Here is a 54,702-nt window from a genome sequence, read left to right on the forward strand (position 1 = left end):
ACGACTCTAAAAATGGACCACTTTAGATACACAATCTATGATATATCTTCTTTATCTTAAAACAAAAGCTAATAACAAAGATTCAGTGAATATTAAAAGAAAAACTCTTTTAAGATAGTGTAAAGGTCCCATGTAGATGGAAAGCGGAGATTCAGGTGTTAACCTTGAGCACATGATGATCCATTTTCATTAGTTTAGAGCTAATTAATTAAAATTTAACTTGTTAATGGTGAGGTTTGGTATATAGCAATAATGCAGGACCACCCATTATCTGATGCACAGCCCAGGCAATCTCCACTAGAGCTTGTTCCCTGTCAAACTCTTGGCTGGGGTCTGAGCTGAATTTAAATACATATATATAAGAATTAAGAAAAGGGGCAGTCATAGTCATACCTGAAATTTGGAGAAGATGTAAGACAAAGAGTTATGTTTGATTTGTTAGTCTTTTCAGCTAATGAGAGAGATGGATGTAACATTTGTACTGCACTATTAAGAGTGGGGAAGGAAGGAAAAGGTTGCTCTGGCTGTTCCCTTCAGCCCTATCTTGATGATTGCTTTACTTAATATTGACTAGAATCATAGACGGTATAATTTCGTGGATTTCATATCGTATTCGTTTTAATCGAGATGAGAATGGATATAAGTTTAGTGGATAGTGGGCGGGTGTAAATGTAAAAAGGCATACCCATCGTAGATAGTTGGTAGGTGATAGATTTGAGACATTACCGCATGTCCTGCATCTGTTTGCCTCGTATCTGCCCATCCACTAATTATCCAACATATAAATTTTGGACCATAATGATTTAGGTATAATTTCAAAGATTATTTTGTAAATCTTAAGATTTATAAGACATGACTAGTAATTTAATCAAATGTTACAGTATATATATATTTTTTTAGAATTGAAGATCGCCGTTTCTCCTATCTCAAATTGGTAGATATGGATGAGCATAGACGTGTACAAGATGAGTCGTGGGGTATCTAGTTAGATAGTGGTTATTGGGATGAATTTAAAAATGTACCTTGTAGACGAGTATGATTTAAAATTTTTACCCAATGTGGATAATGGATAGGAGATGAATATAAAAATATTAGGTGAGTATGAGGATGAGAAAAGGAGTATTCGCACCTGCCCCGTTTACCATCCATTATTGACTATAAGTAACGTTTAATTTTATTGTTGATTACAGGATGAAATATATTTCAGGTAATCTTTTATTAGTTAGATTATAAACGAGTTATTATTTTTGTAAAAGTTATAATTTAATTATTTAATTAAAATATTATATTAAAAATATTATTATATCGTGGAAATTGAAATAAGTGTCTAATATAGTATGACTTAATAATAATAATTTCAGTACCTAAAACGTGTACATTTTATAAAATTAGTCTTTGACTAAAAATAATTCAATAAGTTTAACATTTTATATTTAAAAATTTCATCAATTTAATCCTTTTGACAATACTTTTAACGTTACGTAACGTTAATAAATATTTTAATCATGAATGTTTAATCTACTAAAATTTTTAAATTAAGACCAATTTGATATAATATATAAATTTTTGGATTAAAATTATTATTATGATCATGTCACTATTTCGTCTAGTGTAACGACTAGCGATTTGTTTATGACAATATTTTATTTAAATGGTTAAATTATAATTTAAAGATAAGAAATAATATGTTTGTAACCGAACTAAAAACTTTGTGATATTTGATGTATTTTAGTCTAGATTATATTAAAAGAAACAAATATGGATGACAAAATTATTATTTTACAAGGGAGTATGAAATGCTTTGTTCGTTAGGGTTCAAATAGTAAATAGAATGAGATAACATCATCATCAGGGAATGGAATTTAGCTGTTGGGGTACTGCTATAGTGTTGGCAGATATTCGGCTCTCTGTGTCGAGTTGTGGGCTCTTTTACTTGGTTTGACCGTCACTTGAGACCATGATTTCAGACACATTGAAGTTGAGATGGATTGTCATTGTAGTGAAGCCATTAGGATGCTCACCTCCTCTTTTACTACATCCGGACCGTACCTTATCCGTAAACTTTGCGCTATCCTCCTCCGTCAGTGGAGGGTCAGCCTCAGTCATGTTCCCAGGGAAGCTAATAGTGTGGCCGACGCCCTGGCCCATCTCCGGAGTGTGACTTCGTCCGGTATCACCGTTCTCACTCACCCGCCTGTTGAGATCCAAAGACTCCTCCAGTCTGACCTAAATAATTGGAGCAGAAGCTTTAATCGCTGTTAATTTAGTCTCTCTTCTTTGTTACCAAAAAAAAAAAAACTCGAAAGTTATTGCCTCCCAAATTATTTTATTACTAAAAATAATATATGAAAAATATTAAATTAAATTTTTTAATTTTAATTTATTTTAGTTTTACTGATTAATTATATTTTCCTTCTCTTGAATTGATATTAAAACTCGGTCCTGATCATCATCAAGTATCAACATCAATACTTGTAAAATCCAGCTTAGGACCATCTGAATTGTCCTACTAATTATTGCCTGGCCCATGCAAATTTAAATCCTCCTCCCCATTAATTGCATCTTAACCCCATTCTCTCTGCCGACTCTTGTGTTTTTTCCCTTTTGTTTTTATTAAATACACCATCCAAACTCAAAGTTGCGTTTTCAAATGAAAAGCATTATCTTTTTCTTCCCTTTTGCTTTATCCATTGCCAATTGCCCTACTCTCCCACTAATATATTGCACTACATTGGTGAAGGATTGAGAAGGTATTTGAAGCTGGGTAGGTAGACAAGGATGGACTGAGGGGCGGTGGGGACAGTGTCTCTCTAAAAATTTAAAATTATCATATACTTTAGTTCGCTGCTAACATAAAATCTTGCGTCCGCCCCTGTATGTAGGCAGCCAGGCGTTTGGAGATGGAAGATGATGGACAGTGACATGGTAGAGATGGTCCAGAGGGCATGTGATGTCCGCAGGGACAAACAAGTAGAAGCCGGCCGGGTACGGCTCTCCCCGGCCTAAGTTACACATGGAGCACATGCACACCCCTGGATTTGGACCATCCTTAACTAATTACTACAATGATGGATTTACTGCCTTTATTGCTCCTGGTCCTTTCAATTTATTCGCATTCCATCTCTCTTGTTTCTGTTTTTTCAACCCTTTGGACCATTTCCCATTATTATGATTCAAAAAAGCATTCCTCAAGCTTACGCGTAACATATTAATACTTTTTCTTTCAATAAACTCTCATTTATTATATAAAATTATTTTACGACAACTAACTAATAAACTTGGTTTTGATATATACAAAATGATTATATGTACATTGTATAAGTAGCGCATGAGTGTAGGAATCTTGTGATGGACATATCTTTGGCGATTCTTTTGATGTGTGATTCTAAGGGACCACCATCGATCAATCTCTCTCACTCCACATGTTATGGGGTTCTCAAAAGTGATAGGCTGCACTTTCCTCTCTTCAATTTTTGTTTTTCATGCTATCGTCTACGAATATAAATGAGATGAGATAAATTACGAGCAATTCGAGATTGATTCGGTCAAAGTTTTAAAAATACTCGACTCGAATGGATTCGAGTTCGATTTGAGTTATTAACGAGTCGAGATGAGCTATTTGATATTCGACTCGAAAAGGTCGTGAACAGCTAGAAAACTAGTGCAGAATATTGTCAACTAGCTATTCTCTCTGCTTAAGTTGACATCAAGTTTCGAACAACTCCATCAAGCTATCCTTGATTATGGAGTATTCCAATTTCGATGACTCCAGAGACGGGCAAGAAAGGTAGGATGGGCTTAGCTAAGGTTAAAGGGCTAACACAAATTTATCCATGGTCTCAAGCATCATCTAAAAAGACTTGACTAAAGGATAATTTTGGCCCAATACCATAGGTGGATTAATTATTTAGCCCAATACAAAATCAAACATTTTATTTTAGAAACTACGACACTTGCTACAATGACTCATGGATATAACGAGTTTCAATAAAATATTTTTTATTAAAAATTGTCACCCTATTAAATTACGTCACTTCGACGTGACGAATTTGAATCAAAAAATTATTATTTAGGCAAATTCGTCATGTGGACGTGACGAGTTTATCATGCACTATAACATTTACTGTAGATCTCAAATTAATATTTTTAGATAAATGTTTTATTTATCCGAACAGTAGCAAAGGTACCAAACCAATTACACAATCCCACTGCATAAGAAACAAACTGCCCTCCTATAAAACAAAGACTCTATCACCCCAAGCTGCACACAAATTAATATTAACCAAACAATCCCTATTCACAATTTTCCCCCACAACCTACTCTTCACAGCATCCCTAATACAAAGTACCAATTCCTGCTCAGAAGCATGCCTGTTCCGAAAGATCCTCAAGTTTCTGTCTCTCCAAACAACATAGATATAAGAATCTAAGTTAGCTTTAAGATTGTAGTAACTAGGGACTTACCCTTCAGCATCCTGCTGGCCCAAAAGAACTCAACATGTCATCCGCGCACTTACCTACTCATCCCACACTTACCAACACAGCACCCCAAACCTCCATAGAAAAGCTACAACCGAAAAAAATATGATCGCCCCCACACATAACACACCTATCATCCTCCACCTGCAAACTAAACCAGACTAACATATCCCTAGTAGAGAATCGATTTAAAATTGTCATCCAGGCAACTATCGAATGCCTAGGAATATTAAAAGGTGTCAGACCAACCTTTGTCATTGAACCTTCTCTCCCCTTGACCTAACAACGTCCCAAACATCCCTCAAGGTCACTCTAGGCCCCATGGCATCAACCTCCATTCTTTCAGAAAAACCTAAAGCACAACTGCTCAATGCAAAGGAAAACCACCTTGAGAATGATCAATTGTCTGCACCAGTAGTTCTGAATATTGAAAATCACCGTTTGAATAAGCTGAACCTTCTCAGCATAGGACACCTAGCATAAAGCTAGTTTTTTTATGCTAATGGGTTATTTTTTTCTCGCATAGTCTATTGGATCAATTTTACTTAGCCTAAAGCTTTTAAAGCTCTTAGCTTCAACATTGATTGTAAGCCCATATTATCAAAATTCTATTCAAACGTTCCAAAAAAAAAAAAAAAACAGCCTTAGGCCATCTATAGCCCTCATCTCTACTCTAAAGATGAAACAGTAATTCATCTCCAGCGTTATCTCTATATTACCACAAACTCTATTTTATTCACAATATTTAACTATTATAATATTGATTTTACAAATATAAAATAAAACATATACATTTCTAAAAAATATCAAGATAAAAAGTATTAATAAAACATTTATAAATAACATTGCGAAAATATAAATAATAAAATTACAATTAATAATAATAATGCGAAAAACATAAGTTGCATAATTATTTATTTTAATTCTCCGAATTAGAATATTCATACCACAAATGCTCAATTAGTGTATTTCGTAGAACAAAATTAGAATGTTTATTCATCTAATTTTAATGTATTTTTATCTATCTTGCAATTTAATCTATTTGAAAATATTATATTATGTTTATTATAACAAAATAAAATAAAAAACTAAAAATCATAAAAAAAATTGTAGCATTGCTACAGTAACAAGCTACATGTAGCGTAATATTGTAGCGATCTTCAAAGTAGAGTAGGAAAGTGGCACAGCGCTAGAGTAATAAAAGTAGAGATTAACTCCACTCCAGCGCAGCGCTGGAGTTGCTCTTAGGGCACTCTGTCTCCGATATTATATAAGGTAAATTATGTATTTAATATTTAAACTATCAGTTTTGATTTTTTTAGTATTTAATTTTTAATTTTTTTCAAAATAGTATTTAGTGTTTAGTTTTCGTTTTATTTTAGTATCTTACCATTAAAAACTTAACGTGTTTAGTACCTAAACTATCAGTTTTAATCCGTTTTAATACCTAAACTTTCAATTTATTTCAAAACTTTAACATTAGATTTTTAACATGGTATTAAAATGAAATAACAACTAAACATTAGTATGATTTTGAATAAATTAAAAGTTTAAATACTAAAACGAACAAAATCTAATAGTTTAAGTACTAAATAAATACTAAATAAGTAAATAAGTACTAAAACTTTAACATTCTAGTTTCTACCGAAAAGGAAAATTTCATGTTCTTGTTATTATCGGCCTAAAACATTCTACCATGATAACGTATGGTTACATCAAGACAAAGTTAGGCCTTTAAGTTTGATAAAATCCTCTTCCACGTGCAGAACTAGGCTTTTGCTTCTTCTTCTTCTTTCCCCTTTGAGCTTGAGAATTCGGTATTTGATTATTCCTTAGGGATAAAGTTGACAGTCACCGTTATCACATGTAAAAATCAATGGCTAACGGATAGAGAAACTTGGTTGCTTTGGTCCATCGTGTTAATTTTCGTAGTTATCCCACCGATAAAACCAAGAGTAATCCCAGTTCCAGTTGATTGGTTACTATTTGGAGTACGTAATACGTAATATTCAACGTGCTGAGTTAAGTGCCCAAAACCAAAAGCCTAAGACACAAGGCGTAGAAGCGTCACCTTCCTCTTTCCATGGCTACCTAACATATTTGGAGAACGACAGGCAAACACCGCCCCACAACGCCACGTTTCGTCCAAAAGTGCAGCAGATTAACGTGTGGTCATCACATTCCTCCACGTTAGACGATTCGCTTCAACTCTCTCCCCGATGTTTATTTGTTTATTACATAAAGTAAAAGGATTTGATGTATTAATAATGAGAAAAGAAAATATCTTTTCTATCCTCGTGTTCCAGTAAAGTTGGAATCGAGACATTCAATTTCTTTTAGTTCGAATCTCTTGCAGAAATGGCGCCTGTGACAAAGCTTCAGTTGTTCTCTTTCCAGAAATACCAACAGTTCTGTTTCAAGGAACAACAACGGAACAGCTGGCTTAAAGTTAAACGTGGTTGTTTTGTAAGGTTGCCCAGTCCAACTAGAAGCCGTCATGGAGGCGCGTACGCACAAAAGTGTCGGTAGTTTAGGGGAGAAGATGGCGGGGGAGTGGAAGAGAAAGAGATGGAAAGTGAGAGGAAGCTTGGGATTTTTATGGAAAATGAAGTGAAGCTGCAAAAGGGAGATTGGTTTTGGAAATCTTTGAAATCTGCTGTTTCGGGGTTAGTAAATTTGGCTCTCAATCGCAAGATGAATATGAAAATGCCGTGGCTAAAGTTGATGAAGTTTTCTCCTCGGTGAGCTTTATGTAATTATAAACCGTATTTTATTAAATGAATTTCTCTTCTTTTTTTATTATTCATGTTCAATTATTTTTAATTATGTTCTATAATTATCTTCATAATTGAGTTCATGCATGCATGTTTGCTGAGTGTCTGTCTACCATTGATTGATATGAGTTACCCAGTCAGTCAAAAGTGGATATAACCGTTGAGCTTTTCTCCCTCATAAACCAGATTGCTATGCAACTAGGAAGATATATTGTGACCATGATGAGCACCGGAGTGATTCTCTTTACTGGTTTTCAGTTGTCAGGTTAGAGCCACTGTACTTTTAGATTTTTGAATTGATTTTCTCTGCCTTTCTTCAAGGAATGACCTGTCTCTGAAAGTTCATTTTTTTTCCACAGGTGGAGACAATAAGATGAATGCATTGATTTGGTACAGCTGGGTGGGAGGGATTATCATTGGAACCATGATTGGAGCTGATATGGTTCTAGATGAACACTGTCGAGCTGGTCCGAGAAATGTTGTTATAACTGGAAGGTATGATATACAATTTCCTCATCATATTTGAATTTAGTATCTTTACTGGCTATGCCAAATCATAATTAGTTACTTAGAAACGAACTTTTAGGAGATATGTTGCTAATGGATCGATGATGCAGAGAACTTATCCATTTTGTCGGGTTTTGGTTGTGTTTTTGGCTGACCTGATTTAGCACAAGGGGATTGGGAAAAGCTCTTGCTCGAGAATTTCTTCTTTCAGGAGATCGTGTTGTTGCTGCTTCTCGCAGGTCGAGTTCAAAGTCATAATTAAGCTAGTTTATGACATTTTTATGTCGAGTTATTTTTATTTTTATCGGTATAGTTCTCGCACCAACTTTTCCTTCTTGGATCTTGTCAAGACAGTCCTGAATCTGTTGATACAACTGTCAAAGAACTCGAGGAGAACCTGAAGGAAGGTATGGTCGCTGGTGGCTCATCTAGCAAGAATCTGGTACAAGAAAAAGTGGTTGGCATAGCATGTGATGTTTGTGAAGCCGCTGATGTCGAAAAATTGGCCAACTTTGCCATCACCGAACTTGGTTCTGTTGACATTTGGGTGAGCATATTTTATTAATGTTGTGCTTATGATAATTTTGCATGACATGAGACGATTTGATGATGTCTAATGCAATTGTTGTGTGTCTGAGTAGCTGCCATGTAGTTCCTATTTGTTGGGGTTGGACAAAGAGCATTTACTTGTGTGCTAAATGTGTGATTCTGATTTCTTGTTTCATCTACAGATAAATAACGCTGGCACTAACAAAGGTTTTAGACCATTACTACAGTTCAGTGATGAAGATATTAAACATGTATCTTTGTTTGTTAAATGTGTTATTTGAGCAATTCCACCTTTTAGCATTTCAATGACACATAATCTTATTACAAACTTGTAAGCTTCATACTATATAGGAATTAGGATATTGAATTATCAGTTCCTTACATTTATCATTGCCTTATAGCTTCTGCATGTAACTAGTTGATGTAACACAGACATTTAATTCATATGCATAAACTCAGATATATAGTGGCTGAAATGGCTTTTAGTTTATGGTTAACAAGATGACAGTGTGTTGTCTCTGACTAGCTGATTTATGTGGATAGATTGTTTCAACGAATCTTGTCGGTTCTATTCTCTGCACTCGGGAAGCCATGCGTATCATGGAAAACCAGCCCAAGGGGCGACACATATTTAACATGGATGGTGCAGATTCTGGTGGATCTAGCACTCCTTTGACCGCTGTGTAGGTTCTCATCATTTGTCACTACACTTGGTTCTTTTTCTCAAGGCGGCTACTTATCGACATATCTCAAATTTCTGTAATGTTTTGAAGTTTTCAATGGTTAATGCTGATGTCTGCTCTCTTTTCTAGATATGGGTCAACCAAGTGTGGTCTTAGACAGCTTAATGCATCACTTTTGAAGGATTGCAAACGTTTTAAAGTAGGAATCCATACGGCATCTCCGGGCATGGTCCTTACAGATCTACTCTTAAGGTATGTTGGCTACGTCTCAACTTTGGTGAGGCAGCCTCTTTTATGCACGTTAATCGGCTTTCTCAGCCCATAATCTTGAGAGGTTGCAACATGGAGGATCCAATTCGTAATTTGGGACTAGTATTTGATAAATGTGTTTGTCAAATATTTGTTTTGCTTCTTTGCAATGGCTCAACCTTAAAGAACAAACAAATGTTTAACATCATTTGTGAGCTTCCCGAGACCGTTGCTAGACGTCTAGTTCCACGAATGCGGGTTGTGAAGGGAACAGGAAAGGCCATCAACTACTTGACCCCACCTCGGATACTATTGGCTTTAATAACTGCCTGGCTTCGACAAGGTCGCTGGTTCGATGAAGAGGTAATCTTCATTATCTGAGGAAAACATTTGTAGAAGCTACATTCCAGCGTTATGACAAAATAGTCTACTGCAGCTAATTTTGATTCTAATGCAAGAATGTATGTTCAGGGTAGGGCACTATATGCGGCAGAGGCAGACCGAATCAGGAACTGGGCTGAAGACCGTACTCGGTTCCCATTTACAGATGCAATGGAAATATACACACAAAACACTTGGCTGTCAGTGTTCTCACTTTCAGTTGTTTGTGCTTTCATCATCCTTTCTAGCAGCAGCAGCACATTACCCGGCACCTGAGACTTTACCATCAGAGACTACATTCATATACGAGTCAAGTTTGATGCCTGTGATTATGCAACTCACATATCATACCATTCTAAACTCTAAACCACCCATTCCGTGGTTGCTTTGCTCCTCTCACAATTTGCTCCTAGTGGGTGTAAAATCCATGATTTAAGAGAAAATAAAAGAAAAAAGATAAACAACTCGACTAACCGTTTACATATACTTGCTTATGTTTAATATAATGTTTAAGTTTTAAGCTTCCGTTATTGTATATACCGATCAACACCAAACCACGGTCATATCGGTACCGTTATCATTCATAGCAGCCCTGTTGCTTAAACTTTTAACTTGCTGTTATATAGACAATGGTTCCCATATGCCTGTCTAAATTTATTACATTGGTTTTGTAGGTATGTAAATTTCTATATGAATTTTGACAAAGTTTGTACATGCATATAATTGTATTGTTTTTACGTTTTGATTGAATGTAGAAAGCTTTAACAAAGATGAATCCCTCCCAAAATCCCAACATCTAAAACCCTAGTTGGCATTTTAGGGGTTGTTTCGTTTAATTCTTTCTAGCAGCACAAGGCTATGGGGAAGAACACTTAAGAACATGAGTAGTAGAAGAGAAATCCATGGAAACACAAAAAATGAGGCAGAAAGATCACCATCTGCCTTGGCTTCCCCCGAACCGACTTTTCCATGGAGCATTATTCTGGTGTTCGATCCATGACAAAAAGGCACAGTCTAACAAGCAGAAGATGTTAACACAAAGGAGCTGATATTTCACGGGAATGTATCGGAAATTCACAATCTGAACAATCGGCCATATACCGCCCTCCAATATCAAGGCCGGAAGAAAGTCTCTCTTCACCTCTTCCTTCACTTGAGGAACGCTTTTACCGGTGGAAAGCCCCATGTAGGAGAAAAATAAGAACAAGTCAAAGGGGCTAAAGAGAATTCTATCCATGGCTACTTTGGCAGCAACAAACTTAGCCGTCTTTGGTCGTAATTGAAACTTCAACTTTATAAATCTGTCCAACCCTTAATACCTGAACGTACAAAAGGAAACAGAGGTTGTAAGCACCAAGGAGCATACTTTTCTTGTTCCTAAGTAGCAATGTAATAATAGTTCAAACCATAATAACCCTCGCATGATTTTGATTCATTATTACATATCTCAAGAAAAACAAAAACAAAACACGAACCAGTAGTGTCCAACTGGTAAAGCCAAATCCAAATAAACTTGTGGCAGCTGCCCTTTTCCAATCAATTTTACATTCTTGCTCTGCGTCCTACCAAACGAAAACATAAAAAAATTGTGCGTTGAACAACATGAAAGAATGAAAAAGGAGGGGGGTTGCAGGGAATCGGGTGCTTACTCGACATCGGAGACGTTTCTTTGCGGTGGAATAGGTGATGTATTGAGCCCCAACATCACCAATTTCCCATAGGACACCTGAGCTGACAACTTGTGTTTTCACAGGATGAATAGACAAGCATCTCTCGTACCATTTCCATATCCTCGACATTTTTTGACGACAATAACAAGAAAGACAAAAAGAGGAAAGATAAAACAATGCAAGAAGGAAAGTTTTCTGGTTTTATTCATCATTTTTTGACGATGACATTATTAGTTAGCGAGAATGTCTCGATAAAGGAAGTATTGTCCAAAGGCTTTTTCTATATTATTAGATAATTGAAACATAGATCATGCATTTGGGCTTTTCAATACATAATAAAATCTCTGGTCTACCTTCTACCTTTCAATTCTATGCCATTTCTACTTGAAATGAATGATATTCGATTATCAAAGTATTCAGTGGTTTTTAAATTTGTTTTTATAATATATTAAAGATACATTTAAAAAGAAAATTTATATACAAATTATATATATACAGCAAAAAACAGCTAAAAACTCAAAAGGAGCAAAAGAAAAACAACCAACTATACTAACTGCCAGGCTATATAAACCTCACGTTTCACATTAATCTGTTTACCCCATAATTTCGGCTTAACCATTTCTTTTCGACCAAAAATTTCAGGGACAGTACTTACTTTCCCAGCAAAGAGCTTCTGGTTTCTCACCTTCCAAATCTCTGCAACATGGCAGTTCCATGCCAGCTTCATCACCCAGGTGCAAAGAGACTTACCCTTTAGCCTACTATACGCCCATCGAAGTTCACTCGTCCAGTCCATAATCGGCCTATCAACTTGACAAAGGATAAGAAAATCCTGTCAAACCAAGCGAGAAACCTCGCATTCAAAGAATAAATAGCCCCTAGTCTTCTCTACTATCGAACATAAGCTGCAACCACCCTCAATGGCAAGGCCAAACGAAATGAGTCTGTTCGCAACCTAATCCAACACAGACATCCAAGCAATAAGAGAATTTTTTGGGATGTATCCCGAATGCTAAACAAGACGCTCCCAAGGAACTTTTTCCTTCTTACTCCGAATCTCCTTCCAACTCATGGAAATCGAAAACAGAGTTAATAAACCCTACACAGAAGTTGCCTTGCCCCTAAGGTGCAACAATATCCTCCAAGTCTAACTGTACTGTTGAGGACAAAAGAGTGCTGGTTTTTGGCAAAAGTCCAACATTGGTTGTGTATAAGGAGGAGGGGAAATTCTTTTGTTATAAATAAAGCCCTCCTCCTCCTTAGTTAATCATCCCACAAATATAAGCCTTCTTCTATTTTAAAGGTTATTTGTATTCTTTCTCTCTTTGTAATATTTCCTCTATTAGTGAAATATTTTGGTGTTCTCTTTTATGTCTATTTAATAGCTATTGTCGGGTATAGTTGTTAATTATTGTCCTATTAAAATTACTTGTTTTGGTAGTTCTGTCTAAGAAAAGTGGGTTTTAAGAGGGACCATTGTGACCCCTCCTCTTTCCTGGGAATCTACCTTAGGGTGATTTTTAGTACAATCGTTTTCACACTAGTCACCTAGATAATAGTTTTCAAGGTGAATCTGTTATTGGTGGAAATTAACCCGAATTACACAACAATTGGTATCAGAGCTCTTGGTTTATTTTAGTATGCTCTGTGGTTGCGGCTTAGGCTGATCTTTCACATCAGAAAAATTTCCTTGGGATAATTGACATTCCGCATTGGCAGCTATTAAATAGAATTTGTAGCAAAAATGGCAGACACTTCTTCATCTTCAATTTTGGCAAGAAATGCTATGACAAATGTTAGATTTGCAGTGGAGATTTTTTATGGCACCGGTCATTTCGGCATGTGGTAAAGCGAGGTTCTAGATGTCTTATTTCAGCAGGGTCTAGACATTGCTATTGAAGGAGAGAAACCAGATGATGTTGAGGAGAAATAATGGAAGAGGATCAATAGAATGACATGTGGTACTATTCGATCGTGTCTTTCTAGAAAGCAGAAGTATGCATTTTCTAAGAAAACTTCTGCAAGTAAATTGTGGAAGGCACTGGAGGAGAAATTTTTGAAGAAAAGCGGTCAGAACAAACTCTACATGAAAAAGAGATTGTTCCGCTTCAACTATGTACCAGGTACCACTATGAATGATCACATTACTAGCTTTAATCAGCTGATGACTGATCTGATGAATATGGATGTGACTTTTGAAGACGAAGATCTGGCTCTGATGTTGATGGGATCACTTCCTGGTGAGTTTGAGTATCTTGAAACTACTATACTTCATGGGAAGGTTGATGTGTCTCTCAGTGAAGTAACTGCTGCCTTGTATAGTTATGAATTGAGAAAGAAAGACAAACAAGAAAACACAAGTGTCGAAGCAGAAACTCTTGTTGTTAGAGGTCGTTCCAAGAGTCAGAATAAAGGAAGCAGAGGGAGATCGAAGTCAAAGTCCAGATTGAGCAAAGATGAATGTGCCTTTTGTCGAGAAAAAGGGCACTGGAAGAAAGAATGTCCCAGGCTAAAGAATAAAGGCAAACCTGAAAGGGGGAAGGCTGTCTCAGAATCAAATGTGGTCGAGTATGATGATGGAGATTCAGATTTTGCATTCGCTGCTACGCCATCAACCAGCTGTTCCAGTTCATGGCTGTTAGATTCAGCTTGTAGCCACCATATGACCCCCAATAGAGAATGGTTCTTTGATTTTAAAAAACTAAAAAGTGGAATTGTCTACACAGTAAATAATTCCCCTCTTGACACACTTGGGATTGGTTCAATTCGCTTGAGGAATCAGGATGGATCAATCAAAACCTTAACAGGTATCCATTATGTACCAGATTTAATGAGAAATCTCATCTCTGTGGGAACCTTAGAGTCAAAAGGTTTAGAAGTGAGGGCAAAAGATGGGATTATGAGGATTATCTCTGGTGCACTGGTGATAATGAAGGGAATCCGAAAAAGAAACAATGTGTATTACTTTCTGGGTAGTACAATTGTTGGGACAGCAGCAGTGGCAGCTTCTACTGATGAACAGGAGTCAGAAGCAACCAGGTTATGGCATATGCGCTTGGGGCATGTTGGTGAAAAATCCTTGAAATTACTGATAGATCAAGAATTATTGAAGGGTGCTCGGGCTTGCAAATTAGCTTTTTGTGAGCATTGCATCAAAGGGAAGAAGACGAGGGTGAAATTTGGAACAACAATCCATGATACTAAAGGTATTTTGGATTATGTTCATTTAGATGTATGGGGGCCTTCCAAGACAACTTCATTGGGAGGAACACACTATTATGTCACCTTTGTTGATGATTTTTCCCGGAGAGTTTGGGTGTATCCAATGAAGACAAAGGATGAGGTGCTAGGATTTTTCCTTAAATGGAAAAAGATGATGGAGACTCAAACAGGCAAAAAAATCAAACGTCTCCGTACAGACAATGGTGGAGAGTACAAAAATGATCCATTTCTGAAAGTCTGTGAAGAGGAAGGTATTGTTAGGCACTTCACTGTCAGAGGTACACCACAACAGAATGGGGTGGCAGAGCGTATGAACCGGACATTAGTGGAGAAGGTTCGGTGTATGTTGTCTATTGCTGGGTTAGGCAAAGAATTTTGGGCTGAGGCTTTGGTCTATGCTTGTCACCTTGTCAACCGCTTACCATCGACTGCTATTGGTGGTAAAACACCATTAGAGAAATGGTTTGGAGTACCTGCTACAGATTATGATTCCTTACATGTGTTTGGTTCCACTGCATACTACCATGTTAAGGAGTCAAAGCTGGATCCAAGAGCAAAGAAGGCGATCTTTATGGGGATCACCTCTGGTGTGAAAGGCTATCGTCTTTGGTGTCCAGAAACAAAGAAAATAATCTTCAGCAGGGATGTTACCTTTGATGAATCTACCATGTTGAGAAAGGTGACTTCAGAAAAATTAGAGCAGACAGATGGAACTCCCAAACAGGTGGAGTTTGAAGGAAGCAAATTTGTCCCAACCAGTAAAGAAACTGATGTTGACTCTCCTATGGTAGAAGAAGAGTCATATGAAGAAGAGGTTCAGACCCAAGAACCTCCACAATAACATGAATCAATTGCACTCAGAAAAGGAAATAGAACCATTAGACAACCTGCTCGTTATGCTGATATGGTCTCTTTTGCATCACCAATTGCAATTGATGACGTTCCTTCCACTTTTAATGAAGCAATTCAAAGTTCAGAACATAAAAAGTGGAGGATCGCCATGAATGAAGAAATGCAATCCCTTCAAAAGAATCAGACGTGGAAACTAGCTAGTCTTCCGAAGGGAAAGAAGGCAATTGGGTGCAAGTGGGTATATGCAAAGAAATATGGATTTCCTGACAAGAATAACATCCGCTACAAAGCAAGATTGGTGGCTAAAGGCTACACTCAAACGGAGGGAGTTGATTATAATGAAGTATTTTCTCCAGTTGTAAAACATTCCTCCGTCAGAATTTTGTTGGCTTTGGTAGCGCAGTTGGATTTGGAACTAGTTCAGATGGATGTAAAAACTGCATTTTTACATGGAGACTTGGATGAGGAAATCTACATGACTCAGCCAGATGGATTCAAAGTTGCTGAAAAAGAAGAGATGGTGTGCAAATTAGAAAAATCGTTGTACGGATTGAAGCAATCTCCAAGGCAGTGGTACAAGCGATTTGACAAGTTTATGATAGGGCAGAAGTACACAAGAAGCAAATATGATCATTGTGTGTATTTACGCGAGCTAGAAGACGGATCCTATATATATCTTCTTCTTTATGTTGATGATATGCTGATAGCTTCCAGGAGTCAGACAGAAATTGCGAAACTAAAGACTCAATTGAACAGGGAGTTTGAGATGAAGGATCTTGGTGAAGCGAAGAAGATTCTAGGCATGGAGATATCAAGAGATAAAAAATTGGGGAGGCTTTATTTGTCTCAGAAAGAATATCTGAGGAAGGTACTAAAACGTTTTGGCATAAATGAGATGTCAAAACCAGTTAGTACACCTCTTGCTCCTCATTTCAAGCTCGGTGTATCCATGTCACCTAAGGATGATGCAGAACGAGAATACATGTCAAAGGTTCCGTATGCAAGTGCTGTTGGTAGCTTGATGTATGCAATGGTGTGTACGAGACCCGATATTTCACAGGCAATTGAGGTTGTGAGCATGTATATGCATGATCCTGGAAAGGAGCATTGGCAAGTTGTGAAATGGATTCTGCGGTATATTCTGAACACCGTAGATGTTGGTTTGGTCTTTCAGCAGGACAAACAAGATGGTCAGTGTGTAGTTGGGTATTGTGATTCAGACTATGCAGGTGATTTGGACAAGCGTCGATCAACTACTGGTTATGTGTTTACATTTGCAAAGGCACCAGTCAGTTGGAAGTCCACTTTACAGTCAACAGTGGCTTTGTCTACTACAGAGGCAGAGTATATGGCAGTTACAGAGGCTGTGAATGAGGCAATTTGGCTTCAAGGGTTGTTTGGTGAATTGGGAATGGAACAAAAGCACATCAAAGTGCACTGTGACAGTCAGAGTGCTATTCATTTAGCAAAGAACTAGGTTTACCATGCAAGGACAAAGTGATATCGAACAAGGACGAAGCACATCGATGTTCGATATCACTTTGTACGAGAGATTCTAGAAGAAAGTGGAGTCATAATCCAGAAGATTCGGACCACTGAGAATCCTGCTGATATGTTGACAAAAGTGGTAACTACAGTCAAGTTTAAACATTGTTTAGACTTGGTCAATATTGTTACAAATTAAAAGATTGTTTTTTTTAGAGATGTGTGTGGAATTTGCCAAGGTGGAGATTTGTTGGTTTTTGGCAAAAGTCCCATATTGGTTGTGTATAAGGAGGAGGGGAAATTCTTTTGTTATAAATAAAGTCCTCCTCCTTCTTAGTTAATCATCCCACAAATATAAACATTCTTCTATTTTAAAGGCTATTTGTATTATTTCTCTCTTTGTAATATTTCCTTTATTAGTGAAATATTTTGGTGTTCTCTTTTATGTCTATTTAATAGCTATTGTCGGGTATAGTTGTTAATTATTGTCCTATTAAAATTATTTGTCTTGGTAGTTCTGTCTAAGGAAAGTGGGTTTTAAGAGGGACCATTGTGACCCCTCCTCTTTCTTGGGAATCTACCTTGGAGTGATTTTTAGTACACTCGTTTTCACACTAGTCACCTAGATAATAGTTTTCAAGGTGAATCTGTTATTGGTGGAAATTAACCCGAATTACACAACAGAGAGGTCCCCGAAAAGAATTGTCCTTAATGATATAAGAATGAATCCAATTATATATATATATATATAGTCATCAATATCTAATTCACTAATTAATTAATTTAGAAGTGATATTAGATTAATTCTTTTCTTGTTCTCAGTGAACAAGATTGGTATATAATCAAAAGTCGAGATTTCTCACTCTCAGTATATTTCAATCAATCCCCAACAAAGCTATTCCCTTACCTTCTTTGAGTAGAGATAGTGATGTCTCTACACTCTTTGCCTTCATCGCTTTCCTTTCAAAACCCTAATCCCAATTCAATCCAACTTTCCAAACCCATCAGAAACTATAATTACACCCCGAGTCCCTACCTAAAATCCCTCAATCTCCGCCAAACTTCAAAACCCCGCCTTTTAATCCATGCCCATTCTTCATTTCCCTCTAAAAGTTTAAACTTTTTGGGGTTCAAGATAGAAACCGCGAAAACTTCAGGTCCAAGGAACCAATTTCAAAGACTCCAGCGTTATGGGGTTAAAGAATCTGAGGATACCGAAAAAGTGGTCGACTCTGGTGGCGATGGAGGTGGCGGCGGTGATGGAGACGATGGAGAGGTAGAGAAGAAAAGTGGGTCATTACCTGAATGGTTGAATGTTACTCCTGATGATGCAAAAACGGTTCTTGCTGCTGTCGTGATATCGCTTGCTTTCCGGTCATTCGTGGCTGAGCCGAGGTACATTCCTTCGTTGTCGATGTATCCTACGTTTGATGTTGGGGATCGAATTGTTGCCGAGAAGGTAGTTATTATTTGTTTGATAGTTGGTACAAAGTTTCTAGTGGAAAGACTGATTACATGCTATTGATTGTTTGATGTTTGTGTTTATCTTTATGTTTTTTTTAGGAATGGCGTTTTAATGTTTAAAGTTTCATGGTAAAAGCTTCATCTTAGTTGAATAGTTTGAAACATTAGTGTTAAGATTTACATGCATTTTTAACTTTCAGTGAAGGTTAAGAAATGACAGGTTCTAACTAAACATTCTTGATGCCTGGTATTGCTTAGGAAGAAGAATTTTTGCTTTGTGAGCTTCAGTGATTTATGAAACAGATTTTCTTGTAGTATTTGTTTTTAGATTGTCGTTACTGGAACATTCCCTTAAGCTTTTCCTTTAATGGTTTTTCCTGGTAATGCTGATATTTGAAAATGAAAACTGAAATGATCTCTTGAGCCTAAAGAACTAAATAGAAAAACTATGATATCTTAGTCACTTAGTCGTCGCTAGCCTTATAAACTATGGCCGGAAGGATATGCTTGCAATCTTGCATAGGATTTACCTAGAACCATAAAGAAGGGGGATCAAATCTTATTTTGTTTTAGAAATGCATCAATAAGTGAACAAGTTGTTTAATTCTTACATATATCTTGACAGTTTTAAAAATTTGAAATTTTCAGGTTTCGTACTACTTTAGGAAGCCTTGTGCTAATGACATTGTCATCTTCAAAAGCCCGCCAGTTCTTCAGGAAGTAGGATACACCGATGACGATGTCTTCATTAAACGAATAGTAGCTAAGGAAGGTGATACTGTGGAGGTGAGGTTACCCTGACAATTTCTAAGCATTTGTATTTCCCCTTCTGATAAGCTGGCTGTTTCTGTTTCTCATCATATTGAGAAAATTATTACTGCATATTAATGTTGCATGCTGTGATGTTGAATCAGTAGAACCCAGGAAAATGTTAGAATAAATAGATATTTTTGCAAAATACCTGTCATTTCTGTTGGCCTCCTACATACTATGCACAGGGATATCTTTTTTTTTTCTTAGTTACAAGTAAGGTGCCACACTTCCTTTGTTTCTCTAACACTTCATTTTTATTGAAGTACCTGTGTCTGATGCATATTCGGACCTAGGTATGGAAATTTGATCCTTGAAGAACCCTCTGGAAAACTTGAATATACTTGTGTTTGACACACACACCCCCGTGTCCAAGTAAAGTAGGCCATTGTTTTTACAATTACCTAGATGTTATTATTCTTTCTTTTGTTTTGATGTATTATCATTTATACTTTGGGGTTTCATTAGAATGAATTCTTAAAATTTGTTCCGATGCAGGTTCATAATGGAAAGCTTATTGTTAATGGGGTTGTACGAAATGAAGAGTTCATCGACGAAGCACCTTCCTATGAAATGACACCAATTGTACGTGTCCATATCTAAAATTTAAAATCTTTTAATTTCTATTTTTAATTCCATTGGCCAAAGCCTAGATGAGTAGGGTAGCCTACTAGCCTTTGAGCAGAAAATGAATCTCAAGTTATGTACTACAATAATTTGTCCCTCATTTAAGATAAGATTTGCTTGCATGAGACAATTGTGCTTTACATAAACTTTTCCAGTGAAGTAGAGGTTAAACCAAGGTCTTGAGTTAAAGCCAAAATAATTCACAAGGTGTGCAAACTTGTAGTTTCCTTCATCATAAAGCTGTGCCAATCTGTTTCTGATTGTATACTTGCTATTCATGTTGCAGCAAGTACCCGAAAATTCCGTCTTTGTGATGGGTGACAATCGTAATAATAGCTATGATTCCCACGTTTGGTAAGATATGATGCTCAACCAGGTTGATCCTTCAAATCAGCAGGTTTCCCTCCTATTCCTTTTTGTTGATTCCTCGTATTTTGTTTCGTTCAGGGGTCCCCTCCCAGCCAAGAATATCATAGGAAGATCAGTATTTCGTTATTGGCCCCCAAAAAGGATAGGTGGCACCGTACTTGAGCGTGGCTGTGCCATTGACAAGCAGGAGGAGAGTGTCAAAGCACCTGAATAGATGTATTCAGCCTTACTGATCTTATAATTTTTACGTTATTTGACTCATTTCCTTTGATTGCTCATTATGAGTTCTTAAAATTTCAACATTGCTATCATTTTTCAGTAGAAAAGCTATTCTTGTAAGATAGGTCGTTTTCCCCCGTCATGTATGTAGATTGACCCTATTAATGATTACTGCAACTAATGTTCTATGGTTCCATTTCAAGTTGAATTACATTCAAAATACTTGAAATAATTGACTGATCATCTGTCAGTTCTCCTTGTTTCTCGTTTTGTTTAGAAATTTTGAATTTGTACGGAGAACTACTCTTGTAGTGCAGAACAACAACAGATACATGAACCAAAAACTTGTCTTATTAATGATCGCAAGATATAATCTACATCAAGATGATAGACCACTTCCTATTTCTCCAAACTGATTATACTGTTTTCTAAACGATTATTACTTCCACACTTTCTGATCGATCGAAAGTTTGAAAATAACTTAAAAAACACCCGAACCCCACCATTTTCATCTCAGTCGTATTGGCATGAACTGCTTTTCATCTTGAGAGGCTTGCTACTGTGAGAGTCGATAACCAAAGAACAAGAGATATGTTTCCGATGCCTCGACTTCACCAACTTCCCCACCACATTCCCTCTGGCCCGAACTTCAAAAACCAACTTCATTGGAACTCCACTTGCATCATTTGAGACTGCTAAGCTTGCCCCTGCCCCATACAAAGGAACCTTGTCCCCATGGAGAGTCAGGGCCACAGTTCGATGACTCTTTCTTGGCTGATAGTACTTCTTCATCTGCAAATACAAATATAAGATCATAATGCCAAAACGTTTTTGTTATTGTCGAGAAAAACGTCTAAGAAAATGTTACCTGACCAGTGGCAACCGTGATTTCTGAGTACATTAGGTTGACAAGATTGGAACTAACATGAATACCAAAGAAAGTTGCAGGATTGTATAGTGTCATCCTTACTGAACAGTTGATTGAAAGCATCTTGCTTGGAACTCCTGTCATGTCGGCTCCCTCTCCAAAATAGAAATTATGGACTGTCAAGCTCTGCAAAACAAGACACTCTCTCATAAGACAAATCTATGTGTGTTGCAGAAATTAAGAAATAACACAACCATCCCAAACCCCTATTTTTTTAATATTACTTCTTTCGAGTTATCTTATGTCTAAAGGAATCAAAGGGTAATTAAATAATACTCTCACCTATATAACGACAAGAACGTTGTATCATATTTTAATAAAGCTAAAAAGCAAACCTTAACAACAATTTGAGGTTTGTAAGGGCGGCTGGCACCCCAGATGATCAAACAAAACAAACTGAAAACCGCGATGAACCCAGACACGGCCATCAAAATCTGGCACCTCCTCGTGAACCCTTTATCTTTCCCATAAAAGTAGTCCCCCTCCTCTTCTTCAATGACGTTACACTCAGTCCAGCCCTTTTCGTTTCTCTTCCTTCCTTTCTTGAGGGTCCCCGAGAAACGACTGGCAGACGAGTCCCTGGAGTGACGGCTGTAAGAAGGGTGAGAAGGAGACTCCATGGGGCTGCTGTAAGCGGGCGTTGCCTGCATGGACGATGACTTTTCGCCATCGTGGGAGTCCCTCGAAGGGCTTTGGACGTAATAAAGTTGGCGTTTGGGGTATCTCGGAGACGACGGATCAACTGAGCTTGTTAAGTCGGAATCGGATTTAGTGTGCATCCTGATCTTTTCAATTGAGAGACGCTGAGCTTGTGGAGGACCCAGGCAGGCAAGAGAGTGAAGAAATGTACCAACTATTACCAAGGTTAGGTTCGGAGCTGAGGTTTGGGACCCTTTAAGCTAAGAGGTTCGGGGACGAGTGTCGGCAGTGATTCCGTTAATCTGGTTGTTGGGTTGGACTAAGTTAGCGTCATGTTTGACGGAGCAGGCATCTGGATTCAGCTGTCACGACATTATTTTTGCCTTGACGTCTTATGTATTTCATAAATGAGAGCTTCATATTATGTTCAAAAACTTAGATTTTTGTTTTAAAATGTAATATAAATGTTTATGTAAACTACCTATTTCATCATTCATTTGTTGTTGTTCTTTAATTTTTGTTACCCAATTATTTTTAATATATATATATACATCTGACGTTGTATTTTTTATATTTTGGTCATCCTTAACAAAATGATGATTTGACATGGTATAATATCAATTTTAATCACCAAAACTTGCTATACCAAATTGATCCTAATTCAAAATAATTTAATAAACTTTTAATGTTTAAAAATTATATCAATTTGATCCAACCTAAAACTCTAAAAATGCTCTCCTAAATCCTATTCCCCAACGTCATCATCCAGAATGTTATATTATATTAAATTATAAACTTAAAAGATAAAAAAGAAATTAAACCAAACCAAATTTAAGTCTAGAATAAATTCAAACTCAATTTCCATTTTAAACATGTTTAAGTTTTATTCTCTAAACTCATTTTTCAAACCTAATAGTTTTATGGATAAAATATACAAACGGTCCCCCGATTATAGGGTCTTATTTTATTGATCTCCAATTATTAAAATTTATAAAATAGTCACTTGACTATTCATATGCTTCAAACTCATATATATATACAACTCAAACTATTTTGGAATCAGATTTAATCATATCCTTTTTAATAGGTTAACGTACAACTTAGACGACTACCAATTTTTTTAATAGAAAATGAAAAGTTTGGTAGATGTGAATAGTCAAGTGACCATTTTATAATTTTTAATAGTCGAGAAATTCAACAAAACAACATCCTATAATCAAAACATCATTTTGTAACTTTTAATAATCAATGGACTTAACAAAACAATATCTTATAATCAATGGACTTAACAAAACAATATCTTATAATCAATAGGCCATTTGCGTACTTTATCCTACCTTTATCTAAAACCTCTCAAATTTTTAATAAAAAAAATCAAACATGAATGAATAACCCAATCCTTAATATATCTAACTATAACTAATATTTAGATAAAATATCTTCCACGTTTAAAATACCTATAATTCCTAGATAATTTGTAAACTTTATACCGAGACTTCAAGATAAAAAAAATTAAAATATAAAATTCTTTAATAAATCAAAACAAAATTTGTCATTTCAAAAGTAAGAAAAAAATACGAATATGGGTTGGTTTAAGTGGTAAGACACTTAATATCGCTCAAGTGAGGTTTCGAACTCAAGTCATTGTGTATGCAGAAAATCCTTGTTAGAAGATTCACCCACCAAATTCAGGTGTGCAACGCATGTCGGTCCGGATTAATCAAGATGAAGCCTTAAAATCGGAATGGCAACAACCAAGAAAAAAAACACACACAAAATTTAAAGACCAAGATAAAGTACCTACTCCGGAGGCACCTTCGCCGTAATTTTAACCCAACAATATTTGAAAGCAAACGGGTGACATTTACTTTTGTAAACCAGCAACCATATATAACATAAGCCACAAGTATCAAACACAAACCAAAGGAATTTATAATTTTTTTAACCACAGAGCTCGAATGAGAATCAATTGAGTTAGGCATTAAGTTTATAAAAAATTTGCAATCTCATTCTGAATCCCGCATTACTGAGACATGGATTGCGTGGGGCACTCTGATGATTTCAATCTCAAACCCATAAATAAAAACTCTACAACTGCCACATGAAACCTCAGCTTATGTCAGACCTACTTCTCTCCAGCGGCAATCGCGAATCTAACGTTGATAGGGTCTGAGGCATTGACATTCCCCCGGACACAACGATTTCTGCAATAGAAGGAGTGAGGTATTTATAGCTTAATTTGGAGAAGGGAAAAGTTCGTCCCTTTTTCATACTACTACTCCAATATCAAAACCATTGCTTTAGAAATCAATAACGCAGCCTCACACTAAGTGGCAATTTCAAACCAATTCCACCAAACAATGGGAGGCCTATAACACAACAGACTACTCGGTAATAGCAAGGGAAACGTCCGTAAAATAATAGACGAACAAAAGAAGAGAAACCCTCACCGATTCCTACACGAACTGATAGATTCGGTCTGATAATATGCTTCGTATTGATGAGGAATATATCACCATTGTAAAGATGATTCGTGGGGACATAGAAGCAGCATAGCTCTTCCTCACCAGAGAAGTTCTGCAGGCAGCATGCCAATCAATCCATGTGAAGCATGATGAATATGAAACAGGAAAATAAGTAAAAAGAGGAAAGTAGTGACAAAATAATAGCTTCGGAGCAAAAAACTTCATTTGCTCACCTGCAGAATAACAGATGAAGTGATGAACCCAAATGCATATTCACCAAGACGTGGATGCCTTATGATGGCTACTTCCTTGAAGGCCTGTGTATTCTGATCTGAATTGCAATAAAGATGTAAAACATAAAAGTGATGTAGCATATAGATCGTCTCTACCTAAACCAACTTTAATAATATGACTAACTAAACTATTTTATTTCATGAGGAAGAAAACCAGCAGAACACACAACTGGTGAAATAGCAGAACTAATCTGCTTGGAGGCATTGTAGATATGGCGAACAAATGGCATCTGCTTGATAAACCACTCACCAAGGCCCAGGACAGATGCTCCCAACCATGAGGACATGAATATTCCAATCAAGAAGATGAATGTGATAGAAGTTACAAATCCGAGACCTATCCAGAAGTAAAAGGAGGAGAAAACATGAGACCTTAAAAAAATGACTACCAATATTTAGATATAGAACACAAAGGTAGATCATTTGCAAAGGCCACCTTGTGAAAAGACAATTCAGCTTTCTTCCAGTAAATACCATATTTGGTAAGATCTCACATTTAAAATCGTAAATCAACAATCTAATAAGCATTTCTCCTATGCTAAAATGTCCTGCATATATATTTATTTCCAATTCAGCCTGATTTACATAAATTTATATGAAACATGCTAATAAGTATTATGCAGGCAGTAGCCGTATGGAAAACTTCTAAAAAGAATGATAGATGTCAAAAAAAAGGGATTCCTCCAGTCTTTTAAAATACCATCCAAGCTCTTACAGTTGTCACTCTTATCACAGTTATTTCCACAATCTCTCAGAATAATAATAATAATAATTTGTAGGGCACAGTTGTCCTCATTATTCAGAAGCCTTAAGAAAGGGGAAAAGAGAGAATTAACAAATCATGAATCAAGTTCATAGGTCTAGATGGGAAAGGCAAAAGAAACATTTTTAGCTGCTAAGTGAAATGCTCACCAAATACATCAATGCCAAGTTGATCATAAACTGGAGAGAAAAAACCATCAACAAAGTGAACAAACCACCATGTTATGTAGAAAGTGATTGCAATAGGAAACAGAATAGCACTGCAAAACATCTATGAATTAGCTGCTGCTATAACAGAATCATGAATGACAATATAGATTTGATAAGACGATGCCACAAGAATATATTCGGTATTAGAAACAAATCTTTGAAGTTTCTGAGTTCATCAAATAGTTGATTAGCACCAATCCACGATGGCAAGAAGCCAATAACTATTTTTTTTTTGTAAGATGAAAGATAAGTAGCAGAGAATTTCAAGACAACCAACCAAATTTACGAGAAAAAGAAGAAACAAAGAAAAATTAAATGGTATTGGGCTGGATACAAAATTAAATCTGCCACACCAATTTCACTTCTCAAATGAAGATTCCAACATAACTCTTCCAAGGGGGCATTGTGAACAAAGAAACTTATTATATTAAATAATGGCAAGGAAAGACTATCAATTTGCATCCCAATCGTTCCAGTGAAACGCTTGTTTTTCACCAAACACTTTGTGTATAAAATAAACCGACAATTTGGAAACTATTTCAAGGCATTTAGTCATTTACATTTATCTCTTATTCCAAGATTTAGGCTCACTGCATTAGTGAAAGCATTTTCACTCAAGATCAAGGACATAAGAGAAGTTAAATAGAAGAATAGAATATGCAAATCATTAAATATCATACAAATGATAATTGCACAAATATCTCATGAGTAAATAAACCTTAAGAAACAAGAAAAAGACTGTTGCTTACCATCCGCTCATGAACTTCTTTGAAGCCCAGCTCTGGAAAACTTTGTAAAAGGTCTGGATAAAACAAAGCTTGTCAGGCACATTTAGAAAATAACACCCGTGCATCACTACAAGAGTACATGGACAAGAATAAGCACACAATTCCTATACATTCCAGCATGCTGAAAACATCTGTTTTTGAAATATCTCATTAAGAACTATAATAATTTTCTTAGTCATCTAAAATAGCGGTAACAAGTCTATAAAGAGTGGAAGGCTGACATCAAATTCAATTTTACAATTCAATACCCTAAAATTTATCCAAGGGAATTTCTAGCAGAGATTGAATACGAATATATAAATAATCATAGAGTCTCTACTATAAGACAGAACCCAATCAACAATCAATCTTTAAATATATCTTCCAAACGGTCTTATCTTCTGGTACCAAATTTTTAAAAGAAAGAGAAATTTAAAATGAAAAACAGTTTCCTCATTCTCAACAGCTACTGTAAATTATTCTGCAATCTCCTTTCACACAACAACAACAACAAAATCAATGTGCTACCTGTTCCGAAGTAAATCATTTCTCAATTAAATATCAATTTGAAACATCCAATTTCTCTCATTAACGACCAATTTATTTAAACAAAAACAGCCATAGACCAAGTCAGATCGAATTCCATCGCAAATGTAACGCTATTTAACAACCAAAAAGATATTTTTCAAAAATATGGGATGAGAGAGACCTCGCGGCCGGTGTGATGCGTTGGAACGGAAGGAGAAGGTTTGGGGGGAATCGTCGTCGAGGGACCGGGATCAGAAGCTCTCGATCTCTACTTGCCATCGCGATCGTCAATTTGTCATCTCCCATTGTTGGAAAATTCTCTTTCGGTAGTCTCCTCAGGAATAACAAAAGAACCTCTGATTCGGTTCGAGCCTTGCTCGACTCACTGTTTACCAGCCGAGAAGAAGAAAGGCAACATAATAACGAGAATAACTGAACAAGAGACAACAAGATTGTTTAATTGTTTTATTGGGTACCAACGATTTGCCTTCAGAGGCAACATCCGTAATTAATATATATATATATATATAACTATTTAACTAATTAAATTCTATTATTTATACATAAATTCTTAATCATTTAATACTATGATCTTTAATTAAATTATGACTCAATATAATATAAAAATACACAGTTAAGATAAAGGTAAATTTAAATTTAAAACGTTGATGTATATTAATGGGTTGGTTTAAGTGGTAAAAAATGATTTTGGATTTGAATTATTGTGTATGTATAAAATTTTTATTATAAGACTCACTCACTAATATTAGGTGTGATATCAGGGACGGAACCATAACTTAATATTAACAGAAGCTGAATCTTTTTGACGACTTTAAATTTTATACATAATTTTATTTTTATTATTTATTTATTTTAAAAAATATATAAATGATAACATTAAATATACACATTTGCTCTATCATTTTTATGAAATAACAAGTAGAAAATTAGAAATAAAATAAAAGTAAATAATAAAAAATACAATTTTAAAAAGTGTTAAAACTATAACTATTAGATAATCATAATGAAACATGTGACTCTTTCGAATCTTAAAATGCGTCCACGAGTGATATTGTGCTAAATATACTAAAATTAGATATAAAATATAAAATTAAATAACAATTTAAGAAATATACTATTGCTTAATTATTTGCCAATAAATTAATATTCAATTGAATTTTGACCACTTTAGTAAATATGTGACGATGTAGAATAGGCTTACTATAGTTGTGGAATGTCGCAATATTTTATGTTTGGAATAACAAGACTTTACACCCTATTATATTATGTTTTGTGTTTTGAGATAGAGAAAATCTCTATAGAGAAAATTATTACTTTTATTTTGTTTTGGTACTCAAACTTTACTTTTTTTCAAAATCATACATAACATTTAATTTAGGTTTTATTTTGATACTTCGTTGTTAAAAACTTAACAGTGATGTTGATGTATTATCATATGATAATATCACGTCATCATCGAAAAAGAATGTCATATCAAGAATTTTGTTTATTTTTTAAATGAAGAGTACCAATTTGAAACCTAAACTAAATGTTAGAATTGATTTTGAAAAAAAATAAATTTAAATATCAAAATAGAATAAAAATAATAGTTTAAATAATAAACTTGAAATTTACTCGATTTTTAACAATTTTTATACAATATAAAAACTTAAATTATAAATTAGAACATGGGTCGGGCCCCCTTGAGCCCCATTGGCACTCAACTCCTATGCGATATTATATTCGTTTGGGATTCTAAGATTATATTTTATGATATCTAAATCACTCACTTAAAATATTATTACAAACAAGTCAATAAATTTAACCAAACGAACCCATTATATCCAAACAATAACTAGATAATTGTATTTTTTTTATATAAATCAGTAATAAGTCATCGTTAATTTGTTATTATATAAAAAGTAACAAAAAACAATATAACATTTCTTAGATAATAACAAATAATTTAAGGAAATAATAAATACTAAAGTGATAGGAATTTTAACTATGAATAGTAAAATTTATTAAATTATTTTAAATTAAAATTAAATTAGTAAATTATACAAGTTTTAAGAACTAAAAGTGTTATTATATTAAGTCATGTCACCATTTCTTGAGATATTTAGAAAAAAGTGACATATTTGTAATAATATTTTAATTATACGATATAACATGTTTATTGTTTTTTAAAAAAACAGTGATTAATTGATCACCAATATTTATTTATATATTAGGATTCGAACAACCATTTTAACATTTCGAAACAAGTAATTCTAAACAAAATATTACTAAACAGAAACATATTAATATATTACAAGAAATCTTTAATAACGGCCCTCTGCATCTGTAAATTATTCAACAGAATCCCGAACCTTAAACTAGCCCATACGAGTTATTTAACACGCCAAATGATGAGCTAAAACTAAAATCAGTTGCAGATTTTGCCTTTTACCAAGCAGCTGATCTTCTTGTTCGTCGAATAAAAGCTAAGAAATCACCACTCGGCAATGCTTTCCTATACAAGCCTTTGCGTCCATGTTTTTTATTTCCTTGCTGCAAAACATACCATCGACCAGACCAAACCTAAATTAAACTAATCTGATGCAAATGGAGGTGTGGGAATTGTTCATTGAAGATGTGTTATCTGACCATATTCATTATCATGTAGTTTGAAGTTAAAATCACCTGGAAATGGAATGTGGGATTTGAACTCTTTGATAGAATCGAGAGGCCATCACGAACAGCTACTGGGAAATGAAACCAGTCATGAGAAAGCAGATAAACAATCTATCAGGGACTTGAAGGAAACTAAATGAGATACTACTTTTTGATTGATGATTAATTTGTTTTGTTTCTTACCCAATGTTGAACCAGAGTCACTCTCGTCAAAATTAGATTTGAGAGATGGGCTCTTTGACAGTGAAGGCTTGTCTGTACAAGTGAAGAAGAAAAGTGGAACTCCATCAGTCTTAAGTTCATGCTTGTTTATGAGCTCTGCAGGACTAGGAGCAGTGTAGTTCCTGAAAATGGTTAAAACCCATAAACCTAATGTCTATAAATATACGTTTCATTGAGGTAATATGAAAGGTTGAGTGAATGTTGACGTTACCTTGGGTTTTCATTTGATTTCTCCACAGTTGCTATTGCTGCTATCAGTATTTTGAAAAACAGAAACAAGAAATGATTAACATAAAGAATTAGAATTGTAATGCATAGAGGAAGCAAGCTAGCTAATTGTAAACATGAGGTGATATTCGGGTGACTACGTGCAGATAAATATCGCCGGTGATGTCTTGGCAAAGCTGGGTTCCATTTGACTCTGGTTAGAGCAAGCTTGTGAGCAAATTGCTCGCACGAGAGAAGTCTCTGGTAGAACATCGAACAAGTGATTTATAAATGAAAAGCAAGTGTCAACATTCCATAAATCAAAATTGTAATATAGAAAGATGAAGTATCGAACTTGTTGGAGGCAATAGATGCGGAGCTCAGCCTCAGAAAATGAATCAGTCTCGGAAATGGAGTGATTTAGATTAGCAGAGACGTTTCCCAGATGATCAACAAATGTAACGACTGCCTTGCATATGTACTCTCTTGTGTTTTCCACCACACTGAAAAGTACCAATCATTATTTAACAAGCATGAAAGAGCTTGGCTTGATGTTCCGGGAATGCTTAGAAATAAAGAAAAACTTACCTTCTCTTCTCCTTGGAGTTCAAAAACGTTGTTTCACAGTAATCCGCGGCGTAATGAAGCTGAGACCGCAAATCTCTCAGTTCCTGTAAGCAGTTAAAAATACAAAAAACAAGAGAACGTTAACATGGTAGTTTTGTTCAATGAAAACTACCCCCGAAGCTCTCGGTTCCTGAAAATGAAGTAAACCTGGAGAGACTTGTCAAAACGAAAGCCTTGGCCCGAATCTTCTTCTTCCTTCAGAGGAGAAAGTATTTCTGAAATATGCATTTTTCTTGTCTTTCAAAACTAGAGGTAACCGATGATGATGGTCACGCACTCACTGGTTTGTAGGATAGGACAGCTGAGTTAAATTTAAAAACCAGTGAAGATAAGGAGGAAAGGAACCATTTTTTCTGGTTTTAAATTTGAAAGAGAGAAAGGGTTTGGCTGATTTTTACAAGAAACAAGGAGCTGCCTGAAGAAACAATATAAAGTAGAGATTCTCTTTCGCATATCAATCCCATGAGCACGAATGGGAAGAAGAGAAAGATGACAAAAAACATTGCAGTCCCGTGATTTTATGTTTCTTACCTTTTTATTATTATTATTATTTTCTTTCAAAAACCTTTTTTTCTGGAAAAAGAGCATTACCTACCGCCAAAATTTGCTCCTGCTCCTGCTCCCACTGCCGCACACGCCATCTGCCAATTACCACGACATGCATATATAATTTTACATGCCTTGTGGAATTCATTTGTTGGCTGATCCTTTTCTTTATGCTTGATCATCTCAAGACGTGCTGCTTTTCTTTTTGAGTGAAATAAACAGTAAATCAATGTTAAAATAATGCAAAATAAATCGACCGAATCAAGACACATTAGTCTTCACCGACCTCACTAACATTAGGGAATGAAGACGACACAAATTGATATAAAAATGCAAACTATTCCCAGCAAAAGCAAAATGTTACTACATATTATAATGCAGCAACAGAACCTATGGTCTACCTGCCAGCATATATCCACCCGAGTTTAGTGATTAATTGATATAAGTGGCAGATTCAACAAAAAAACAATTAGAACAGACACACGTACACTAACAACACAATTTTTTTATATGAATGAGAGGAATGAAATTTCATTAAAAATATTTACCCGCCATAAAAAAATTTAGATTTTAGGGTGGATGTTTACCCACCATAAGCTCAACATAGATCCGCCAGTGAGCAACCAACGCCAAGGAGCACATTAGTCTTAGCAGCTGCCATGAACATTATTGAGTCTTTTTCATCACCATAAATGCCAAAGTTCCCGGAGACGTAGGCCCTCCGTTTGGCATACCAGCATCATCCGTATAACAATCTTCGGGGCCAGATTTATCAGCTTGGTTTCTTTCAGAAATAAAATCCTTCTGGCTTTCCACCCGTCTTAATACGGTATCAATTGACGTAGGATCTCTAACTTTAAATGCTGAAATTACATGTTAATTTGAACAGAACACTAATTTTAACGTCCACGGTCTCTTAAAACACTAATGTTCTTATTTCACATTATTTTTGTAAAAAAAAAAAAATCCTACAAATATACCTTACCGACTGACGGCCCGCTATCGCCACCTGTCAACTCAACGACCGTCAAAATTAAATTCCTCATAGAGGAATGTCCAAACTACCCCCATCCTCATCTTCTTCCGGAATTCTATCACCATTCAATCAAAGACAGGTGTCGACACCAAATCAAACCCCCCGCATTTTCTATTGTGAGTTCCTAGATCACGTTGATCTTTAACACTTCAATTTGTATTTCAACGTCAAATTATTTGATAGACTTAATTTATTACATTATGATCTTAATGAATTATAGTAATAAATTTTAAAATAATTTTTAAATAATCACTCCATTTTTACACAAGAAAAATATAAATATTCACTTTTAAAAAATTATATAAATAAATATTATTGATTGAGATTATAGATGGTATAGTAAATTGAGATCATCTAATAATTTATCCTATTTAAACAACAAAAGAATCAAATAATGAATTTCAGATTTTAGTTAATTTTAGGGTGAAGTACATAAATAGTCTCAAACTATATGATATTATTTTATTAAGTAACTTGACTATTTAAAGTTATAAAATAGTTTTTCAATTATAGAATATTGTTTTGTTGAGTTCCTCGACTATTAAAAGTTACAAAATAATCACCCAAATATTCATTATATTCCAAACTCTTCATTTTTCGTTAAAAATTTGATAATGAATGTGATAGGATAGTCTTTTGAGATTTTAGGAATAAATTATATCATATTACAATTAACAAGTTAATGTTCAGCTCAGAATATCATTCACTTTTTAACAAAAAACGACGAGTTTGAAACCTAATAAATAATTAAATGATTATTTTGTAACTTTTAATAGTCAAGAGAAATAATACATTTGGTAGTGAAAACATTTGTCAACTGGTGTCGGATTCAAAACAGCTGAATGACAGTATTTATCCATGCTTTCTTTGTTTTTTGTGGTCGGAGTGCTACAAAATTGACAACCTGGGGATGCCTATCAAGAGTATAATAGAGTATAGAGTGATCTAAATTCATGGAAAACTTTTACAGGATTAATCCTATATAAGGTCGCATTCAAAGAGGGTGTCGGAGAACATATTGCAGGGCACGTTCCTAGAGAATTAGCTTGATTTCACCCTCTAAATCCGATCATCGTCATTTCCAAAATCTATAAAACCGTCACGTTCAATGGGAATGCCTCTTTTGGATGATGGAAATATATATTAAGCTTCCAAAAGTGTTATAAGAGAAGAAATGAGCTACTTACACCATTGAACAGCCGGGCCTGCGGTGCCTTTTCTTCCTTGCCACCTCCTTCCTCCTTGGGGGTTGAAGAACAACCTTGATTGCAGTATCGAAAACGGCCTTGACATTCTGAAACAGTCAACAAAGTTGCACTTGTTAAAACATATACCTAACAATATTCAAAAACGGAAAGATCGAAGATGGAAAAGGCAATGGTGCAAGCCTCAAGTATAATGACAAGGAATTCACCTGCTGAGTCTTGGAACTGCATTTTCCTCAGTTGCTCTCCCTATGTAGGATGATCCACATCAGCTACTTAGGTTCACGCCAAACAGGCAAATAGTATCGGCAAATGAATTTCGAACGAGCTGCACTTAAGAAATGGATACCTGAGCAGATGTTATAATATTAGACCCCATTTGGTCATCAAGAAATGGATATCTGATTTACATATAAAGAAACAAAATTCAATGTTATTCATGAAAGCCATCTAATTCAAACGAACTTAACTGCAACATCATGTGTTCAAAGTTTCAAAATAGCTGCCTACCCAACTTTGTTCCAACCAGAACAATGGGAACATTGGGCGCAAATCTACGCAATTCAGGCATTCACTGTGAACAGAGGAAACGGAAAGCTTAGGCCATTGGATAAAACAAACTAAAACGGACCCTTCTTGAGAACATAACCTAAATTTACCGTTGCAAAAAGGACTTTTTCTTGTCTAAAAGTAGAAACCATTGACACTGAAGAAAGTACCTTCTTGAGAACATTTTCATAGCTGGCTCTGCTAATTAACGAGAAAGCCAAGACAAATATGTCTGCACCTCGGTAACTCAATTGTCTTAGCCTGCTATAATCCTCTTGACCTTTTAAAACCAAATGAGAAGGCAAAAAACGAATCAGAGATGGAGAATCAATGAAAACCCATCATAAAAAATCCCAGCAAGCAGCCAAAGAAGAAATACTGTGGTATCCCATAAACCCAAATTAACAATGCTCCCATCCACAGCCACATTGGCACTGAAATCGTCAAACACGGTCGGTATATAATCCTGAAAAAGAAAAGAAAGAGAACAACTTTAAACCCTTTTCTGAGTTTCAAAAACCCTAGTACTCAAAAAACACATAACCCAAATACAAACAAGTGAGAATGGAAGCGAAGCAAGTGTTTTAAGCAAATGGGGGAACTTACAGATGGGAACCTGTTGCTGGTGTAACAAATGAGCATACGGGTTTTGCCAAAAGCTCCATCTTCAACCGTAACACATTTAATGAACTTTGAAGCACTCATGGTGTTCTTAAAAGCTTCCCCAAATTGAACAAAGACTTGCAGTGGTTCTAATGCCACTGCAACAGCGGCAATATATAGAAAGTTGAGGCAAAGCAAGCAAACCGCTTCAGAGTTCAGAGTCAAAGTTAAACAGCGGCAGGAGGGGAAAATGTCTTTTATAGAGACTCGAGGGTTGCAAATTCAAGAAAAAAAATATATTAAAAATACAAATTTTAACTTCCAACTTTAACTTCACTCCTATTTTGGTCATTAAATTCAGAAAAATGTGGAGACATAAAGGTTTTAACTTCCTCCTATTTGCTGGAAATGTGGAGACCTAAAATATCAATACTTTATTTGCCATTTCCAGAATTTGTTCCAATGCCAAGGATCCACATAAATTTACACCATTCATATATATACGAATTTATGTACGTATACGTACAATGCTAATTGTGACCAAAATTTACAATTCAACTTGGTACAATTAAGCCTGCAAAAAAATATTTTCAGCGGAATTATCCCGCTTCCAAATTACTCTACAATCATGGTGTTATCCATACTGTTTACAGCTCTCTTTTCCTCTTTGTTTTAGCTTTTTAACTCCATCCCCATGCCTGCAGAGCAAATAAGCTTTGGCGGTTAATGAAAAGGATTCTACTTCAATGGATGTTTGAAATTTGAAGCATTGATATGTTGTTGTTTTTTCACCTGAATTCGGCCGTCAGATGTTCCGGTGACTAAAACTTCTTCGTTGGGATCAAGAGTCATACTTTACCATTAGTTTCTGTTTGCAGAATATCGATTCTGGTTTGTTTTTTCAGGTCCCAAACTTCCACAATTCCTCCTTTGCATCCCAAGTATATCAGCTCTGAGCTTATTGTCATACACCTCACTTCTGAAGTAGTCGGCAACGATCCCACCATGTTATAATTTTTAGTGCTCCAGATCTTTGCAGCAAAAAAACACAAGTTAGAAGAAGGAAAAGCCTTTGCTTGTCATCAAAATGAAGAAAACGCTAAAGAGAAAAAGAAAAGAAACCTTCACAGCTTCTCCATCTAAGGCAGTGCTGGCTGAATATATCAGTCCATCGTTAACCTGAAGTGCATGGATCGGATGTGCTTCGCCCAGCAATTTTCTGAACCACTTTGAATGCTGCTGAGTGTTCCTGATGCCAAATCAAGTTCCTGATAATAAGACTTGGTTTCATTAGGATTTCAATATTAATGACTGAACAAAGGGTATCTAGAGAAAACGTAATACCTGTATACTGCTATCATGACATCCACAATATAATCTTCCATGGTCGAGAGCCAAGCACTTGATGTACTTATTTTGATTCAATACTTTTGATTGTCCATTCCATGCATGAACCTGAAAGGGGTAGGTGAAAAGGCTTAAATTCATTTTCCCTCCAGATGCAGAAAGCTGGGAGAATAGGGTGACTACTGAAAATGAAGCATGAAATGATTGGATACCTTGACACCGGCTCTTGGGGAATGAAGCAAGAAATACTATTGGCAACAACTAAATTATGAACCTGACCCTTCATATCATGCACTTGTACACAATGTATTAGTTCATTGCCAATTGAACAGACCTGTTCATTGCACACAAAATCTGTCAGTTTAGCCCTTCAGTGAATGAAATCTAGAAGAAGCATAAAAGCAGATACCCTTGTAGTTTTATCAAGTGAACCACTATATAATCTCTCCCCAGATTGTAGAATATACAAGCTTGTAATAGCCTTGGTATGTTCTTGAATTTCTTGGAAAAGATGAAGACTGCTGCCTGTACCAGCCCAGACCTTCAAAATTTCGAACATAACCGTCAAAACTCAAGGTTCATTACCTTCTATTACAAGTACAGTTTCAGAAAGAATGAAGTTTGCAGTAAAAAAAATTGTAATTTCCCCATAAATAAAACACCATTTGAAGAATGGCGCAAATGAAATATTTCCCTCATATGAATTGGCTGTGACTAAAACATGTTCGTCTGATTCATTAGTGTATAATTGAATATCACTTATACGTAATTGACTACTTCTGTACAATATCAGAGCCAGAAGGTTACCTTTATAGTTCCATCAGTATGGCCTGAAAAGAATTTTATCTTTGAAACTAACAATTGACAATACTTCTCCATTTTCGGCAGAGTCTAATTGAGCGAGTTCTTTATGACTCCACAAGTCCAACAGCAAAGCAGAAATAGACAAGTTCAATTTGATACTTTCACTTCTTTTCTTTCTTATGGAATTATTGATTCGGAAGTTTAACACGCTTACAGCACTGCAATCATGTTCTTTAAAGAGAAGTTTCATAATTTCAAATGCCAGTTGGGAAGATTTTCTTAGCTTTCTTAAACCTTTCAAAATGTGCTTAATGTAGGAAGTCAGATCACGCAGTCCTTCTGAAATTCACGTAGTCTTGCATAGTTAGCTAGCTTCAAAGCACTATAAATGCAGTTTTCAAGAACCTATGAACCAATCTTTTTTACTGCAAAAATTACAACCTACCAGGGTCATGAATGAATCTTTTGAAAGCCAACAGGGAAAGGGTTCTGTCTTCAATGTTCTTTGAAGACTTGAATGTTGATATAAAGTGCTCGAGTAGGCAGACTCGGGCGGCTCCTCTTATTCCGGTGTCTGGAATAACATCAAGCATGTACACTAGCCATGTTGCTGCCACGTATTTAAAACAAGAAAGGCCCAACTCAGATGTTGTCTCTTTGATAATTGATTCTGATATGGTTTTCCCTTAACAGACCGCTGCTAAACGTGTTCACAAGAAGTTAAATTGTCACATGTCGATCCTTCCTCCCAACTGTATATTTAAACAACGTTCAAATCAATGAACTCTTTTTTTTTTATTTAAAAATTATGAGCGAGGCCGATTGCCAAGCTCTTTGCCCAGAAAAACAAGAATGTATCCCGAATGGACTTTTAGCGCTTTGTTCGAAGTTCACTATTTGAATCGACTTATTACTAGCACTTTGACACGAGGAAATTAGCTAAGCATGATATTGATTATCATACATAACATGGTTTTGTAAAATAAAAACAATTGAAAACGAATAACGTAAAAGAAAATGAAAACTTAGATTAAAATGAAATACTCAAGTAACAAAAAAAAGAATAAGATGATTTGTTTAAGCCTTACCCAAAAGGGTATTTATAGGCTTCCTAAATCTAGAGATAATAAAATAAAATCAAAGATAATTTCGGTGATAATTCAAATGTTTGAAACAAAAAACCAACAAATTCAATTCCTAACAACTCCATCAGAATCGTGTTGACTGGATGTGCTTCCAGAATCTTCCAGCGCCTTTCAGTGTCTTCCAGAACTACCATGTCAGCTCTCCGTCGTGCCTATGTCTCCAGCTATGATCATAAAATAAAAAAAATTACACATCATGTCCTTTTGCTGCCAATTTCAATATTGGGTTTTCTGTACAGGAAATAAACCAAATGCAACCAATTAAGAAGTGAAAAACTCATAAAATAAAGAAATTGACAAGCAAAAATGTCAATTATAAGAACACATCAATATTAAATATACAAACATTTTATGTTAAATAATTAAAGATTATTTTTAAATATATATTATACATATATCAAATTAATAAAAAAAATTGATACTTTAGATGCATCCATCATCCAAATATGATAAATTATTAATAAATCCTATTTTGATATCCATAAAATGTGGTGTAGAAAAGGTCATAATCATTAAATAATCATTTTTTTCTGCAAGTTGGAAGATGCAGCCATTTCCAATCACTCTACCCAACAAAAACGTTTGTATTTTAGCATTCGTTCCTCCTAATTTTGCGTTTCTTATATAATATTTAAATTATTAGTATAGAAATTTGAAGATAATAAAAATATTTATTTTCTACGATTTAAATTGTCAAATTATAATTTTAAATTTAATTTAAAAATATTATTTAAATTAATATTTGATAAATTATCAATAAAAAATATTTTCTGAAAATTATGACAATTGTATGTTTATAGTTTTTTTTTCTAACTAACTATATATTAAATAATGATATTATATTACTGACACTGATTGATTGAAATGGTAAATAATTTAATATCGTTTAATTAATATCTTGAGTTCGAGATTTTATGTATGTAAAAAATCATTATTAAAAAATTCACCTACTAAAATCAGGTGTGTGGACACTAATCGGCGAAATTTGAAGGTTCGAGTATGAGTTGATGGGAGGGTAAAAGCTTGCATCGTAGGGCGGAGAAAATTTTGAGGCGGAGCTCAGATTGGGAGAGGATTTTGGAGGTGAAGGCGGTGATATGATGGAGGATTCGTGTCGACGTAGCGACGGTGGTTCCCATGGCGTCAATACTGATTAACTACAGGGATTAAGTTTGAGTAAAAGGGTCAGAGAGAGGTTTTTGATGCATGGTTTTCCATACATAAATCTTTGTGATGGAGACACTGGGACGGCCCATCTAAACTGACCGATCAGTCCTCTGACACTGAAACTTGAGCGCTTGAAAAGATTTAACATTTCGACTGCAAATGTTAAAAACGTAGTTAAAAACGTAATTGAAAACTAAAGAAAAAGAAAGGACAAAGCGGCAGAGCCCCTATTAGCCGCCCATGCCGGCCTCACTGAAACGCGCTTCTAACGTACTTGGACTGCTTCCACTCAGCATCGCCGACCTCAGGTTTAGATTGGGCCACCTCTTTGCTTATTCCAACAACGAAAGCGAAAATGAAATCATTTAAAATAAGATAATCGTTATAATGGTTTAAAGTATAAGTAGATCAATAAGATAATTAACTAAACACTAATTAAAAATTCGATCATCAAATTAAAATAAAAATAAGAAAAATGTGTTATAAAAGCATATCAAACATGCTAAGGAAGAAAAGCACATAAAAGTTAAATTAAATTAAATTAAATTAAACAACTAAAAGAATAAAGGGTAAAGTATACAAATGGTCTCTGACTATAGGGTATTGCTTTATTAATACAATTGACTATTAAAAGTTATAAAATGATCTTCCGACTATAGAGTGTTGCTTTGATGAATCCCACAACTATTAAAAGTTATAAACGGTCACCCGACTTTTCGTTATGTTTCAAGCTCGTCATTTTATGTTAAAAATTGATGATATTCTGATCTGAGCGTTAACATGCTGACAGTGATATGAAAATAATATAATCCTAGAATCTCATACGACTATCATATCACGGTCATCAAGTTAACGTCCAACTTAAACAATTGCCAATTTTTAACAGAAAATGATGAGTTTGAAATAGTCGGGTGATCATTTTGTAACTTTTAATATCGAGAGACTTAATAAAACAACATTCTATAGTCAGAAAACAATTTTATAATTTTTAATAGTCGAATGACTTAAGAAAACAATATCATATACTCGGGAACTATTTGGGTACTTTACCCCAAGAATAAACCACAAGAGTTATAGTAGAATATGGATGGGGATATCACCCTTCTAGATAATAAAAAGAACATGTAATTATATTTAAATATTGTTTAGAAAATTAAAATATTCTGCTAACAATATATCAGTATTAATATATATACTAAATTTACAACTTAAGCGGGATAAATATATTATTGATTCGAGTAATTTTTTTGAATCAATTTGGGTAAGTGTACAAGGCAATATATGTTAAAAAATAACTCTTAACTTTTTGAATTGAATGTTTACATCAATAATATCTATGATGTTCGAATCCAAATTTTTAAAAATATTAACAATTCATTTACTATGAAACCACTTCAAGCAATGTTGAATAATAAACTTTATACAATTGTACCCTCTAAAAAAACGCATGTCACTTAAGATACATTTATTTTTTATACATGTATGCACCAATATTTGTCTATTTACTTGGGTCTAGGGAAAAGATTAAAAGAAATAAAAACATGTTTATTGGGGATAAAACAAATATTGGGTGCAGTTGGTGGACATTGGCAAACTGCAAATTACCATGTTATACCAACAAATAACATCTATTATGTTGACATGAAACCATGCACGCGCCGCATGAGACATAATCATTGACGCGTGGCACGTGCCCTATTTTAAAAATTAGTGTAAAAACAGGCAAACATTTTGATGATGTAGTTTCTTTCTTGTTTTGAGTCGCCAACCTTGGTCGGTATAAATAGTTGATTTAGTAATTTAAACTTATACATTTAAATTTGAATTTTATCACTGTAACTTTTGAGAGGTAATCTTTAAATTATTATGTAGATTCTAATTAAGTTTTAAGAATGTCCTATTCCTAGACTGATAGAATCACCCCTAACCTAAAAAATTTATGTAACAAAAAAATTCTTATGTCAAAAACTGGACACCTGATCACCTAAATTTTTGTGATCACAATAATATTTGTCTATATATTTATATTCTTCTTGAATCGATATTCCAAATAAATCTACTAAAATTTAATTGATAAATAATTTAAATACAATTTATTTAAATAAAAATTAATATCATAATAGTATTTTTTTAATTTGATAATTTATGAGATCTTTAAATAAAATAATTAAAAATCAAACAAATTCATATTAACAGATATACATATAAGTAGAAGTTAACACTTTAGCAGCTAAGCTTAAATCTTAATTAGTAGTAGTAAATTAGATAGAGAGATTGTTATTAAAAATAACCATGCTAGGGCTTAGTACACAACGTGATCGACGAAATAGTCCAAAGAAGGAACATGGTGTATAGCATCATGAGCAATCAGCCTTACAAGCTTTTTTTTTTTTTTTGAATTAGCAGAGTGACTGCTCATGATGTTATATAAATGAAAAATAAGCCTGATTATCTATCGGAAGAATCCGGCGCCCAGAGCCGGTGGAGGAGCCCAGTAATCAGCTCCATTGTCGCCACTCCACACTTCAAGTGTGCATGAAACCGGAACCAAGCACAGCCCTCTACTCCTCAGATCCTTATTTGCTTCTTCCTTACAATCCTTCAAATCCCAATAAATAAATAAAGAGTAAAGCTAGCTATAAAGCTGAACGTTAATGTTCTTTAAACAATGCATGTCTTTATGGGTATAAAGCTTTTCTTTTCAAAATCCAAGTTTTCCCTACTAGTTTCCCTCCAAGTTCCTTTGAGGTAATGGATCCAATAAAGCTTAATTATTACCTGACAAGTGTCTTCCCCTTTAACCTAAACAAAACATTTTATGGTTATCCTTTATCATTAAATACCACCTTGTTCCTCATATGCAGAGGGATTTGTTTACTTACATACAGTTGGTGCTTCATGTTTGCTGATCCATTGCCCAAGTAGGGTAAGCTGAGAGCCTATATTCATGGAGAATGAATATATTTATTGATCAGTAAAGTTGTTGAAAAACTAGAGAAGTTAATTTAATTGAGACTTTGAAACAGTGTGCTATCACTGTCACTGCTGGTTCATGGTTGTTTGCAAAAAACTGAAAAAGAAAAAGGAAAGAGAAACATCACCTCAATTTGACTCTGAAGGAATCTAATGTAACCAATGGCTTCTGACAATACAGAGGCTGTGTCAGTCTGCAAAAGAGGAAAAAAAACTACACCATTTAAGCTTCTTTATGGGCTTTCTGCACAACAAAATATTATGCTTTCTTTCCATTAATTTCATTGATTAAAGCTTGTTCTAATACCTTCCCAAATGGAGAAACAAGCTGGTGAAGTGATGTTATTCTGTCTCCTAATTTTTCCTTCCTCACCTGTTATACACGTGAATCACACAAAACAGAAGAGTAGCTCGATACTCAGTAGAGATAAATCTTAGCAGAGATGAAGGCTCTGAAAGGGTGATTTTAGGTAAAGTTTTTGCTGCCTTTTTTATAAATTTATTTTACAGTACCTTTAAGGTAGACTGGGTTGCAGAAGGTTGAACCCTAGCCTTCTTCAATGGCCCCCCAGTTGCAGTGCTGTTACACTGCAAAAAAATGAGGAAGATGAGAATTCTGATTTTACAGCAATCTGCAACTAACCTTGTTGAAAAACACAAATCATATTAACCACGAGTTTGTACTCTGTACTATATCAAAGTGTAAAAAATAGATCAACTTGTGGATTTGTCCCCTCTCTCACCTCAGAAGACCGATTTGGAGCAGGATGCCTTGGAAGATCAGCTTTGTTGCCTGAAAAATCCAACATGTTACTGCTGAAACTTGTGACACCACTGGACTTAGGGGATGAAGCAGCCGACGATATCTGACGAAACCAAGCCCGTTTTGTGGCCTGATTATGATGAAAATCTTCATTTGCATGTCCATACACATAGCTGCTTGCAGAGTTTTCTTGCTTCACATCCACAACGGAATTAGCATCCGAGACCTGGTGTAACGCTTGCAAACCCTTCTCTTCATCTCCCACCAATCCACCCCTATAAATAGCGCTTGTAAGCAACATAAATTAACACTATATAAATCCTATGGCCCTATTCAGGAAAAAAAAAGTGTGTGAGAGAGAGAATTACAAGAGAAGCTGACTCCATGGCTCGGGAAGCTCGTGGTTATCATACCAAGTAGGAACATGAATCGAAGAGGAGGAGGAGGAGGAGGAGGAGGGCGTGTGAGGGAAGAAAGTAGTGGGAGGATACAAAAAGGGAGAAGAAGCGGCCGCTTGTTGGTGATGGTGAGTTGGTGGGTGCATGGTGTTATTATTCCACCAGTTAGGGTTTCCCACCATCATCTGCTGAACTGGTGAGCTCTGCAACAATCCTCGGTTCATGGCCCTTATGAATCAATCTCGAACGAAGATGACGATGTCTGTGATCACTTAAAACAACTTTCTTTTTCTTTCTTTCCTTGTTTGCCTTTCACTTTCCCTTCTTTGTGAAACTACTACCTATGCTCTCTCTCCAAACAAGTGTGCTTGCAGAAACTTTGAGAGGTCTTTCTACTAATAATTTTTTAAAGACTTGAGGGGAATTTGAATCAATGGAGGTCTTTGGGAGAAAACTTTGTTGTTTTCCTTCTTTAATTTCTTTATTGAATTGTCTTTTCCTTTCTTCCTTTTATTTTATGTTTTCCTTTACTTTCTCTGCTTTTTCCTCGCTTTTGCTTTATTTCCAAGTGGGTCAGAAGAAGAAAGCAGAAGCCATAAGCCATTCTCAATTCCTAATTTACTACTAACTTATACCTGTAAAATAAATGTATTAATCTGAAATAAGTATATGTTTAAAGATAAATATTCACACCCTTGATATTTATGATACTCGAACCGGAGTCCTAAAAATATAACAATAATTCTTTTATCACATAGATCACAAAGAGGTATTCAATATATTGTTATTCAAGTTTTTTTAGTCATGAACTAAACAAATATTGTTATTCAATATATTATACACAAGACACCCACATAGAGGTAGCTAGATAGGTCCCATACCATGGTGTGGGATGATTTCGTTGTTGAAATTAAGAATAGTGGTTTCCTTAATTATAAGCATACATAAAATATTATCCATATGGTTATTAAATATCTTTCTTACCGGCTGTGAATAGGGTCAGGAGCTAAACTGTTACACATTTTTGTATATGTATTTAAATAAATAATATGTAAGTATGTATTATTATTTGTTAAGTTATTGGAATATTGTTTATAATATCATCTTAAATATCAACAAGTATATTTAGATGGCTGATCTAGTCATTTATTTTTATTACCTTGTATTTTATTGGGGTTTTTATTTCCTTTCCCTAAATAAGATTAGAATTAAATTTAAAATGTCAAAAATATATTATTATTTGGATTCGAACACAATATATATCAAAAGTGATTGAGCATTCATTATCGAATGGATTGAAAATCTTTCAAATATATACTATTTTTTAATTAATATACGGTAAATTACAAGAAGAAAAAAAACTTTAAAAAAAAGAGTAGAGTAGTTGGAGGTAGTGGGTGAAACGACGACGGGATGATGAAAATAGGTAAGGGTGTGTTTGGATTAATTTAATAAAGCAAATTAGTAAACCACTAAACGTGCGATAAATGAATGTGGAAAAATGAAAAAGGAGGAGTCGCCCGTGACCTTGAGAGGACCGCACGCTGCACTTAGAGTTTTGGGTAAACTACTTTAATAGTCACTTTATTATACGAAATTTAATTCGATTAATTATTAGCTTAAGGTTTACCCTTGTCTCTGTAGTAAACTCAAATTATCATTTTTGTTCATATCGTATTTTCGCATGAATTTAGTGTTCAAAGTTGTTTAATTACATCTTTCTATATCCTACACCTAACTTGAAATCTTAAATTATAAACTCTAAGTTAGGGTTTGATGTTTATAGATTATAGGATTAGGTTTAGGGTTTTAAGTTAAAGGTAGTGGTATAAAATGATGTATTAGAGCAATTTCGAAGGTTAAATTAGTGTGAAAATAATATATGGGAAAAAATTATAAATTCGATCCACTATAGAGGAAAAAGTTATCATTTTGCCTTAATTATTTATGTTAACGGTTAACAAAAATGATATTGTAATAATTAAATAAATTTGTATGACTATAAATTTAAATATCGTCAAAATTATTCAATCAGATGATAACAACAATTTAAATATTTATGTTAACAGTTAATAAAAATTTGATTAATTTGTATGTTATATAAGGTAAAATTTGTTTAAATTTTTTATAGTTTATCTTCAACGCATATGTACCATATAAGTATAGCCGCTTAAATTTGAGTTATTTAAAAAAAATCAACATTTTCTTCCACGATCCCAACGATTAATGTAATGTTTTCAAACCTCATTGGCTATGTTGTCGTAATTTCCTTTCTAACGCCAACAATATGTCGATTAATTAAAGCCGTTATTATTCCTTTTTGTGATCCCAAGGCGTACTCGCCTACGCTAAAACCCTCGCGCCTTGAAGTCTATAATTCGTAGGTATATTATTCAGCTGATCGTAATTGAGGGTTAGAACAGATTTAGATTAAAAACATATATTCAGCTTGGGTAAATAACACCAATCATCACTGAACTTATTCTCTTTCCTATTTTACTCATTCTACTTTAAATCTCCCTAATTTTATCACTGAATTTAATACAATTAGTTTTTCTGATCACTCAACCGTTAAATATTTAACGACATTCAAACGGCACCGTTTTAGAAAAAATAAAATTTTCACGAAAACGACATCGTTTTGCATCTATATAACAACTTATTATAACGATATTTACTGAGAAAACGCTTAGGTGACCAAAAATGCTAATCGAGTTAAATTTAATGAGGAAATTGAACAAATTTAAAGTGTAATTAATGAAATTGGAGAGAGAGGGTAAACTTAAGTGATAATTGGTGTAATTTACCCTTTCACTTTTATATATAACTAAATGGGTAACTATTTCATAACTAGCGGAGTAAAAAGAAACATTCCACAAGTGAAATTATATTAATGTTTTATAATATATTTGAATGATCCCAAATCTTAAACACAAACTAAAATCTGTTCTCCTTGTTTTACTTTACACTTTGTGCTATTTTTTATATATTAATTCATTTTTTAAAAAATTTTGTTTAGCTATACGCATTTTGACCCGGGTTGTAAACCGTCAGTTATCTTTTTTTTTTTAGTTTTTTAATAAGATTAATTAAACTTTTGTAACACATTTATCTCTGTTTTTGTGACACATTTATCTCTGTCTTCTGATAGTTCTTGATCGTTATTTTCGTTTATATATTTTCTAAGGGTTGGATTTGGCATCGTCGCGACCGATCAAGATGACGCTTATTTGTTATCATGCTGGTCTTCCCTGCTTTGGACACTCATATTGTTTCGGATACGCATTTTGTATTCGTGGATAGTTTTCTCACGTCACTTAACTCTGATTTGTGATTTGTCGATGGTCTTTCAGTAGTTTCATCCCCTTTTGTAGTTTGTTTGTCGATGCAGTTAGATTTATTTCTATTTTTATTTTGTTCGAGCATTTGAGTTATTTTTTTAACATTTTCTTTCTTTGTTCCTTATGTGATATAGTGGATAGTTTTTGTGTAACACCCCCAACCCGTATCCGACCAGGATACGAGTCCGAAGTGTCACATTGACTTTTCAAAAATTTATTCGTATAAAATAGTGAGTAATTTAAAAACTTTTATAACATTTAAATTATTCAAAACATTTACAAAATTATTCAGAGCTTATACAATATATTCTTTTGATTACATGCCAACTATAACTTTATATACAAAAATACATATTATTCACCTCTCTTCTGATCTGACATTCTGTAAGGAGAACTGACATGTCTTGTTCCTCTTTACTTTTCTTTTCGCTTTCCAAACCTACGTGTGAAACAATCACACGCTAAGTCGATGACTTAGTGAGGCATATAAACATATAATATTTCATATAACATAAAGCATACATAAACATATACCATCATTCTCTATCATTATCATTAAGAAACACACATAACATCATATGATTCATGTAACACATTTCAAACCACTTACCTTTGATAACCATTTATAAACCCATCGTATACATATCACATTCAGTATGCTTGTTTAATCACTTTATTAGTCCATGTACACTAGTGAGAACTTAAGGTATGTGAGTACATTGAGGTTGTGCACACATATGCTATCACCACAGCTCGATCAATGTCCCGAAGGACCAGTCCATAGATTCCGAAGAACCTAGGTAATCAGTCCATATGTCCCGAATAACATAGGTAAACAGTCCATATGTCCCGAAGAACATAGGTAAACAGTCCATATGTCCCGAAGAACATAGGTAAACAGTCCATATCCCGAAGAACATAGGTAAACCCTCGACCCTTGGCATGCCAAATATAGCTCTCATATCACATAACATGGGCATTATCATTTAACAGTTCACATTACTTGTCATTTATCTTCTGTCACATACCACATGTATGTGTAACCATGTATTCCATATCATATCACATGTATCACGTATTGCCTATTCATATGTCATTTCATATAACATATATCATATGTGCATGTAATCACATAGATCGTATCATATAGCTTCATTCATATCACATATTCATATAAGCTCATAGCTTCTTTCACATATACATGTAATCACTTAGTCTATTTTCATGTAATTCTTTTCACTTCTCATATGATTTTATATTCATATCTCACATAGCTCATATCACCTTGCATTGTTTCATATAAACATAGATGTCATACCTTGTTCGCATATATTTTCCATATAACTCATATATCTCATAGTTCTTTCACATAGCTCACTATCATATTTTCATATCATATATCTTATAATAGATTCTTATATCATCATTTGTTTCCTTTCTACCTATTCATAATCACATTAACATGTAATGCAAGCAATATGTATTAATACATACATGTAATCACATAACTTATACCACATGATTCATGTAGTCATTTAGATCATTGTCTTTTAACACATATCCCATAATCACACAAATCATCACATAGATTATCAATCAAATCACATTTTAGGAGTTACTTCTTACCATAGTAACTCCATCACTAGCTCATCGCAAGCCAATGTTTATTCAATAATATAAGTACAAATTAAATTGCACTCACCTTAGCCTTGCTTTAATTCGATTATAATCCTTTGATTATTCCGGAACTTGCTTAGGCTCAATATCTACATAAATATATCATTTCAAAACAACTATCAGAAGCCTAAACTTTAAACTTGATGTTAATAACTTAAACCGGTTTAATGAATCAAATTCCATTTTTTTATTTAGGGGGAATCGATACCCCCCCCAGGGGAATCTGTTCTCGGGGAATCGATACCCCCAGGGGAATCTGTACCCCCTGGACATTCTGAAAATTTTCGTCCAAGAGGGGGAATCGATTCCTTTCATAGGGTATCGGTTCCCTCTACCCATAAATTGTATTTTAACCCCGAAAATCATCAATTCTTCACTTAATTCTTCTATTTTAAACCTCTATCATGTCATTAAACTCAACTACCATTACTTAAACCAACTTATATCCATGAAAATCATCTATAACTTCAAAATCCTATCCTTCATATGTAATTCAAGAATCATACTCAAATTTCAATATGTTCTAAATACAATTTTAACACTTCTATCTTCTTATTCTCATATATGACAAGTCAAATTCAACTTAAAATTCAACTTATCAACTCTATTCCATGATTTCATATAAAAACTCGTTTTCTTAAATCTCTTATAACTTCTTCATCTTTTGACTATAAGACAACTTAAGCTTTCCTTAAGCTTTGTTATCATCTAGTGATCATAACCCAACTTTTAAAACAACAAATAATTAACAAAATAGCAAACTCACCTTTGATGTCTCTCTCTCGTATGGAAGAACAAAGGAGATGAAGTGGAGAAAATATCTTCTCATTCTTATCCCACATGCCTATATATCATTTAATTATAATTTCCAAGTCAAATGACCATTTTGCCATTTAATTCTTTTAATAATTACTAACAACTTTCAGGAAATATCTCCACATAAATCATTAAACTATTCAACTATTCTACTTTAATCACCATATTCTGAAATTTTACAATTTTGGTCACTAACCCGTATTTTGGGATGTTACATTTTGTGTTAATGGTTATAGGAAAATATGATAATCATAATTTAATTAACAATTACATTTATGCGTGTAAATATTTATTGTAAATCTGAATATTTTATATTTTTAATGGTTTTCTATAAAAAAATATTATAAACTATAATCTCTAAATTATAAAATATATATTATAAATCTTAAACTTTCAAATAATAAATTCAATTTTGCAGGTATATTATAGGAATTTTATATATAAAAAGTGAATTTTTACTTGGGTGTCTAACAAAGATGTAAGATGCATTCCGTTTAGGTTGAAAATGATGGTAACGTTGTGTACACATAAAATAAATTATATCTGTGCTTTGTTTGTCGGCTTGATATGCACGCATTCCCAAGCATCCAATCATTTTTATCCATACATTTTAATTAATGTTGTCTTTAATGAAATTATATATGTTGAGAGGTCCGATTATTCATTTAAGTATTGAGTTTTGTTTCAATTAAGACAAATTTAAATAAAAAAATATTAGTTTAAATAATAAATTTGAATAAAAAAACTATTTAGGTTTAAGTAGTTCATGCTCTAGCATTTATCGTCCAAAACTTATATATACTCGATACGTAAATGATTTACATTAATTAAACGATTTTAGTGATTGAGACTCAAGATATTTTTGTTATCCTTTGAAATCATAAATTCGAGCACCAAGTAGGTAAGAATATTAAGCGCTTATTATCAAATGGTTAAAAGTCTTTGAACATATACAATCATATATTCACCCCAAACTAATATATATGTCAATGCTTTTTTTACATAGAAACCCGTTGATTTTATTAAAAATAGAAAATATTCATAATTACAATGAAGATTTACATGTATAACCGTAACCGTAAACTAAATTATAATTAGGCTTTTTCTTATAAACTTTGGCACAAAAAACTAACCACATAGATCAACGGATGACTATAAAAGGAAAATATTAAAAAATCTAATCAATGCTTGAACAAAATAAAGATACGAACAAATTTGACTTCATCGATAAACAAACCACAAATGAGAATAAAACTACTGAAAGACCATCGACAAATCAGAATCATGCGACGTGAAAAAACTATCAACGAACGCAAAACACGTAACCAATCAATTTGAGGGTCCAAAGCATGAAAGACTAACATGACAATAAATAAATATCATTTGAGGGTCCAATATAAAAAAAATGATAAACGAATACAACGACAACAAAATAACCTGCGATCAATAACCAATATCGTTAACCGATTTCACCAACAAAATAAAAGATTTCAACCTTTCTTCTTAAAATCAATCATTCTCAAAATGAAATAATTAATCAGAATTCAACCTTTCTTCTTATATAAAATTAAAATACTGATCCCAATATGTTCTCACGCCGAGCTTTTTATTATTTTTGTTCTTTTTATATTTTAATCCTCGTTTTTGTCCTCTTATATATCATTTGAAGATATATATATTTCCCACTTTGTTGTTTTTCTCCCACTCATTCAGTTATATTGTTTTTCTATACCCCCAAAAGCATATATTATTTTTATTTAATAACAAAATAATTAGTACGTGGCTAATTAATTGTGCACTATCTTTTTCTAGCTTCCATGTGTTGAAAGGTTGTCTGCTAAAATAGAATAAGTCAAAGGGCTGAGGGAGAAAAGGGTGGGAAAATATAGAGTATCCAACTTTATTTGTTACGAGACAAGCGATTTTAAGTCATTTTCTTAAACTTTAGAAAAGCCTTTTAGTTTATGCTGATTTGATGTTGCAATAGTCAAGATTTTAACAATAGTTAGTGGTAATTATAAATATTTTTTATTTTATGATACAAGGTGTGTTTTTATTATTATTTTTTCTAAAAAAATTGTTAATAATAGATAAAAGGGCAACTTTTATCCTACAGTAGACTCAATTTATCATTTTTATCTTTATCACGTTTTTACATCAATTTGGCCCTCAGTGGGATCATAACCCCATCCTAACATAAAACCCTAAATCATAAACCTAAGCTCTAATCATAACCTCTAAATCGTAAATTATAACTCAAGGTTTATAGTTTAGGGTTATAAGTCAGAGATAGGATATAGAACGATGCAATTAAATAACTCCGAGTGTTAAATTGATGTGAAAACAAGATGGGGACAAAAGTGATAAACTGAGTCTACTATAGGAACAAAGACGAACCTCAGACCTTAATAATACCATAAATGTATGGATATTTTTACAAACCTGAAACCCATGATCTCCACAATTTGTATCCAATTTGTTGGACCTTGTACACACCAAGTCCAATCTAAATTATTGGGCCAACAATTTGTATGTCGAATTTTCTTTTACATATTATTATCATGGATTAGCAGGTCTCCTTACGTGATATGGCCATAGTGAAGGATTCTCAGCAAAGGGTATATTATTATTTTTATCTTTATCTTCAATATATTAATTATTATCATATATATATCATTTATTTATAAATTGGGTGGATGAATAGGATTCCAACTATAACTTCCACTAGCAAGTAATTAAGATAATAATTTATCAAACCCTAATACAATTAACCTGCAAAATTCAATGAGATTTCCCTCTTTGCTTCCTCGATTCAATCTCGCCTAATATATGTGTGTCGTGTCGAGTCATGCCAAGAATGAATTGTATTTCGTATCAACTAGAATTTCTTAAATTTGAATTAGATTGAATTATACTTGGAAGAATATATTGTTCGCATTGAATTCGCGTGGATTGACCCGCGTCGCACATTTGATTTTTGTGGGTGAGTTTCTCAACGAAAATTTTCTACATACACAAACTCGAACATGAGACCTTACATTAACAAAATTAAATAACTTACCACTTTTAGATTAATAATCTTAAGTGTTTGTTAGTCAACAATATAACGAACGAGGGGGTGATTGTTGATGATAACGGGGAAATAATATTTTTGGGAATTTTAAAACAAAATATATGGGTAATCATTTGGGGATTGTAAATCAGACATAATGAGGAAAACCATATCCAAGGTAGATATCGTAACAGCTCTAGGGATGATGCTTTTAGATATGGTATTTTCAATGATTCGGTGCCAAAAGTAAGGGAGCAAATTCCCTGGTGGGGCCAAAACCTCACATCACAAAATAGTTTTTTTCCAGTTAAATTGAATTGAGAATAGTTTAATATAATTAATGTATTAAAAATAAAAATATTCTTACTAACTAAATTGATTGGGTTTTTAATAATTTAGGATGATTATAATATACTATATTTCTTAGTCTTAAATCTAAAATTTTTAGAAAGAATAATAATTTTTTAACCATTAAGTGCACTTAATAATAAATTCATTAAATGCATGAATCAATTTACCTCAGTAGTTAAATGAATCGTTGTTGTTCATAGAAATTATGAGTTCGAGAAGCAGAGGTTGTAGTAGGATGATTGAACGTTTATTATCAAATGATTAATAATATTAAGAATATATACTACCTTTATAATCATCTTAACTTAGTCCTCATCATCATCAACAACAACAACAACAACAACAATAATAATAATAATAATAATAATAATTTCATTAAATTGATTATTTAGTTAAGTTGTAGAAAATTATAGTAGATATTAATCTATTGACATGGTATACTTCAACTCTCATTTCAATTATAAACCAAAATTTTAACTTTTTGATTTTGATACTATGCCTAGGAAGGACGTATGATTTTATGTTAAAGAGATGATTTTAAATTTACGAGAGCCGAACTAAAATTTCAGAGGTGACAAAAACAAATTTTTAATAAAAAATATATAGAAAATTTTAAATTTTCAAGAGATAACTACTTCCACGGGAGCTTGGTCCCTCATTGCTTATGCCCTAAAACCTAGATGAGAGATTCCACATATCATCCCTCGCAACTCCCAACCTGAATGCTGTATTTATTTTTAGGACAAAGAAAACAAACCCTAAATTAGGAGAGTGATTTAGAACAAGTACACTTGTAGCCTCTGCTTTGAGAAGATATATGATTCGTTAATTAATTAAGTTTGGTTATTGTTAACCCCAAAAACAATTTTAGACAAAGCGATTTCCAAGGGATTATATTTGGTTGGCAAGTCGTCTTTGCATGCAACCTGTTGTGGGTTTTGCTCGTGCCCTCTAATCTACTCTCCACTTCCTCTCTCTCTCTCTCTCTCTCTACTGTATGATTTGTCTTAGTTAATTTTTAAATGTCTTTACGTTTATCAATTGCCCTAACTCCATTATACTCGTAAAGGAGGAAAAATTTGGATGAGACAGAGACTTGAGATCTTAATGAATTGAAAGGAGGATTTTTTTTTTAAAAATCATTCGGTTAAAAATCGATACATATTCGACTAGAGTTTTTAACAAACCGAAACAAGCTACTTGATACTCGACTTGAAAAACTCACGAGTAACTCATTTTAAAAAATAAATTATTAATAATATTAACATTTATGTGTTGTTTTTAAAAAAAAATAAAGTACAAGTTTTTTATATATTTAAGATTTATGACTTTGAAGTTCAATCGAATTAAGTTTAAGTTTTTTTTTCATTCATAGCTTTTTCGAACTTTTACGATCTTTAATTCACTATTTAAAGTTCGAGAGGAACTAAACAATACTCGAACTCAATTCGACTGACGTTGAGATGTACTATTAATTTTACGGGATAAATCTCATAATCCAATATAGAACAAGAGCCAGTATTATGATAAAATCACCTATATAATATGTTTAATATAATTGAAGAACATGTTATTTATATAACTAATTGATTTGTGAAACATAGTATTATTATTTATATATAAGTAAATATATACTGCATCTCTTATAAATCTGTACAAAATCCGATCCAGAATAAGTTTAAGAAGGGGCAGTGAAGAACATCATTGATTCCTCACCAACTCTCTCTCTCTCAATCGAACCTTTGCCAGAAAGTTTGCTGCAAAAGGAAAGCCTGAGATTCGCAAAGCTAAACTATATATAGAATCTTTCTTGGACATAGTATTAACACCAGTGAACAAGGGTAGCTGCTAGTTTGGAGAAGCAAACATGGGAAACGAAAGGGGAGCGTCTTCATCGAGGAAAGGGAGGAAGAGTAAGCCACCGCAGAGAGGACTTGGTGTTGCTCAATTGGAGAGCATCAGATTGTATGGACAAATGGGTTGCGGCTACCATCCTTCTCTTCATGGACCTTACCGTGCAAATGATTCCTTTTACATGCAGGAAGAGATGAGAGTTCTTCAACCAACTTGTTATGGTTTCCACCGCAGCATGATTATACGTGAATCCTTCGTTGTCGTCTCCGTCTTCATCATCACATCATCCAATCCAAGTTTTGATGCTAACCCTTGATAATAATTTCCCCCAAGCACTAACTGCCCTTGGTACTTACTTCCTATTATATATCATTTCCAGTACTCTATATTTCACTATACACTAATGAAAGC

The 54,702-nt window shown here is 34.1% G+C and overlaps 6 protein-coding genes, 1 long non-coding RNA gene and 2 pseudogenes across 9 annotated transcripts; 2 read left to right on the plus strand and 7 right to left on the minus strand.

Moving 5' to 3' along the window:
- The first annotated feature begins 6,837 nt into the window (after nucleotides 1-6,837).
- LOC120182141 (probable chlorophyll(ide) b reductase NYC1, chloroplastic) lies at nucleotides 6,838-10,053 on the plus strand. Its single transcript, XM_039187141.1, has 11 exons — nucleotides 6,838-6,986; nucleotides 7,091-7,220; nucleotides 7,440-7,518; nucleotides 7,613-7,748; nucleotides 7,925-7,999; nucleotides 8,115-8,307; nucleotides 8,492-8,560; nucleotides 8,853-8,992; nucleotides 9,122-9,244; nucleotides 9,412-9,604; nucleotides 9,713-10,053. The coding sequence occupies exons 1-11, from the start codon at nucleotides 6,838-6,840 to the stop codon at nucleotides 9,896-9,898; spliced, it is 1,473 nt and encodes a 490-aa protein (XP_039043072.1). The 3' UTR covers nucleotides 9,899-10,053.
- Nucleotides 10,054-10,553: 500 nt separating this feature from the next.
- Nucleotides 10,554-11,421, minus strand: LOC120182142 (annotated as a pseudogene).
- Nucleotides 11,422-17,719: 6,298 nt separating this feature from the next.
- Nucleotides 17,720-37,040, plus strand: LOC120182153 (chloroplast processing peptidase-like). Of its 2 annotated transcripts, XM_039187149.1 has the most exons (8): nucleotides 17,720-18,310; nucleotides 18,964-19,101; nucleotides 19,624-19,710; nucleotides 20,039-20,106; nucleotides 20,200-20,369; nucleotides 33,806-33,810; nucleotides 34,019-34,027; nucleotides 37,028-37,040. In XM_039187149.1, the coding sequence occupies exons 1-5, from the start codon at nucleotides 17,780-17,782 to the stop codon at nucleotides 20,333-20,335; spliced, it is 960 nt and encodes a 319-aa protein (XP_039043080.1). In that variant the 5' UTR covers nucleotides 17,720-17,779; the 3' UTR covers nucleotides 20,336-20,369; nucleotides 33,806-33,810; nucleotides 34,019-34,027; nucleotides 37,028-37,040. The 2 variants fall into 2 exon arrangements, 1 of the variants encoding a protein (XP_039043080.1); XR_005521804.1 differs by lacking the exons at nucleotides 33,806-33,810; nucleotides 34,019-34,027; nucleotides 37,028-37,040 and adding exons at nucleotides 20,415-20,446; nucleotides 20,494-20,545 and having other exon boundaries at nucleotides 20,200-20,381.
- LOC120182158 lies at nucleotides 20,670-22,153 on the minus strand. Its single transcript, XM_039187153.1, has 3 exons — nucleotides 21,604-22,153; nucleotides 21,209-21,394; nucleotides 20,670-21,132 (listed from the first exon to the last, which is right to left on the minus strand). Exons 1-3 carry the CDS (start codon nucleotides 22,045-22,047, stop codon nucleotides 20,854-20,856), a joined length of 909 nt encoding a protein of 302 aa, XP_039043084.1. The 5' UTR covers nucleotides 22,048-22,153; the 3' UTR covers nucleotides 20,670-20,853.
- Nucleotides 23,823-27,349, minus strand: LOC120182156 (annotated as a pseudogene).
- On the minus strand, nucleotides 29,296-31,049 carry LOC120182155 (probable protein ABIL5). Of its 2 annotated transcripts, none has more exons than XM_039187152.1 (8): nucleotides 30,812-31,049; nucleotides 30,626-30,708; nucleotides 30,393-30,540; nucleotides 30,199-30,298; nucleotides 30,042-30,081; nucleotides 29,792-29,952; nucleotides 29,618-29,676; nucleotides 29,296-29,485 (listed from the first exon to the last, which is right to left on the minus strand). In XM_039187152.1, exons 1-8 carry the CDS (start codon nucleotides 30,890-30,892, stop codon nucleotides 29,381-29,383), a joined length of 777 nt encoding a protein of 258 aa, XP_039043083.1. In that variant the 5' UTR covers nucleotides 30,893-31,049; the 3' UTR covers nucleotides 29,296-29,380. The 2 variants fall into 2 exon arrangements, with proteins under 2 accessions (XP_039043083.1, XP_039043082.1); XM_039187151.1 differs by having other exon boundaries at nucleotides 29,297-29,485; nucleotides 29,618-29,679.
- On the minus strand, nucleotides 34,299-34,838 carry LOC120182159 (rac-like GTP-binding protein ARAC7). Its single transcript, XM_039187154.1, has 2 exons — nucleotides 34,607-34,838; nucleotides 34,299-34,466 (listed from the first exon to the last, which is right to left on the minus strand). The coding sequence occupies exons 1-2, from the start codon at nucleotides 34,703-34,705 to the stop codon at nucleotides 34,314-34,316; spliced, it is 252 nt and encodes an 83-aa protein (XP_039043085.1). The 5' UTR covers nucleotides 34,706-34,838; the 3' UTR covers nucleotides 34,299-34,313.
- On the minus strand, nucleotides 35,791-36,815 carry LOC120182160. Its single transcript, XR_005521805.1, has 5 exons — nucleotides 36,758-36,815; nucleotides 36,360-36,491; nucleotides 36,163-36,284; nucleotides 35,948-36,058; nucleotides 35,791-35,871 (listed from the first exon to the last, which is right to left on the minus strand). It is a non-coding gene; the product is annotated as an uncharacterized LOC120182160 (long non-coding RNA).
- A 4,306-nt stretch (nucleotides 37,041-41,346) lies between the features above and the next one.
- On the minus strand, nucleotides 41,347-43,582 carry LOC120182154 (transcription factor bHLH68-like). Its single transcript, XM_039187150.1, has 8 exons — nucleotides 43,493-43,582; nucleotides 43,171-43,456; nucleotides 42,783-43,077; nucleotides 42,553-42,627; nucleotides 42,347-42,412; nucleotides 42,168-42,233; nucleotides 41,949-42,005; nucleotides 41,347-41,665 (listed from the first exon to the last, which is right to left on the minus strand). The coding sequence occupies exons 2-8, from the start codon at nucleotides 43,422-43,424 to the stop codon at nucleotides 41,519-41,521; spliced, it is 960 nt and encodes a 319-aa protein (XP_039043081.1). The 5' UTR covers nucleotides 43,425-43,456; nucleotides 43,493-43,582; the 3' UTR covers nucleotides 41,347-41,518.
- Nucleotides 43,583-54,702: the final 11,120 nt, after the last annotated feature.

Source organism: Hibiscus syriacus, unplaced genomic scaffold, assembly GCF_006381635.1.
Source record: "Hibiscus syriacus cultivar Baekdansim isolate YM2019G1 unplaced genomic scaffold, ASM638163v2 tig00112632_pilon, whole genome shotgun sequence".
Lineage (NCBI taxonomy): Eukaryota > Viridiplantae > Streptophyta > Magnoliopsida > Malvales > Malvaceae > Hibiscus > Hibiscus syriacus.

Coding starts and splice junctions, on each gene's coding strand:
- LOC120182141 (XM_039187141.1), top strand. CDS start 6,838: ATGGCGCCTGTGACAAAGCTTCAGTTGTTCTCTTTCCAGAAATACCAA. Junction 7,749..7,924: donor AATGTTGTTATAACTGGAAG/GTATGATATACA, acceptor GACCTGATTTAG/CACAAGGGGATTGGGAAAAG. Junction 8,308..8,491: donor TTGGTTCTGTTGACATTTGG/GTGAGCATATTT, acceptor TTTCATCTACAG/ATAAATAACGCTGGCACTAA.
- LOC120182153 (XM_039187149.1), top strand. CDS start 17,780: ATGTCTCTACACTCTTTGCCTTCATCGCTTTCCTTTCAAAACCCTAAT. Junction 19,102..19,623: donor AGGAAGGTGATACTGTGGAG/GTGAGGTTACCC, acceptor GTTCCGATGCAG/GTTCATAATGGAAAGCTTAT. Junction 19,711..20,038: donor CCTATGAAATGACACCAATT/GTACGTGTCCAT, acceptor TTCATGTTGCAG/CAAGTACCCGAAAATTCCGT.
- LOC120182158 (XM_039187153.1), bottom strand. CDS start 22,047: ATGCACACTAAATCCGATTCCGACTTAACAAGCTCAGTTGATCCGTCG. Junction 21,395..21,603: donor AACCTCAAATTGTTGTTAAG/GTTTGCTTTTTA, acceptor CTTGTTTTGCAG/AGCTTGACAGTCCATAATTT. Junction 21,133..21,208: donor TCACGGTTGCCACTGGTCAG/GTAACATTTTCT, acceptor TTGTATTTGCAG/ATGAAGAAGTACTATCAGCC.
- LOC120182155 (XM_039187151.1), bottom strand. CDS start 30,892: ATGCATATTTCAGAAATACTTTCTCCTCTGAAGGAAGAAGAAGATTCG. Junction 30,709..30,811: donor GTTTTGACAAGTCTCTCCAG/GTTTACTTCATT, acceptor AACTGCTTACAG/GAACTGAGAGATTTGCGGTC. Junction 29,680..29,791: donor TGACTCTGGTTCAACATTGG/GTAAGAAACAAA, acceptor TTCATTTCCCAG/TAGCTGTTCGTGATGGCCTC.
- LOC120182159 (XM_039187154.1), bottom strand. CDS start 34,705: ATGAGTGCTTCAAAGTTCATTAAATGTGTTACGGTTGAAGATGGAGCT. Junction 34,467..34,606: donor CCAGCAACAGGTTCCCATCT/GTAAGTTCCCCC, acceptor TTTCTTTTTCAG/GATTATATACCGACCGTGTT.
- LOC120182154 (XM_039187150.1), bottom strand. CDS start 43,424: ATGAACCGAGGATTGTTGCAGAGCTCACCAGTTCAGCAGATGATGGTG. Junction 43,078..43,170: donor CCATGGAGTCAGCTTCTCTT/GTAATTCTCTCT, acceptor CGCTATTTATAG/GGGTGGATTGGTGGGAGATG. Junction 42,413..42,552: donor CAACCCAGTCTACCTTAAAG/GTACTGTAAAAT, acceptor CGTGTATAACAG/GTGAGGAAGGAAAAATTAGG.